General features: G+C 46.3%; 1 protein-coding gene across 1 annotated transcript; it reads left to right on the forward strand.

Annotated features, from left to right (window-relative positions):
- Nucleotides 1-11,227: 11,227 nt before the first annotated feature.
- LOC149329946 (uncharacterized) lies at nt 11,228-36,952 on the forward strand. Its single transcript, XM_089559325.1, has 6 exons — nt 11,228-11,364; nt 21,101-21,164; nt 22,264-22,460; nt 27,812-27,894; nt 34,690-34,776; nt 36,819-36,952. The coding sequence occupies exons 1-6, from the start codon at nt 11,228-11,230 to the stop codon at nt 36,950-36,952; spliced, it is 702 nt and encodes a 233-aa protein (XP_089415451.1).
- The last annotated feature ends 24,220 nt before the right edge of the window (nt 36,953-61,172 follow it).

Here is a 61,172-nt window from a genome sequence, read left to right on the forward strand (position 1 = left end):
CACTCCCACTTCCTCCCTTCTTCTACGGTGCGATTCAGGTGTCCACCGAGATGACAGAGAATTACTGCGCCATTTCCTTTCCTCAAAAAGCGTTGCGTTCAAAGGGCAAGGCATCGCGCCGAACGGGTGCTGGCGTTCCGTGGACTCCCTGGCAGCGTTACAACACGCTCTCGCGTTCCACTCGTAAAGGCGAAACTTAAGCGTCATTAATTAGCAGTGAACTAGTTTTCTGGCATTAATCAGTAATTAAGCATTAATTAGTGATTTGCCATCACTTAGTAATTAGTACTCGATTATATGTGACGCCACCAGTGCCACAGAAGCAGCGAAAGTGGTGCGGAAAACGCTTTCGCCTCTACGCACTTTAGACAGTCAAAGTGCCCCCTGAATTTTACAATCGTGAGAGGGCAGTTTCGTCACGCTGCTCTCGGACTGCTTATATCCGGCTTAAGGCGCAGATCTCGGTAAGTTGCTACAAACTTAGCAACTTAGAAGTGACTTTACACAGCGCAACACACAAGTGACAGCAGGCCGTGGTGTCAGTTCTTTCCTGTCTTTCGTACGTTGCTCTGTGTAAAGCCGCTTCTATATCTGACTCTAGCTGCCGCGCATGATGCAAGCTAACAGTAACTCAAAACAAGGAGCACAGGGGATGTTCTTTTCTCTATGGATTAAGCTATGGCGATAGTTGTGCAATCTTCTGCATTCGGGGTACTTATGTGTAGTGTAACCGAACATTGAGAATATTCCCCAGAGCCACCCTCGTCAATAGCGGCGAACGTAGTACGTTGTCTCTTACCCTGAGTATCACGTTCCGAAATGATCGTACGGTGAGGACAGAAGCTGTGCGAGAACCCTCACTTCCGGTAGCTTGTAACCGAGAAGAGATGCGTATGCTTGTTGGCGTTCTTTCGTAGAACGCTTTGGCGACGGCATACGTGCAACATTCACAGCCATCCTCCTCAGGCAGATCGGCTGGAGGTAGATGGGACAATTTAAAGCGCAGCTCTTATGTGCCTCTTCCTGCGTTCCGCGTCATAGTCGCGTAGCCGGTTGTCCAAGTAGTAGAGGGAATTAAACGCCACCTGGAATGTGGCTGCCACTGGAAGATTCCGGAGAGCTTAGTTTAGTTTATGGTGGTTTAACGAGCCAAAGCACCTCAGATTATGGGGGGCGCCGCTGTGAAGGGCTCCGGGAATTTCGACCACCTGGGGTTCTTTAACGTGCACTGACACGCACAGCACACGGGCCTCTAGAATTTTCCCCGCTATAGCAATTCAACCGTCGCGGCCACGGGATCGACCCGCGTCTTTCGGGACCGCAGCCGAGCGCCGTAACCACTGAGCCACAGCTGCGGCTCTCAAGAACGTCCTTTCCAGTCTAAACCAGTCCTCTTATGCAAGCAATCTTGGTAATCACTGTTCGCGAGGGTGTGCTTTTCTTTACACTTTTTTTATGGGGTGTATAAGCACGTACATGCTTTATTGTGTGGAGATTATTGCTGGAGTGTGCAATACTGATGGAGCACTCATGGCATCTCGCACCAATACTTTCGCGTAGACCGGTACCCAAGCCTTACAAGCTCAGTTTAGAGAAAGCTGTTATTTTCGATTACGGCCGTCTTCTGCACTAGTGTTTTTCCATAAGAAATGCTCATGACATTTCGAGACGTACTTTCGCTTGACAAGAGAATGGCTTCCAAATGTAGCTTGATGCATTGTTATTGTTAAAAAAACCCGAGAGCGCGCATTCTCTCGAGAAAGATTAATTTGAAAAGATCCTGAAAGGGCAACCTGTTATTGGCGTTGAAAAAATCTCGGGAAAGGAGAATAGCAGCTTTATGAAAGCATTAATAACAGTTTCTATGACGGATATAAACCAGAATGCAACGCTTCAGTGAGCTTTCGACGCCTCGGCGCCAGAATGAAAGGTTTATCCCCAATGAGCGTTTTATTCATTTTAGTCTCTGGAGCAGCTGTTTGCTTTGCAGCAAGGCAAGACCCGTCTCCAATCTGGCAGAATTCACAAATCCTGAGCAAGTACCAGATGGCTTGGACGGTATGTGTGGGATGCTGTATACCCTGTGCGTATTTGCTAATTCTGCAAATTGAAGGCAATCTTGGTATGGCAGCTTGGAAACCTTGGATAGTGCACTGCATGTAACAGGCTACAGAAGCACTTGCCCGAGGTGCGCTTTTCTGATGAGGTACCGAGTAAGTTGTTTAAACTAAGAATGCGCTGAAAATAGCAAATAAAATATTTAGTCAGAAAGGAAAAAAAAGAGGCTAGCTGATATCGCATTTCGTTATCCGAACTGCACGGAGTGTACATATAATAAGGACGTAGAAAAAATACTGTGAGGATGACCATGAAACCTGACACGACAAAGCTGCGATAGTAGTTGGATTTACCATTAATGGTCACCTCGATTCTTTTGTCCCAACGAACGATTTTACGCTAAGTGAGGTTCTTGACAAGCTACATAATTTTTCTGGACTTTAAAGGTGAGTGGAGATGGGTTCTAGAGGTAAGGTGAGGTGGAGAGGTGGGTTGAGTTTGGCTGTCGGTGGTAATCAGCTATCTAAAAGTGCTTGTGGGGGGGTATCTGGTTGAGAATCCTTCTCTAGTGCTACGAGCTATCACAGTGCGCTTCTAAATATGACTGCGCCGTCGCTTTGTCGTTATGATTATGCGTGGACTTGTAGTTGGCGCAGTCCTTGTTGAGAGTGGAGGCGAGTAGATTCGGGTGGATAGCGCTTCTGAAGAGAGCTGTTCCGGAAGAGAGGTGGGTAGCGCTTCGATAGGGTGGAGCCTTCTATGAGCTACGTTTCTTTCGCTAAGGCCTCACACAAAACGCGCAGGCATTTACTCCAAGTGCAACTTGCCGTGCTAACGCTGCAAAAGAAACCAGGAGGTCGCAGCCCTACTATCAAAAAGGTTGATGGCTCCGCTACGTCGAGTTGATCTTTTTTTTTTATGCGAAGCATACTACTTTAGCTACCACTTCAGCCCTTCACCGTGGTTATGCGCCTCCAAATCACGTGATACATGACGTCACACCACGTGACACGATGACGTCACGACAGTAGAGAAACGGGGGCCCACCTCGCGCCGTCGCTGAGGTTGTGCGCCTCCAAATTACGCGACACGATGATGCCACACCACGTGACACGATGACGTCACGACAGTGGAGAAACGGGGGCCCACCTCGCGCCGTCGCTGTGGTTGTGCGCCTCCAAATTACGCGACACGATGATGCCACACCATGTGACACGATGACGTCACGACAGATCGCCGTCACGCGCTGGGAGAGGGAGAACGATGCCATCGCACAGACGCCGGAATGTCCTCGAGCGGCATTCCCGCGCATTTCGAACGCGCGTTCACACTCGGTGTAGGTAAAACGCTCGCTCCACCGAGAAGGCGGACGCGGCTTCCGTGGGAATCCAGGCGCTCACCCAACGCGCGTCTCGGGGTTAGTCGGCGTTCCGCTGTAGCCATGCCGTTGTCTTCCCCCACGACGAAGGCTTCCAGTGGTTGTATTAAAATGACCAAGTATTCAACCAAGGAAAGCCATGTATTACCAAGCCTAGCCATCAATATGCTTCGCATCTGACTAGGCTTAACCTTAGCTAAGCCTCAGCCATTTTTTTTTCATTTCTCCTCATTGTACTGCAGTGAAGACATAGTTGTAACGAAAGGAAAATAGTATCCACATAGATGGAGTGGCATAAAGGTTCTCATGAAAGTGTCTAATGCATTGCGAGCGATAAATACGAAAACTTTAAAGCTCCAGCGTCTATAGACCTTCAAACACGCAGAGAACCTGTCCGAGTTTCTCTCTTTTGGCTCTTTAGCCTGTTTCAATTCCCGTTGTCTGAAGGACAGCAAAAGCATTGGAATGTGGCGGTAGTTTATGGAGTTTTATTTATTTATTTATTTGAAAATACTGTTGGCCGTGGGGCCGTTACAGTAGTGGGGCGTGACACTTGAAAAGCAAAAAGGCTTTGTCGATTATACAAAAATACAAAGTGAATCTTCATCTATACAATCATTTATTACCGCGTAATGTTTCACTATTTATACAGAAGCAGTGTTAGTAAATATTCACACGAAAACCAGTTATTTCACACAGAAAAGGAAAAATAACAAAAAAAATTCTACAATCCCGGCCTGCACCTTAGGCGAGTTGATTAGGCGTATGACACGAAAAAAAACTTTTTTAGAGCGAAATGGATATAGATTTTTCAAAAGTTGTTATTGTACTGGACTGTAAGAGAGATGCTGGTAAATTATTCCATTCTGTTATCGTCCTCGGAAAATAAGAATTAGCGTACACATTAATGCGTGGGTTAGGGGTTTGGTAACAGTATTCATGGCTTGCTCTCAGATGTGTAGGTTGTTTTCGGACCAAGTAATGGGAGCTATTGATATTGAAGGAATTTCTTGAGAGCTGAAATAAAAATTTCAGTCTGGTTACTCGGCGACGTTCGGCTAGAGGTGGCAAATTGAGAAGACACAACATCTCTGTTACACAATCAGTACGCGCATATCTGGACATTATGAATCGAGCTGCTCTTCTTTGCACACTTTCAAGTTTTTTTATTAAGCCACTTTCAACAGGATCCCATATAATGCAGGCATATTCTAATGTTGGTCGTACATAAGTTAAATAGGCAGCTAGCTTGGCAGACTGTGAGGCCAATTTCAATCTTCGGCGCAAAAACCAGAGTTTCTTTTCAGCGGCTGAACAGATTTTAAGTACATGGTTTTTCCAGCTTAGATCTCTAGAAATGAGGACTCCCAGGTATTTAAGTGTTTCCACGGTGGTAAGTGCGGTAGATCCTAGCATATAACAGTAGTCATGGGCATGTTTGGTCCTGTTCGTGACGCGCAAAACTACTGTTTTCTCTTTATTGATTTTCATTTTCCAGCATTGGCACCATTTTTCAACAGCTACGAGAGCATCATTCAGCGCTTTTTGATGATCTGTATTATTGCTCTTGGTGCCAAGCCAAGGCGCAAAAAATGCCAGGCTAGCTGTGAGGATTGGGCAAGTAGATTATTGTTTTGTTTTATGTAGTATGCCCATAGGAATTCTCAGTGCATATGACGTCATTTTTCGTACTAAGTGGCCGGTGTGAGATCAGTGTTTGTAATTATTGTACTTATGGCTATTTAAATGTAAATGTTGTGTGTGCTTGTGCCTGACGACCTAAAATGAGAAGAAAATTGCGGTCGTAAGTAAAAGTAATATTACAGATAAGAATGTCTAGAATCCAAACAGCCTCCCGGCATGCCGGATCTAGCACAGGCTCGACAAATCCTTTCGCTAAACAGTTTTCAAAGGCTGCACACTTCGCACGCTAGCAACGCCGTGGGTTTCCTTGTCTGCAGCCGGCTTTCGACGGCGACCAAGTTCTATTAGGCTGTTCTATTAGCTGGCTGACTATCGTGCTTCGTTTTTCACCTGCCCCTGGCCTGGTCCAGGGCCTTGCCCGCCCCTGGATTTACACTCCATCGCGTCAGGAAGACATCCGCACCACGAAGACACCATTCGCATCACGGCCCGCTGTCGAGCTGGCGCTCCAAGCGCCTCCAAAAATCTGCTGCGGCGCGGCGCCTCACTAAACCTAACGCGCCGCGCCTGCACCTCTTCGCAACCTTCCTGACTGCGCCAAAGAATTCCTCCTTAAAACCTACAATGTTGCATGGGACAGCGGCTGCCTGCCCCGCTCCTGGACCTCCTCCCTCATTTCTATAATTCCAAAGCCGGGCAAGCCTCCCTCTCTCTCTAACCTCCGCCCAATCTCCCTGACATCATGTGTTGGTAAGACCCTTGAGCGAATGGCCCTGACTCGCCTCTCTAATTTTCTCGAGACGAGGGAGTTCTTCCCTCATTCTCTCATCGGCTTCCGACGCCACGTCTGTGCACATGACATGTTTCTGGTTCTCCAGCACACGTTTCTGTCACCTACCCCCACTCAAATTCACGCACTTGTGACCGTCGATGTTCGCAAGGCCTTCGACGGTGTTTGCCACGACCACATCCTTTCCTAGCTCGCCTCCCTAGACTGTGGCTCCCGCATGTACTGTTATATCCGCTCATTCCTCTCTAAACGTGTCGCTCGCTTTCGAGTCGACACCTATCTGTCCGACCCCCAGAACCTCACCCGAGGCACTCCTCAAGGTGCTGTTCTCTCTCCAACCCTTTTCAATCTTGCTATGGCCCCTCTCGCCTCCCAGCTAGCTGAAATTCCCGACCTGCATCATATATTTTACGCCGATGACATCACTCTCTGGTGTTCGTCTGGCTCTCCCGGTCACGTACAGGACACCCTGCAACGTGGCCTAGATCTCATCGACTCCTTTCTCACCACTGCTGGCCTCTCTCCTGCTCCTGAAAAATCCGAGCTGCTTCTCCTCAACCATTCCTCATACCAGCGCTCACACAACCAATTCGTCTCTCTCCACCTTTCTGGCTCTCCCATTCCTGTCGTCACGCAGTGCAAAGTTCTTGGCTTTCCTTTGCATGCAGCCACGAACGTGCAAGCCCTCCACCGTGCTGTCACCACCTGCCACTCCGTAACTCACCTCCTGCGGCGCGTGGTCACTCGGCGCTCAGGTCTCCACGAGGCTCATGCGTGCCGAGTTGCCCACGCGCTCGCCCTCAACAAGGTCTTGTACTTTGCACCCTACGTTTCCTTCAATCAGACTCAACTTAACGCTCTTGAGACTGCCCTTGTGGGCCTCTACAAGGCAGCTCTCAACCTCCCTATCACTACCTCTACTGCAAAGATCTTTGCAACAGGCCTCTTTCATCCTCTCCGTTTTCTGCTCTCTCTCCATCATGACTCGCAGATTGCCCGGCTTTCCCTTACCCGTCAGGGTCAGTGGTTACTGACTCAAGCGGGTATCTCGCTCATACCCTGCGCCCCGTTTACCTCTCCTATTCCCACCCCGGCTCCCAATCTTCGGATCCTCCCCCTTCCGTCCAACATGTCCCCCGTTCTGCACGCCGGCCGTCGTCATGCGGCCGCACAGCACCATTCCCCTCTCTTTGATACCCAGGGTGTAGCTTACACGGATGCCTCCTTCGTGGCTCCTCGAGGTACCTGCGGCTACGCCCTGTACCACCCCCACCTCCCCGCTCCTGAAACTCACACCAGCGGGCCGTTTCTACGCCCTCCGGATGCATTGTCCCTCGAGGTCCTCGCCATTGCGCATGCCCTCCAGTCATTTGCCCTTCTTCCCTCTCTTTAAGAGTACACAGTCTATTCAGACTCACAAGCCGCAATACACCACATACAGAAACGCACCCTAACCCCTTCTCTTCAACAGGAGGTCGAACGAGCGGTCTCCGCATTGCAGCCTTCCATCGTTTTCCTCCGCTGGGTCCCTGGGCATTCCGGGATTGATGGCAATGAGCTGGCTCATCAGCTCGCCCGTGACACACTTTTCCGGGCACCGTTGATCCCCTGGCCCAAGCCCTCGGAGGACGGTGGGAGACTCACCCTTCGCCGCACCATAAAAGAGGTCTACCTCGAGCTCCGCCTCGACAAACGCCTTTACCCTCCCCCTCATCTATCACTCACACTGCCGGAGGCTCGCCTTCTTCGGCACGTTCAAATGAATGCAATCATCACCCCGTCTCGCCTCTTTCTCTATCGCTATCGATCGGACCCTTCCTGTCCCAACTGCCCCTGTATCTATGCGGACCTTGCCCATTGCCTCTTCTATTGCCCGGCTGCTCAGCAGTCGGGTTCCTACCCCCCACGTTCTTTATCCATCACCACCTGGCTCGACTGGCTTGGCGCTGAAGGGGAGGAAGAACAGCGACTTCTGGTCGCCCAGGCGGTCGACATGCTCGGCCTGTAAATTTTGGCCGAATAAACGTCTTCTACTACTACTACTATTAGGATTCATTCGTTACTCTCAAAGATAATAATAGGAAGGGCGTGCACACGACATATGATGATGCCAAAGGGCTGTGAGTGCCACATGCAACGTCTAAAGCTACATGCCTACAGCCACGAAGCACGCAGTCGGCTTTACTGACCAGATGTTCAGCGAAGCAATACACGATAGACGTCTTCACTCATACGTGCTCGAAGAAAGTAAACACGTCTTTATTGTGAAGCGAAAATGGCGTCTGCGCGTTTAGCTCTCAGTTTGAAAGATTTCTATTTTTTCAGCACATAAACAAAAATGTCGGCACATTTCAAGGGAGCTTTTATTTCATTTAATTTCATTTATTGTTCTCTTAAAGGCCCGAAGGCATTACATAAGGGGGGGGACATATTGGTTTACAACGGCGATGATGGGAACATGCATAACAATAAAAAGAACAAACATACAAACAAACGTAACAGGTGTTGTAGTCAATTCAGGGTTCCCCAGCAGGTGATACATCATTCATTAAATATCAAGCAATGCTCGCTACAAAGAGCGCAGAAGTGGTCAAGATCTATGTGAGGTGAATTTTTATTTTCTCGCGGAATGTTTTGTGATCAGTGCATGCGGCGATGTTGTTAGGCAGTGAATTCCAGAGTGCTATTGCGTTGGGAAAAAATGAGTTGTAAGCAGACGTGTGGCCACTGATGCGTGCTATCGGGTTACCGTGACTGAGCCGGGAGGACGTTCGTAGTGGGGCGGTTAACAGAGCGTGCCGTAATTTTGTGTTATGATAAAATGTATGAAGTAAGCATATGCGGGAAACGACGCGGCGTGATTCTAGTGTTGAGAGACGGAGGGGCTGCTTGAGGGCGGTGACAATGGCTTCTCTTGAATAACATGAAGTGATGAACCGAGCTGCACGATTTTGGATCGATTCCAATTCGATGGTGAGATACGATTGCCATGGGTGCCAGATGGATGATGCATGCTCTAATTTTGGCCGCACAAATGTTTCATACGCGAGTTGTTTTATGTTACGGGATGCAGATTTCAAATTTCTCCTCAGGTAGCCAAGTGTGCGTGAAGTGTCGGAGCAAATGGTTCTAAGGTGGGTGACCCAAGAAAGTGTTGATGTGAGATGTACACCTGGATATTTATAAGAATTTGCAATGGTTATAGGGACTGATGAAATGCTGTAACTGTGATTCGTCAAGGTGTGTTTGTGAGTGAAGGACAACGATTTGCACTTAGTAAGATTTAAAGGCATCTGCCATTTTTCACACCATGATGCAATAACGTCAAGGTCCTGTTGCAAAGTGAGGTTATCGGTTGGGCTACTTATTGCATTATAGATGACACAGTCATCCGCAAAGAGTCGCAATTTACATTGAATATTAAGAAGAGTAATGGTGATAACCCGGCCCCTTGAGGGACACCAGATGTTACATCTGTTAAGGGTGACTGGATATTATTGGCGGATGTGAACTGCGAGCGTCCTTTTAGAAAATGTTCGAGCCAGCATATCAGATTGGCAGGAATTCCCAGGACCGAAAGTTTCGCAAGCAGATGATTATGAGGTACGCGATCAAATGCCTTCGAGACGTCTAAGAAGATTGCATCTATTTGGAGGCTATCGTCTATGGCCTTAAGGATGTCTTGGTTACAAGAAATAATTTACATCAAATAAAAGTAGCGAGCCTTTTGTGCTTGTAACAAATACAAAGAAGAAAAGCAGTGCTGTTTTATTTAAAACGCTAATTAGTGATCAGAGATTATTAAAAGACATCAGAGAGGTGACAGAAAAATTCTCGTTCTATAACCCCAAAGATGAAAACCACCGTCTTTCTAGTTCGCTTTTGGCTTAGAGGTCAAGAAGAGCTCTAAAGATTAGCCATGAAACGTCATGACAACAATCTCCAACGTCTTAGGAAGTGTTATCTCAGGAGATTAAATTTTCCTTGGATATCTGGCGTGTGGCACTTGGCATGATTAGGGCACGCCCTTGCGGTGATCGATGATCATGTGCAAAAAAAAAACACAAAGCAAACAGCGCTTCATGCCTTTAAACCTTTCAAAAAATTTAAGTAAGTGTCGGCCAGAGGCTTAAAGAGAAAAGATATGTGCTCCAAAACATACAAACTGAACAAACTCAAAGGCATCAGATTCCAGACAGGCACTACCTCGGCCTTGTGCGGCGCCACGGACATGCTTCCGGCCTGGCTTGAACGACTTCGTAGTGACAATTTGTTGCTGGTCGAAGAATTTTTTATGCGCCTCTTTAGCGAAGTAATAGATTTTATCGACTTCGCGCCGGCAAATGCCCCCCCCCCCCCCCCTCCCCCTCCCCATCTTCCGTCTCCTCCCAGATTCACCTGGCTTGCATACGTGTAACGTTGGCATAAATTATCGCATCGGACGTCTGTGCAATTTTCGCCTCTAATTTGTAGCCAGGCGAGGCGTCGAGCTTTTTCTGCTCATTCCGTGTAGAGAGCTGTGTCGAGGTTGTCTTCTTCATTGACGTTCTGAAGCACTACGTTGAGAGTGTCCATGGCCTCGCTACAATGGGAGAACCTCAACGAGATCGTATGTACGGTATCCTGCACAGCTGTGTTGACGGCGAATGCGGCGGACGGCCAGACTGCATCCCACATGTTGTGTTCGGAGCTGTTCTACACCTTTTTTTTAAAGTTTACAGCCGAGGAGGGTTTGCATGGGGGCCACGCTTGTGGCTCATGCTCCATCCTATCTATGCTTTTCAGTTGTTTATTAACGTCTAAACTTGAGCTTGTTGGTTCATACCCGCCGAGCTGCAGCGCATCAAAGACGAGGGACACAGACAACCATGCACACTAATGGGGTTGAAAGTAAAGACATTTACTGAAAAAAGCACAGCCCGATCAAACTATCTCCGTGACATCAAATGAGATGCATGTAATCAAGCGGGAGCGCGGGTACGCGTTTTCTTTGTCAGGCGTATTGAAGGCTCACGTGCCGACGCAAGCTTTTGCTGATGTAGCTATTGTTTACTACTTTGATATTTTCACGTGTGTGCTTCTCTCAGAATAAAAAACACCTAACGCAGAGTGGCTGTAACTTTTTACACGCGTTTTAATGCAGTACAAGTAGCTGGTCTTGTTCGTTTTTAATCTATATATTACGCTTTTGCTCTTGAAAGCGATGATGAATAGAACAGCCGGCTTGGCTTGCATATTGTTGACCACACGGGAGTGTTATCGGGTAGAAAGCATTTTTGTTTCGTTCAACAAACCGCACTACAAAGTTCAAGAATGGCGACTAATAGGGCAAATGTGCCAGGTGAAGGTAGGTAGCGATGGCGCGAGAGTACGTCGAGGGGCAGCGAAGTGATCGCTTTAGCACAAACGGTCATGGCATCAACCTGAGGAACGACGCGGTCATTGAAGACGACGCAGGTGAATGCACTGACGAAGGCTTCAACACAGCCCAGAAGTTTGCTGTAGAAGGCAGAGGACAAATATGAAAATGGGTTGCCAACCTAAACCGCGCCGCTTCCGTCGCGAATCGCGGGAACGGCGAAAGGGAGAAGAAGGCGTTGCGTAGAGGCTGCGGTGGGAGTAAATAGGACAGGGCGGTTAAAGGCAGAGTAATAAGTGAGGGGAACAAGGTCAGAAGAAAAAGGAAAAATGTCATTGCCTTCAGCAAAGAGGAGTTTAGCTGGAGGCATTGGCAGGGTGCACAAGGAAGCGTCACAAAATGGGGAGAGCACAGTTTCAGGACGGACGCGATCAATCTCGGCACTGTGCGTCGAAAGCAAGTTGCAGCCGAGGACGACGTCATGAGACCACAGGCACAGCACAACATACTCGATGGTTTATGAAACAACTTTGATGAAAATACGAAACGCGCACTCTGCCACAGGCTGGACGCGTTGCGAGCTGGCTGTTCGGAGAGAAAATTTAGGAAGCGGCGTGGCCACCTTACAAATTTTGTGGCGAAGGGTGTCACTACTGACGGCCACGGCAGGGCACGTGTTGATGAGTACGAGAAGGGTCCGCTTTCAGCAGACACTTTAATCACATCAGCGGGAGTAGACGGAGGGCTTGAGTAGTTCGCAGATAATGCATTTCCTGCCTTCATAACAGTGGATGTTAATTTTCCTCGTAGACGAAGGTGGAGCGGCGGAGCATAGGAGATATGGACTGGCGTCGAGGCGAGAGCGAGCGACGAGGTACGTGTGGTGGACGAGCAGCAGAAGAGTCAGAGGAGATGCCGAGCAGGGAAGGCTCGCTGTCGTATCGGTATGGGGGTATGGCAGCGTAGGAAAGAGGCGCTCGCTGACGGCAGAGGCGGGCGACTAGCCTCAAAGCCCGCAGATGTAGCACATGGGACGATTATCGGCGGTGCGCGCCACACGTTCGTAGGGTTTCGGCGATACCGGCGGAACGACAGAGACGGCGGAGGCACGGACGGTGGCGGAGCAGAAAGAAGAGGGCTTGTGTCGACGCGACAGAGTCACACACAGTCGACGAGACAGAGTCACGGATTCAGCATAGGTGAGTGGTGCAGTAACAGAAGGAAGCTCATGAGTGGGTGGTAGGACTTCAGCGACCTGGTCCTGAAAGACTTGGCAGATGGTTGGCACGCGAGACGGCACAGGGTTGGGAGCAGAACCGACGGGGTGCCTAACGTGAAGCATAACAGACAGCTGGCGAGCGACTTCTTCCCGGATGAAAGATTTGACCTGCTGCAATAAGTGTGACCGGTCTGCTAAGAGCCAAACCGACAAGTACCTCATCAGGCTCGTCAGATCGGGGTGTAGAAGCACGTTGCTTCAGAAATTCATCATAGTTCTGGCAAAGCCGGATGACATCGGCGACCGAGGTGGGATTCTTTGCCAACAGCATTTTGAAAGCGTTATCGGCGATTCTCTTCTTTTTAATAATAATAAACACCTTTATTTTCAGAGAACAAAATACAATCTTGAAGACAAGTCTGCCCAAGCCATAAAGGCTTGTAAGGCAGTACTCAGCAATCGATGAAAGACAGATATATTAAACAATAGGTGTTACAAAACAAGCAAACAATGATAAACCGCAATACCTAAGGCAAACAAGAACAAAGAAACAGTTTAGGTTACCGACATATGTGTTTTTAAGAAGTTCTTTAATAGAGACAACGAAGAAACTGAAAAGATTGAATCAGGCAGAGAATTAAACATTTTTGGTATGTAATAATTACGAGTGAAGTGGCCATAGGGTAGCAGCGAGGTACCGTAAAACGGGGATGATGTCGAAAAGGACGAACAGGAATGAAAGGCACCAAAAATGTACTCTCCCAAAAGTGAGCACGAATGACTACATGATGGAAGAGGGTATCAAAAGAGGGCAGCTGTAAAAGCGAAAACAAATTGCAATCAGGTGAAGCATTTGTGTTGTATGCCACGGATCGAAGGATGTTCTTTAGTATCGCATTTAATTTCATTCGCCAAGTCTTTGAGCAATGATAATAAACAGTGACTCCATATCGGAGAATACCATAAATGAGAGCATGTGCAATAAGCTTACGAGTCTGAAAAGGTAATAAATAACGAACATTGTATAGTACACATGATAAACCACGAAGCTTGTTGCATACTAGGGTAAGATGACTGTTCCAAGACATATCACTGTCAAAAAGTGTACCAAGGTACTTGACACTATTTGAAAAATTAATTGGAATGCAAGAACAATTAAGACAATGCGAAGAATGTAAAAACAATGGTTCAACAAAAGAAAGCTTTTTATGAGGATTACGAAAACAAATGAGTTTAGTTTTCTCTTGATTAATTGCAATAGAATTATTTAAGAACCAGTTCATAACATGCACCGCATATGTTCTAAGGGCATCCATGGCCAGAGGCAATGAAGTATTTGTTGACAACAATAACGTGTCATCGGCGTATTGAAAGATGTAACATTTTGCGACAGCATTCCATAAATCATTTACAAATAAATTGAAAAGCAAAGACGATAAAACAGAGCCCTGTGGAACACCTGCCGACAAAAATGATTCAGAACATCGATGCCCGCTTATTTCAACAACTTGAGCCCGATTAGAAAAATATTCTTTCAGCAAATCTTTAAAAGGACCCCTAAAGCCCATGACATCAAGTTTTTCTAGCAGTAGGTCATGCCGAACACAATCAAAAGCTTTGCTAGCGTCCAAAAACAGACCACATGCGAATTTATTATTATCAAAGCATGAGTAAATGATATCAGTAAAGGTTTCTAATAACAGAACAGTTCCTTTACCTTCAATAAAACCAAACTGCTCCTCTGATAAGATATTATTCGTGAAAACAAAACTGTACATAACTCGGAATAGGTGCTTTTCAAGAATCTGCGCAATCGCAGGTAGAATTGAAATAGGCCTGTAATTTTCAATAGCTTTTAAAGAGCCACTTTTATGTAATGGTTTAACTATGGCAACTTTTAAATTGCGTGGAATGAAGCATTCAGTGATAAAACCATTCAACATAAAAAGAAGTACCGACTGCAGTTTCGTGAAGTTCCGTTGGAGGTCACTCATCCTGATATTGTCAATACCTGCGGCTTTCTTCGAATTGAAGCTAAAGATCCTGCGGTGAAGGTCCTGCGGTGTAATAGAGGGGAAAAAAGCTGAAGAAGCTGTGCAATATAAAGACCGAGGAACCTCATAGTGGGATAATGGAAACTTCCTGGAAACCTGAGAGAAAAATGCATTAAACTCAGAGGCAGCAGAGGGAAGGTCTTTGAAGGATTTGTCAAATGCATCGCTAATGGATTGTTTAGGGTTTCGTCCAAAAAGGCAATTGATAGTTGACCAAGTTTTACGCGAAGAGTGTTGGTTGTTACGGAAAGCCGAATTGAAGTAGTTACGTTTCGAGGCTCGAATCATGGCAGTAACTTTATTTCTAAATAACCTGAAATTATCTTTGAGGCGTGTGTTGTTGGGACAACGCTTGCAACGTGTCCAAAGGGCATCTTTTTCTGCAATGGCCTTTAGAATGTCCCTTGGTAACCAAGGAAGGTTTGGGTTACGTTTTTTGATCACTTTGACCTTTTGTGATGAGGCTGTTATGGAACTGACAACCTGCACAAATCTATCGTATACGTTAAAAGAATTCGCTTCCTCGAGGAAAGAGGCCCAGTTAAAGTCGGCTATAAGTTTATCGAATGTGGCAGTGTCTGTATATGAAATTTGCTCCTTATTAAGGCATGATTTATTTGAAGAAGGAAAAAGGATATGAGAACCTACAAAGTAATGATCTGAAAGTTTGTATGTAATCACAGAAGAGAAATTCTGGGCAAACGGAGCTCTTATATTGATGTGATCGATACAAGAAGCTACGAAATGTTTTCCCAGGTACTCTTGTCTTGTGTAGTCTTTTATCGTTGGTTCAATACCATGTTTTGCCAAAGTGTTGAGGTACTCGCAAACAGATGAACGTGCTGGTGACAAGGTGTCAATATTGATGTCTCCAATGAGGCATATAGCATGATTTGGCGATAGGGAGCCCAAAAAATTGTCGAGCTCAGAAAGAAATTCTTTCACATTTTGGGAAGGAGGCCTGTAAATTCCTAGAAGTGTAACCTCCGAACTTAAAAGTGATATTTGCAATGCAACACACTCAGCAAAGCAAAATGTTGACTTTAAAGGGTAAGCATTCCATTTGGTGTGAACGAAAACAAGAATTCCGCCGCCTATCCGATTTGAGCGTGTGAAAGAGAAACTAGAATAATTGGGTAACGAAAAAGAGGAGAGAAGTGTGGAAGGGGTGTTAATTTCTGTAAGTATGAATGCATCTATGGTATTCTTAGTGTTTTCAACAACAGCCAAAAATTCATTCCAATGTTTTCGTAAGCTGCGTATGTTTACATGAAATACACTGAACGCGTCCACCTTTGGCGAGACTAAGTTACAAAATTCACCAATATTGGCGCAAAGGGAAAAGGTACAGTTCTTGATTCAAACTAGTTTATCTAAATCAGTAGAATCATGGATTCGAAAAATAGAAGAGACTTCGGTCTTCCTAGCAAAGATTTTTCCATGTTTGACCCAAACAAATTTAAAATTACTTGCCTTGCCTTTCTGCTTAGCCTCCCAGAGCACTTTCCTGTTTGATGTGGTGATGTTGCCGTTAAAGTACATTTCAGATAGCTCTCCCTTTTGCACTAGGGGCGTGATCTGGCTTCGATGACTCATCCATTTTTCTTTTGCAGCGACAGAAGTGAATCTCACCAGCAAAATTGGTTTTTTTCCTTTTTTCTGCGGAAGACAATGAGCTGCTTCGATATCTGAATCAATTAGCTCAATTTTCAGCCTCTCTGCGAAGTTTTTTAGTGCCTCAGACACCTGCTCACCTTGCTTAAGAGAGAACACCTGTATTTCTAAGTTCTGCAGCCTACTGTATTGTTCCATGGCATTAATCTCTTTCTGAAGGTGCAGCAGCTGTTCATTTTGGCCCGTCACTGTTGTGCTCAAAGTAAGCACTTCATCTTGAAGCTTCTGGACTGTGGTCTGCTGTTCAGCAGTGGATTTAACTAAGTCATCATATTTCTCAGAGAAAAAAGAAATAGAGGCGTGTATACCTTTAACTGATTCTCCCAGCGACTCAACATTAGATTTCAGCAACAACAACTCATCCACTCTGCGAGAAAGTGAGCTGATGGCGTCCTTAATTGGGAACAAGCTCTCTATCTTGGCAAAGAGCTCCTCAAGAGTTCTTGACGAGCTAGCCTTTTCCTTTTCTGAATCTGTACCACTCTGTAAGCCACACTGCACACAGCACCAGTCAGCGTATGCTTCAAACCCTCTTTCGGCAGCAGACTTTGCCGTAACCCCTGAACATTTTTTTTTATAATGAAACAACTTATAATGAAACAACTTGAGGGTGTTATTGACGTTGTCGGTCTCTGGCGTGGACGGGTTTACTCGATTGCTCACGTCAACAATGCCCTCTATATAGCTTCAGAAAAATTAACCAGTTTGTTGAGCGAGGGCGCGGAGACATTTTTCGGCGCGTAGCTTCCACACTGCGGGTCGGCCGAGGGCGTCCGCAAAGCTCGTTTTGTAGGAGAACCACGTCGGGATGTCAGCTTCGTGGTTGCGAGACCGAATATTGGGAATGTCCGTATGGTAAAAGAGCACATTACTCAACTTGACGGAATCATTCTACGTGCTCTAAGTGTTGACAGACTCATAGGAAGCCAGCCAGTCGTCAACGTCGTGGTCCACAGTACCACTGGATATAGCCGGGTCGCGCTGCCGTTGTTCTTCAGAGCACGGAATGGTTGTAGGGACGGGCGGCGATGTCTGGCTGGGACCAAATTTCATCGTAGCCGGTGAGGGTAGCGTACGGCTGCTGAGTTCCAGGAAGAGAACAAGGGTTAGGAGCGATTTCCAGCACGAGCGGCGTAGACAAGTAGAAGCTGGAGAAAGGCCACATATGATCACACTGAGCTGACGGCTCAGCGTATCGGCAAGGAAGCCCTAGGACGGAACCGCATACACATTATTGTTATTAACCCTAGAGAGTGAGCAGGAGGTGGAATGGATTTAGAGGCAGGAGTAAGGTGGCTCCGGGGAAAAGACGTTGATTGGACAACAAAAACTATTGGATGCAGACCTAATACACACAAAAAGAATACTTCAATAGAGATCATGCGTATACATTTCCACATGGTCACACGTGCGACGTGACCGCACCGAACTGAGGGAAAGCACAGGGACTGACATTGGGTGTGCACATTCTTGCACTGCAGCTATTGCGCATTTTGGACATACTTTTCAGCCTTTCAGTCGAGCAGTGCCGAAAACCAAGTGATCTCCTCAAAACTGCGTTGACACGAAAATGAGGACGCCGGCGGTCGCGTCAGCTGCAGAAAAATTACTGCATGCCGGACTTTGGAAATTCACAAGCGACGATGGCTTTAAAGCTCAGAACCACGCCGGGATGGCGGCAAAGGCCAATGGGTTCTTGTACTGAGGGCCCAAGCAACTAATCTCGATTTCATCTGCCCATTATACGTTTTCTCGCTCACTCATTTGTAGTCCATTTAACAGGTTCAGTGGTGACTGCCGTTGCAGCTTGAAGATGATGAAGATTAGGGAGGAAGAGGAATGATAGCCAAAAAGGAGGAACGATGAACTGCGAGGCAGAGTAGCTCCTAAATACTGTCTACCTCACTCTTGCACAATTTCAGCGATTTCTGCGTCTGCACTTCTTGTGCCATGAGCCTTTCCTTGATGCAGTGGATTTTCTACACCTGGCACTTCATTCGAGCGTGCGGATGTGTAGTTTGAGGCAATGCGAGGTGTATATGACCCTTTTGCGCTGCAGGATACCGCGGCTAAATCCTTATTTATGTGTATCGGGGTTTTCTATAACCAACCTTTGTGAGTTTTGTGGCAAAACTGAGTCTATAGAACACTTTTTCCTCTTCTGGCGGCGGTTCGCACTTCTCCGTAAAATTTACTAGGGGACCACCTTCGCTCGACTCGGGCTTCCTCTATCTATTCAGGTTCTCCTATCATTCGGGGCAAGCGCCAAGGGATATGCCCTGAAGCCAAAGTGCGATTATATTCGTGATTATATAATTTCATCGGTTAGATTTCTCTGCTAGAATGTGAATTCACTACTCTTTCTTTTCCTATTTTCTTTATTTTGTACGAATTCTAGCTTGAAGTCCCAAAATTATCAAAATACTCCACTCCTTGTACATGTGTGCGTTTGTATCCGCTATGCACCCTGGCCAATCGCCCGCCGTGGGCATGTGCCTTTAAGCCTGAGGACATCATCATCATCATCATCATCCTATATTACATATGAAGTCGTGCATGTGCCGTTCGCGGCTGCTGACTGGAATCCGCCCCGCCCTTGTGCGTCGTGCTTGTAATCAGTGAACAAGAGCAACAAAACGCACATGTCGACAAGGAATATCCCCACTCAACTTCGCTGTTTATTGGTATTACTAAGCATTATAATAATTGTGAAATATGTGCTCGCCTTTTCGCTGCGCAAATTTACTCACCACACGTGCGCGATGGTACGTCCCGATACCCCCCTCCTGTTCTTTGAAGCCGGGTGCTTTCATCAGACGGCTAAAATCATCCTTCCTCTGAAGCTGTCCAGCGACCTTACTGGGAGCAAAAAACAATGTTTTCAGTCCTTCTCCAGCAGTAAAATGTTGCAATCCCTCAGCCAGTCCAAACACAATGATTCAAGGTCGGAACCGGCAGTTATCACAATTTTCGAGAACCAGGCATCCTACGTCTTTTCTCGACTATGGCTGAAATAAAAATGAGGTAAAATCTCTGTACACCAGCAACAAATATTGCTGTACTCTCGGTCACATATCCCCGTTGTGAGTGAGTGAGCGAAAAACTTTATTAAGCTCTAGATTCGGTTTTCTTCTGCAGCTTTCAGATGGCTTCGGCCATCTGTGTGTACAAAGGTCGGTTGCCCTTAGCCCAGGGCTGCGCTAGAAGCTGCTGCCAGTTGTGCTCGCCGAATCAGACCTTCTTGGTCGACTCGGCGAGCGCTGGAGAGCACTCCCTGCCATTGCTCCGCACTCGGGTTTGTGATAACGGGTACCACGCTTATCCTCTGGCATGCCCACGTTATGTGGTACAGCGTGGGTGGTTCTTGGCACCAAGGGCGTTTGTCAGTGTATTGTGTGGGATACATTTTGTTGAGTATGTGCAGATTCGGGCACGAGCCGGTCTGTAGCTGCCTGCACGGGACAGAGTCCTCTCTGCTAAGGGAGTTGTGCGGTGGTGGATACCGATTTCTGCAGCCCTTGTAATAGTTTAGTATCGCCTGATATTCTTAGGGTACAGGTTGGTTCCCCTAGAGGTCGCCTACTTTGGATGCTCGGTAATAAGTGTACCCTCGAGCTATCCTGTCCGCCTCTTGGTTCCCTGTTACTCCCGCGTGTCCCGGCGTCCATACTATCGTATGCCTGACTGGTTCTTCGTTTGGTTGTCGTTGTGTCACGCGGCCCCCAGAGCGGAGTATGCGGAGCGCTCTGTGTCCTATTCTGCCGTGTAGGTAGTTGCGGCATGCTGTTTGTGAGTCTGTAAGGATTCTTAGAGACCGTTCAGATCGATAGCCCTCCGCTGCCGCTAGAGCGACGGCCGCTTCCTCAGCCTCGACTATCGTACAGACTTGTAGCGATGCGCTGGTGATCTCGCGTAGGGTCGAGTCAATCACCGTTGTTACCGCATTGCTGTTGTGCTGCCCCGCTGTTCTGGTGCATGTGGCTGCGTCCACGCATAGCGTCGTTTATTGGGGTGCTAATGTCTTTTGTAGGTATTCAGCCCTTGCCTCTCTGCGTGCTTTGTGCAGGTTGGGATCCATGTTCCTGGGATCCATGTTCCTGTGTTGCGATATTCGTCCGGGATTGTTTCTATCCCCTGTATCTCTTGAATTTGATCAGCGCGGCCCAGTTTCTTTAGGAGCTCCCTGCCAGGTGGGGTCCGTTGTAGTCTGCGCAGTTGGGAGACTAGTTGTGCCTCTCTCAATTCATCGAAAGTGTTGTGTAGTCCTAGGGCTAGGAGCTTTTCGGTTGAAGTGCTGTGAGGAAGGTGGAGTGCGGTTTTGTGGGCTTTGCGCAGGATCACGTCCGCTTGTTGTACCTCACTCTTGATGGGATTGTAGTAGGGGAGGCTGTATGTCACTCGGCTGACTACCAGACATCTAATCAACTTAAGTGTGTCCTCCTCTCGCATGCCATGACGTTTGTGTGAGATGCGCGTGATCATGCGGGCCACTTGTAGAGAGGATAGTTTGAGTAGGGCGAGGGTGTGGGTGCAGCGTTGGTTTGACTGTATCCACATCCCCGTTGTGGAACCTCCGTGCCTTGATCAGCAACACTTGCCCATTGTCCGCTATTGTTTCTTTTAATTTAGGCCACATAGACACAGAGGATGATAAATGTAAGTAAGCGTATTAAGCTGCTCAGAGCTTTTAATACTTCTGCCACGTCCAATATGCAATTAAGAGCAGGTAATAATTTGAATACTCAATAAAAAGGGTTAAAGTTGCAGTTATAGAATTGTTTTAATCCACTCAACCTTTAGCATCGCTGCGCAAGTTGGCGAGGCGTACAAAAAAATTGAAGGGGACACTTAAGCTCCGCCTTAAGGATATACCTAGACAGCGTTGATGAGTTAATGGCGCATACGAGGAATTGATCATTTTCAGCTTTAAATTCATAGACCCTTGGGTGTCACCATACCACTCCTTGGGCAGTGGTGCAGCGGTTAAGGTAAGCGCCTCTCCCCTGCGATTGCAACTGCTGTCACTAGTGGACCTTGCGCGATCCAAGTGGATCTCTCATGAGCAGCCCCTCCCGATCAACCATTAATTTAACTGCTCCCTGCCAGAGTGATTAATTGTCTCACTACCCAATGGGTAGGTTGTGACGACCCCACAAGGTCACGTGACTAAGGTTGCCCACACAGGTTGCTTCTCAAAAGGTGGCTGCCTGGGTCACCCTACACCCTACGGCACCCTATTCATTGTTCTCAACGCCGACGCCGGATTCCCTGGCCAACGGGGATTTAACACACTCACGTTAAAATACATTCCGTGTCCCGTTGATCAGGTAGAAATAAATTTTGAATTAACGGTTTTTCAAAAACTAATTTTTTACTCCATGCATTGCAGTCAATGACAAATTGGAATTGGATGCCCTAGGTAGGATCTGTTGGACTAAAATGTGCAAATAGAGACACAGTTGAAGTTCCTGTTGAGGCGGTAGGAACAGTATGGTTCTAAATTTCGCACACTGGTAGAACTGGGTGTCAAGTTGAAATGTGATCTAATAAGTTGACTGCCTTTGCGTTCGACCAGGAGTCCATTCTGGATATCGAGTTGTAACAATTAGAAAGAAGTTGGTTTGATTTGTGTACCTTTCAACAAGTTAGCAATCCAAACGAATTTATATATATATATATATATATATATATATATATATATATATATAAGATTTAAATTTGATGCAATGTATTATAACTAACAAGCGGCTAGTTAATGCATCTCAGTCTGCAAAATTGGACTGGAAGCATTTCGGTGATGCCTGACCATTACCCCTAAAAACTGCCATCAAGCTAGCCGACATCATCGGTGGGCAAGGGGCCTTACTCTTGTACCAGCAGGTTTAGCCACTGCAAGTTTTCTGTTTTAGAAGGCAGTTGGGTTAAATTCCTGATTCATCGCCTCAGTTGCAGACAAGAACGGTCACGACATGTTCTATTATTACTTCTTCCTACCGCAAGTGCTCGTAAATGCGTAAAACAGTAACTAGAACATTGTTTTGTAGACAAAACAACCAGATCAAATGAACTGCAAAAATCTTGTTTCAGAGCTTGAACAAGTCTGAAAATATTGCATATTATCAAGTAAAGGCCACCAGTTTTATAAGCGGACAGTTTGTGAATCAAAAAGGGAGAACTAAAACCACGAACTATACGTGTTGGAATGTGAAAAACTACGATCTCGATCAGACAAAGAAAACTGCCAGACGCCACTACTACTTCGAGCGTACAGTGGAAAATACGATGTGAGTACCTCTGAAGCATTCATCTTTATGCGGGGCTTCTTATCGGTAAAACATAGTTAAGAAGCTGATAGTCACGGCTTCATTGTACGATTAGCTGGACACCAGTACGCAGCATCACATATTTCACATTTTAACAACTGAGACGGCGCCTTGTTGCTTACATCTTAACTGGGGGAAATGTCTTTTTGATGTCCTTCACGAAAGAGAGTCGGCCTGAAAATAGAAGACAGTCTAAAAGCTAGCCTGAATAGGTGAAATATACCGCTTGTTCCAGCGAACACTGTCACGAGTCCCACAAAATATTTTCAGGAACAAACTATCAGCAACGGGGGACATCAGATGCTACAACAGTTGTCCGAATGAGGAGAATAATAAAAAAATCGAAAATTTGACTTTTTAATTACTGAAGACAGCTGGCAAGTGCCAGTGGTGAGTTCGAAACGATGGACTAAACGACATCTTATAAGTTTATGAAACGCAGAAAACTTCGTTCTCGAATGCTCTGCAGAGTGAGAAAATCCTGTGCTTTCTGTTCCGTACAAGTCCTAAACTGATGCTGTTGAATTTTTATGGCGCAAGAGCTTCTATGGCCAAACAGTGCCATGGCTCAAGGTTTTCCTTCTACTCAAGGTAGGGTCCAAGACCCATTTCCCAAAGCATTTCGCCCTGAAGAAATCGAGCACCAAGCAGGAGAAAGCTTCTACCCATTGTACTACAGCTGGGTAGCAGGTGGCACTGGGGATCGAACCCCGCACCCCGCATGCAAGCCGGATGCTCAAACGACTACACCACAGCTGCGGCCACCACTGCGGCCACCGCTGCAGTCGTAACTGAGGTACACCGAAAGCTTTGTGCAAATAAGTTTGCCCATTAACCACGGTTTGGAATGGCTACGACGTCCATTCCAACTGCACGCAATGGTACCACGTCTTTTAATGCAACAGCATTAAGGAGCTCGTGAGGCGGAAAAGCCGGCTTCGTCGTCGACGCAGTCAGCGTGGCCATAGTCTAAGGCTGCTACGGCTTCGTTGCGTCGTTAGTGTCCGAAAAGTCTACTTCTCATGGAGGCCAGCAGGAGCGCTGTGAAAATGTGCAACGTCTTCGTTCGTAGTACTGTGAGGAGAAACCAGCATAACAGGACGCGTACACAAGAGAAGGAATTCACACGGATGCGCGTTGTCCATGCGAATTCCTTCTCTTGTGTACGCGTCCTGTTATGCTGGTTTCTCTACCCGGTGCCTTGCACCAACTAGCCCAACAAGCTACTTTCCAACAAATCATTCTTGATTTTTTCAGGAAGCGGAGCCAAAAGTTTTCGCGTGTCGCACAGCTGCTTTTAGCAGCAGTGCAGAGAGATGCCAACATGTGGATGGTGCAAAGAGCAGGTGCTACCACGTTTTACTTTTAGGGTGGAGCTTAAGCATTACTGCGGAATGTCAGGAAGAGGACATCAATTGTCAACAGCGCGGCAGTTATTTTTAGAGCTACGAAGCAAAATGAAGTACTCGTCGTGTTACAGTGAAACCGGCAATGCTAAACTGGCGCTGCAAACACTGGCAAATGGCATCAACGGACGCTGTATCTACACTAACTCATTGCGCGCCTTAGGTGCTCAGTTTCGGTTTTGTGGCTAGGAGAAGCGTCATATTACCTCCTTGTGAACAGGTTTTGAGAACGCCGTTTTCTAAATTTCTAAAACTGATATGGCATCGTGGCTTCTAATTCGTGATTGGCATTAACCACAAGATTTTGGGATTAAAACAGTAATCAGAAAATTTGCCTCTTAACCACCTAATTACAATGATTTTCCTACTAATTGACGTCCGCGAGGCCAATAGTTTCTTCTCCAAAACAATAGTTTTCTATTTAGAAGTTCCTTTTTAGATTTATTGATCTTGATCAATGAAACACCTGGTATTAATGTCAGAAGACCAGCATATATATGGTATTCTCTCGCGTGTTCTTAGCTTGCTCGTCATTCTTGGAATCGCGAAACTGCGTACAAAATTTGAATTTAATATTGTACCAAGAGAATAGCTTCCAGCACAAAATGCTGAAAATGGCTCTTTATTTGACAAAGCGATTTTATCTGTTCGCAGAATTCGAGCGCCGAAGCCCTTCCTGTTATTCTTTTCATGTAAAAAAATAAGCAGAAAAATCTTGCTTCTTCCTTTTCCTGCCTAAATATACATGAATCGTATTTTCCTTTTTAGTAATTAGTTGTTCTCTTTTTCTCACATTACTCTGTTAGTGCATGCACTACCTTCCCAAATAATTTTCCTGTTTTTTCTAGCATTGCTGTCATTTTTATGTTCCTGCCGACAGATGCATAGCAGTGAAGTTATCTTTAGCGAGCGCAGTAGGATTTAGGATGCTCACAATGAAGATAGAAGAAAGCTAGAAGTAGTTGGACTTCATGTGAAGAAAGGGAAGGCCGAAGCTGGTGGCGTCTATCAACTCACTTTATCTAGTGTCAACGTGTCATTTATAGGGAAGACCGCAACTAATATTTAAAAACAACGTTTTTGAAGTAAAAAAGCAGCTTTTTGCGGCATAATTATACCAGTATTGTGGGCTTCCGAAAACAGGCGAGTCATGTTTAGTACAAAGATTGACTGAAATCTAACAGTTAATTTTTTATATTTCTGATAGGCGCCTTACTGTAATTTAAAAAAAAATTACCGGCCGTTAGTAACCACCAAGGCGGCTTTCAGAATATCGAAAGCGCTTTAACCTTTGCCGCTTCCCACGTCGAACAAAGTGAACCACGAAGTGCGGGCCCCTTGGGGTCCGATGTGACCAATGCATGGGAGCCCCTGTGGGCTCTATGTGGGTTCTGCAAGGAGATGCCAATAGGCATCCAGTGTGCAGCCCAGAAACATCCCGATCGGTCTTATTTGGGATGATATAGGCAGTCTGTACGGCTGCCCTTAATTAGCCTGCACTGCGCAATGCTGATAGCCCACCCAGCTCCTCCATTTGTCGTGGTTTGGGCAGATGTGTGCAGTACGTGAGGACGAAAAAATTGTTTTTGATCTCGGCCGAATTTTAATGGAGGCGAAATTCTAGAGGCCCGTGTTCTGTGCGAAGTTAGTGCACGTTAAAGAACCCCAGGTGGTCGAAATTTCTGGAGCCCTTCACCACGGCGTTCCTCATAGCCTGAGTCGCCACAAATAACCAGAAACACAAATAACCACAAATAAACCAAACAAAACCAAACCTCCAATACCAACATTGAACTGATGCCGGCTCTACAGGGGCAAGCCTAATTTGAGCTTACCCACATACTCACCCAGGAGGCTCATGTTTGTACTTTAGGAGCTGCCCAAGACCGACATAGTACTCTCCGTCCCCAACATCAAGCACTTTTTGCCTCTCAGCCCGATCCAAGCAGCCCAAAACACTAAGGCATGCGGGAAATGTGAGCTACCTACGCAGGCTCCATATTAAACACACTGGAAGAAGCCGATGTGTGTGTGTTCAAAATAGAATGGTTTCAGAGTCACATGTAGGTCAGCGCAAAGTGTTAAGGTGAAGCAGTTATTTCGGGGCATGCTCTGACCATTTTGCTCAATGTACGTCAGTGCAGGGGACAAAACGTACCTATTTTTCTCATTGGGTAAAGATTCTCACAATGTTTATACAAATAACCAATAAGATCAAGTTATAAGCATCTATAATATAAATTAGGAAATTGGAAGAAGGTATTATGGTATCACACACAAACATCTATGTGCATAGCCCTGGTACGAACAGAGTGGCACTTGCGGCATTGCATAGGCAGCCCCATTTGGGATTCCTGCTTTTTCTCTTCCATAAATCCCGCATTTATGTTCCATTAGTGCTCAAATACTCGACAAAACAGATGTAGGCAGCATGCGGGCTCGCGCCTTTCGCAGCCCCGCCATGGTTGATGTGGGACCAACAGCTGTTTTCTCTGGGCAGTCGCATTTCGGCTTTAGGAGGTTTTTCTCACTTTGAGCCTACATTCATGCTGCATTTGTCTTCAAGTTTCCCACAAGGGACCGGTGCGGGCAATATGCAGGAAATTCTTCTGAGTGAGTCCTAGGAAGGCCGATAATGGACCCATGTACGATCAACATGGACAAGGCAAATTCGGGCTTAGCCACTAAATCCCCAACGGGGGCCGACGTAAGCATTAGAGCTGTCGCGGGACCCACAGGGGCCCAATATGGTGGGCTAGATGGGTGTGGCTCAACGAATTTTGACTTTCCTGGCACTTTTAGAAAACCGTGTGCCTGCGTAGAGCGCATAGCGACGGTCATTAAATCTCGACATTCCGTGGCAACGTACCACGTGACGACATCTGCCCAACCCGCCAACCCGCCCAACCAGCCAAGTTGCTAGCGGCGTGGAGCCCGCAGCACGGGCGGTGCAGCTGTTGACTCGTGATACGTTGCCACGGAGTATCGAGATTTGATGGCCGTCGCTAAGCGCTCCCCGCAGGCACACGGTTTTCGTACGTCGCGACAAATGTACCAATAGAAGCATGGGTAAACGCGTTTTCGAAATTGTGAAAACGTATATGGCTATTACTAACATTCGTCTACAAATCCTTAATGGAAATAAGGAACATATCGATAATTGGTAACCATAACTTTTAGCATTTTTTTAATTATATTGGCTAGTTAACATGATTCGTGTGTTTCTAATATCCGCCAGCACTGATAATACTATGCCGCTAAAAAACTTCTCTGTATACAGAAAAACTTAATTTTAAAAATAGTGGTGGGCTTCCCTGAGACACCTAGCATTTTGTATAGCAGGACATGTTAAAATATTTAGGATAATCTAACTCGCACTATCTTAAACCAGAGCCGAGTTGTATTTTCCAGAGCAGGCTGTATGAAAGTATTAGACAAAATAAAGAGCATAATCAAGCTCGTTTAAGGGACTTTCTTCCAGATATTTGCAATATTTGCACATCCTCTTCTTTAGACTATTTTGTCTTTCATGCCGATTTTGCAACTTTAATTTCGGTTTTCTAAAGCCACTTTCTATGTAATAAAACGGCAATTGAGTTTCTGAAGTTACGTTCATTAACACTTTCTGTCCTTTCGTATGACTGAAAAAAAAAGTCACATCTCCAAGCAATGCAGATTATGCAGGATCAGGCTGCCCTATCATGACTGCCTTTTTTTGTCGCGTAACAAACTTTTAAAACGACTGTATTTCTAACAAGAACAGGAACAATTAGCCATCACATCATATGATCTTGACTGTGAGTTAAGAAAGGATTGGAAGTATTAAAGGCTTTTTCGCGCGCACTTCTTTAACACTGACGGTTACCATTACAGCTGCCTAACTGACTGCATCACAATTCATTACAGACTGTCCTTTGATGAGCCAGTGAAAGCTGTGCCAGCCTTAAACTACTCGACAGATAACGCTCTTAAGTACGAATTTACAAGCGGTAAGTTCAGAGCATGGCCTGCTGTTAAGTCCTCCATTAGTACTTGTAACGGCGAAAAAACTCACAGGAGTACGTATGATGTCATGCGAAATATTTGAATCAGATTTTTGTTATGTATTTCGCTTTTATCTTAATCCTCTTTGCACTGCGTCTTTGTATTTGATATTGCTGCGTTTTTTTCGTTCAGTTGTTGCATGGATTTTTAGCGTGTATGGGTGGAGGCTCGTAAGTGGGAGATGGTTTTAAACTTGTGTGTGCGCGAAGTGTTCTTTCGAGAAGGCACGTGCCCGGCATTGAGGGTAACGCGATCCGCTCTACTATATGCGCTGGGCTGGAGGTGTCATGGTTAAAGAATGCGGTGTGAAAAGACAAGGAAAAATAAAGAAGTGGAGAGGACGGACGCTATGCGCTTTTTCGTTTGTCCTTGTCTTTTCGCTCTGCAGTCTTTAACAACGATCACTGACCAACAAGCCGAAGCAGCCACTTTAGTGGAGGTGTCAGCCTGTCACATACACTCACGCACCCCCCCACACTCACTCACTCACTCACTCACTCACTCACTCACTCACTCACTCACTCACTCACTCACTCACTCACTCACTCACTCACTCACACACACACACACACACACACACACACACACACACACACACACACACACACACACACACACACACACACACACACACACACACACACACACACACACACACACACACACGCACGAATGAACAAACGCACAGACGCAGATATACAGTTTACCACGGCTTTTTCGCCCGAAAGAGGACTATACTGCTAACGTTGCCAAAGGTATTTCAGCATGAGTGCGCAGCATGGGTCCGGGTTTTGCTCAGCGGTAGCGCTTTGAGCTTACTCCTGTAAAAATGCTGACTCGTTTGCTGCCGGGCTGAGAGATTTGATATCTTTGGTTTTGATAGGGAGGTTGACATTCCTTCATAGGACGCGTTCCTCATATTTTCTTAGTGATGATGGCCCAGAGTGCCCCTTTACATGACCGTAAGTTAGAGTCAAATACAGGACGCTTAAGAATGCGCGAAATAAAAGTGAAGAAGGCGTCGAATCGAAAGAGATGCGCATTTATTGAGACTACTGACACTCCACGGCAACTCAAAGCTTGCTATTAGTAGAAAGAAAAAAGCCGAGAGGAACTTACTATGCAGACAATACACATAATATATTTATCTGAGCAAAAAAAATAGTTAGTGGAAGAAACAAATAAGAATGCAACTGCACGGTCTCTCGGAAACTGCGCAATGCAAAAGCTTCTGCCACCGTCGCCGGAATCTGGAAGGCTAAGGAAAACTGGGATCAAGAGCAGAGGCGTCAAACGAAGAAGAGGTCAGAATGGAGTTTGCCAGCCACAGACTAAGTATCCTTTTCCTCTTCGGCCACATGTGCTATATTGACTCGAGCAGGTGACTCAAAAAGCTCGCAAACATCGTCCTTCTGTCCTCCTTGCAATTCCTGGTAGTACTGGGCCGCTCCTCCTGTCACACTCTGCACAATACCGTGTATGCTGCTCGTTGCCCATATCCTACGTGTTGGGCGAGATGGGTTCCTACTTTTAGTTCTCAGGCGGAAAGCCGGACCGGGGTTGAAAAATGGATGTTTTTCTCTCCCTCTCTCCTCCCTACGGAATCCTCGTTGCGATGCGCTTCGATAGAAAATTACACTTAGCATAAAGAAAACATGCTTTGTCCCAGTAGTCACGTGCGTCTTTAGTCGAAACACATAGACAGCTTCAGAACGGTGGGTCCCACGGGATAACGAATTCGCTAAAAGCGGAAGTAGAGGATTCTGGAATTTTAAAATAACACTTGAGCGTAGGCTGCCCGATACAGCGGCGCCGAGGAGAAGCGCGGAATTGTGGGGAGGGAACGGGTATGCGCACTGGTCATGCTGTTGGAGAGAGAGTTGTCTGCGTGGCTGTTCTCCTTCGTGCGAAGGAAACCCCGCGAAGCAAATTTTGTGTACGAGTTCTGACAGCATTCGTTTCATGATCTATCTGCTGCGTGTTTGAGCCTGCGTTTGGTGTAAACGCAAAACGTTCCAAGCACGACGCTAGAACTTGGTTGCGTTCTCCAGGAGGATCACGAAAGCGTTTGTTTTAACTAAATTATTTGTCCGATATTCACTACAATGATGTTTTCGTAAGTAACATTTGAAACTACTTCCTTGGGCATGCCAGGCAGTTTATCGCAAATGTGACCCGTTTCCAGATTTCATCCGCTCTATATGCAGAGGACCAAAAAATTGGTCATAGCTTCTTGGGGCTCTGATGCATAGCAGCCGATGGCGGTTGTGGTCACTTTTTATTTTCACAGATAATATAAAAGAAGGTCCTCAACGCTGGGCTCCTACTTGACCAAGAATCCACGGGCCAAGGATTCATGGAGAGCTCGGTCCGCTAGCCATGTTTCGCTATCCGGTTGAGTAACTCGCCGAGCGGTCCCCCATGGGCCGCGGTTCCTTCACAGTAATCAGAACAGGTTAGCAGACACTGCTCACTCCAGCAGCAGGAATCGTGGGCATGTCATTGCCCTCGCATGCTATATCTTCTGCCTCGTATTTCGGCGCTGGTGCGCCGGACAGTCGACTCTTTCGCGATATTATCCAAAATCCGGATGGGTGTACTTCGGAACATGGCGAATAGTCGGGGAAATGCTACACGGGGTGGAACGTTGCGTAATGGATATTATACTGAAATGAGCCTCCGCATGAACGTCGCGCCTGAGCTTAGGGCTGAAAAAAAAAGCCATTGCCAAAGAGAGAGAAAATATCTGAATGAAGAAACAATATCTGCTGGGGTCCACACTTATACTTCATAACCCGAGTAGAGGCGAACGCTTCAATGAAGGAGGCGTCGTTGAGCATCGATGGTTTCTTCCGCTGACAGTATTCTTTTTCGCACTCGGCGACGTGTAAATCACCGTCGTTAAGGTAGGCGATTGGCGAGTCAAGAAGCGCAGCGTGAAGAAAGGTGACAACTTCATCTCATCGTACTGCAGCGACAGGAGGAGAAAGACGAGCGAAGCGGTCACCGTAGGGCGGAACAAGTTGATCCTCCGCGCACGTACTTGATCCCCACTGACCTCCCCGGGCCACCCGCGCTGCGCTGTAAGTCGATGCTGACCATGCTAGCTTGCCGCCCTTGTCGCCAGTTTTCCTACCGGTCAGAACCGATACAACCGCATGTAACGAACTTATTCTGGAAGAAAGTGTCCAGATGCTACTCATGCGGGGCATTGGTGTTGCTCGAGGGATCGCAAATGTTGAACGTGGGCGTGCCAACACCTTCGTTACCAACTTCAGGAATGAGCCGCAGCACCTGACGAAAGGGGTAGTTATAGACCAAGTGTATGAATTTAACTGTGGTTACGAAGCTGTTGCGCTGCCTGAGGAAGAGGCACCGCCCGGTTCACGTAACCCTACAACGTTGCCTACAACAATGATCACAACCTTCAGCATTGCCAAACGCGTGAACTGCTCTGTCTTTTGCTTTTTTACCGCAAATGGTTCGCGACGACATCCCAAGTTCGCCAGGCACCCGTCGCCAAGCATAGAATTATTGTAGTCGCCGCAAGGCTCCCGATTTTGTCAAACGCCGTACCGCGTTTCCTTGAAGGAAACGGAAACCATACAGGAGCAAGTGCGCCAAATCATAAACAACTTTATTCAGCCATCCAAGAGTCCGTGGCCGCACCAGTAGTACTGGCCAAGATAAAAAACGGCACACTTCGATTTTGCGTAGACTAGAGGCGACTGAATACGGTGACAAAGAAGAAACTGTATTCACTACCTCGCATCGACGACACCCTCGACCGTCTCCGTCATGCCCGATACGTTTCGTCCATCGACTTGAAGAGTGGATACTGGAAAATTGAAGTGGATAAGCGCGACCGAGAGCAGACCGCATTTATAACACCGGACATTCTCTGCGAGTTTAAGGTGGTGCCGTTTGGCCAGTGGACAGCGCCCGCGACATTTCAACGCAAACCAACGGGTTGAAGTAGAGGCTGAATAAGAGAATGGCCGCCATGATCGCCCTGTACGTGGAAGTCCTCCATCGCAGTTGGGACGAGGTACTTCCCTACATTAAATTCGCTCATAATACCGCTCTCCAGGAGACGTAAGCCCGTTATACTTAATGACACGTGCAGGGACTCTTTATTTTTCGTTCTTTTTATGGTTCCACAAAAATTTTTGTTTAGGAGACGAAAGCCCGCTACACCCAATGGCACAGGCCGGGACATTTTTATTCTTAAAGTTTCGTCTTTGTACTCAAAATAATTTTTATGCAGGAGACGACAGGTAGGTCCCGTTTTCAGCTGGTACAAGACAGAGAGGTCATCATGAACCTGGACGCTATGATGCCTCACGAGCTGCCTGTCGACGTAGCCGATGATGCCCGACTAGTCTGCGAGCTTGCGGAAAAAGCTCGGCAACTCGTTAGACTCTGCCTTCAACAGCAACATACCGACGCTCTCCGGTACAATCTCCGCCGACGTGAAGTCCATTTTTACCCTGGGGACAAGGTCTGGGTGTAGACGCCGATACACCGTCGAGGTCTCTCCGACAAACTCATGTAGCGCTACATCGGCCCGCGTACAGTTCTTCGCCGCATGAGTGAACACAACTACGAGGTGCTGCCCGAAGGAACGCGACCGTCATAACGTCGGTCCCGCGCCCTGAAATCATGCGCGTAGTCCGGATTAAGCACTATTACGCGCGATGATCGCCTGCCCCCTTCCTTATTTCCCCTAGATTTTACGTCGGCAAGCAGGACGTGCCGGCCCTGTGTGTGGTTTCTGCCGTGTTTTTGTTCTCAGGTTAGCATCACGACGATGCTTCTTTAAAGGGGGAAGTAGTGTAGCGACTGGAACAGAAAGACCAGGAGCGATCGCCGCGTGCCGACGACGACGGTGCTGCTGGCGGATCTGACTGATTTTGTGTCCCCTTCTTTCGTCTGTTCTCGTCACCGACCTGTACGTTAAGCCATGGCAATACCACTCCTAGTGCAGGTGTTAAGCCATGTACCACTCTTCTGTGACTGCAGGTGTTGCCACCGGTGCTGCTTGTGAGACCATGGTTGCTACTCCTGAGCAATTAGTGTTGCCATACAGACAGAGGCAAAATCGTACAGTGCGCAAAATAAATTTTCATCTCGCTCTATACAAGTTTTCTTCCTCGTCAAGTCTTAAGAGTATAAGCACTGCTCTTTCCTCCGCACACATATGTTTCTGTCTTTTCCCGAGCTGACGCCTGGCAAACAGGGAATCAAAAATCAGGCTCATCATGGTCTCTTTAAGGAAGTTATTATACAGATTTTGGTACAGGTTACATGCTAATATTCTGCTAGGAGTCAGTGTTGCTTAACGCGGAAAGTATAAGCCGTAAGTGGTGACATGAGCATGGACCACGATCAAAGAAAATCACTTCTTAGGACATCGTGTCAAAGAACAATTCACATTGCGAAACTACTTCACAAAATAACCTAATAGCACAGGTTATTGGGTGAGCCGACGTTGGTTCATGACAGGTGCACCGCGGGTCGGAAAAGTTCTGAAATCTTCGTGCCTTTATTTTTCAAAACCTTTAATTTCGTAAAAGCAAAAAAGAAATGGCAGAAGGAAGTCGCAGTGAATTTCATACCCTTCATCTGTGGCCATATCTGCTTCTGTTGGCACCGTAACATACTGTAAGCGGTCTACAGAATTTGCTGAAGAACTCAGAACTGATAGAAAGAAAGGGAAGAATTCGAAGGAATTGAGACTGTGCACCATTTCCAGCAAATCCACAAGGAGCATTACTGGCCGGCATGATAACGTGCGGGGATAAAACCCATCAACACAGTTATATCACCACATGCTCTTAGATAAGTATTAATTTCTGTGACGATCGTTCATCTAAACCTCTTGTACAGGTTGCGCGCCTTACTGTGTGACCAACACTGAGAATCAGGCGGTTGCATTAGCCGGTGGTCTAGATCTACTGGTTAAACTTTTGATGACTCATTCAGGCTGTTTTGATCACGTATGAGCACCACAACGCTGTTAATTTGATTTTCTGAGCTTTTGTTTATTACTGAAGTGAAAAATGTTTCAGACAAAAGCGATGCAAACACGGAATTGATTTTAACCATACTGCGCGAATTGCTTTCATTCGAGCTAATTTACAACCATATACAATCGTAGCTTTAAGCGTGAAATCCCAGCGTTTTCTAAGCCTGACGACATGCAAGACGAGGTAATCGTTCTATTGGTTCCGTTTTGCACCTACAAGCGCTGAGCTATGCTTCGCGCTCTTTATTTCGCGCTGTTCTCGCGGAATATATCGTAGTATTATACGAGAGTTTTGAAATACAGTTTAAAGATGGTTACACCAGGGTTGGGCATAGCTGATGAATATGGTGAACGACATTCTCAATAACTTTTCTTCACATATTTGAATGCCGTTGTATGTTGTATCTCTGCTTCTTCAAGTCCTTTCTTTACTTTTCAATCTGGTGAAGAGTGCTGGATCATATCCACAGAATGGACGCGTTCAATCCTGCATAGTGCTGTAATATATCCACCAAATTTACACTTTAAATCTTGTACAGAGTGCTATAATATATTCAGCAAATTTAGGCTTTAAATCTTGGGCAGAGTGCTGTATCATATCCAGTAAAAATATTTTCATTTGAAATTCATTGATGAGTGAGGAAAGACGAAATTTCCTGAAAAATATTTCTTTATGGCGCAGCGCAAAGCTCCAGTGAAGAATCCTCGGAAGCAAGCAGGATGAAAGTTGACCCCGTTATATTCACAGATGGAATGACTTGTGATTTGTTCAGCGTACCAAGAACTAATGATGGAAAAGGTATGTGACCTCAGTAGCTGATAATAATTATGGCCACCACAGGCTCACTAGAAGCTGAAAATCATAAACCAGAAAACCTTTGCGCTGGAATGCTCATGGCAGGAATGGTAACTGTGCTGCTGAATATTGCTGAACTGTAACTGCACCACTTTCGGGGCTATCTTAAATAGACAGGGTAGTGGACATTAAGGGCGTCAGTAGACGGTCCAGTAAGATGTCGGCTACTGAGTGTCCGAAATGGGTATATTCAAACGAGCATCTTTGTAGCAGCAGTCTACAGTATGTTAAATCTGGTATAGAGATATCGTGTCTTTATCAAAGGCATGAGTGCATAGCTTTTATTACAAAGAAATAATAGTTACCCAAATTTGTTATTATAGATGTTTGTCCCAGAAATATTAGAAAATGAATTGAAATTTTCCAACAAGAAGTGCAGTACAGTTGCAAAGCAAGAAACTATTGCACACCATTAATCTAAATTAATCAAATACCCCTTTGGCGCATAAATTATTTTTCGGGAACCAGGCCCCTTCCTCCAAGATTTTGCGGTGCACTTTGATAATCGCACGCTTAGGATTACACCGTATAGGGCTTTCGGAATCTCCATCTTCACATGGGAATCAAATTAGCTTTTGTCACTCTTGTTGAAGGTATGTTACATTTTTACTTCGTGCACCTTTACAAACATTACTCACCTGCTTGCGGGAAATGATTAACTTTTCAAATGTGTCAGTGTGCGGGCAATAAAGGGTACTCTCCTCGCAAAACTTGCTATCCTGTTTTATGTAACGGGTGCTACAATTCGTATGCGTGCACGCATTTAGCGCGTATGCTTGACATCCATTCCAGAAATTTCAAATTGCTCAATAGAGGCTTTTACTTCCAAGTTGCCTGAAGAAATACATAATCGTAATCTGGGCGTGTGCACGGTATGAAACGACGCACATTACTAACGTGATAAACAGCAATGAAAAGACATCTTATTAACAGAATTTAGTTCCACCTTTGTGACATTGAATTTGAGGCCGAAAAGTTCTACTGCGCAATTGAGTGCCATTAAATTCGAAATTTCGTACTGTGAATGTTTCTAAATCACCATCTTGATCCATTTTCACCCTTTCAATATCACCTTTTTTTAATATGAAAAGTGCTTCTTTACGACTATCCGTAGCATGTCTACCCCAAGATGAATATTCATGAAATGGCGTGGCTGCTCATGATGTGGTCACGGAGTTAATGTAAGCATTTTTTTACGTCATTAAACAAATAGACTCTCTACGTGCAACTGCCTTAATATTCCAAGCTAGGCATTTGTGCAATGCCTAACATAGTAGGGCCAACCTGAAAAGTTTAAAAAAGTTGGTTTTTATTGTTCGATATCTGTAGCTCAATGCCAATAACGGCTTTTTAAAACTTCACTTGCGTGTGATGATGGCTTTTTTCTTCGAAATATAGTTTTGGGGCTATATAAACAAAGGTTTTGGAATCGATTAACGAATCAAAGCTCTTTTAATGGCGCTTCATGAAGCAACCTAATAAACTATAAGAAATGCTTCTTTTCTAGTTCGACGTCTCTACCATAACGCAAACACAAAGGAAACTGAGAAATTGAAAATGGTCTGTTTGACGTGATATAGTTTTGGAACTATGAAATAAAAGTAATGAATTCATGAATTAGGATAACACATCGTCATTTAAGGGCACTTAAACACACGCATTGCGTCCGCCATGGCGCAGAATATGCCCGCAGAGACCATATCGATGTTTTTCTTCGCTTAGAAAAGAAAAAAAATGTATTCCATAAGTTCGAACAGCCTGTAATTCTACTTCTCGTTCAAAAAAAACCGCATCCGGTAACAGTGACGCCATTGAAAAACAGGCCTTCATTTCAGTGAGCTTCATTTTGTGCGCGTCACCAAGCTTGTTTGCTAAAAACGCAGAAATTATTATAGTTTGGCTGTAAACGTTATTTCACGGGGTCACGAGCAAATTACGTTCAATTCAGCATCTTGCCACGTCTTCGCATTGTTTCTTTTTTTCAGGGTGCGAGCTTTGGGTGAACGACAAATATAAAAAGGACGTTCCACCATGCTGCGCGTTTATCTTCGATCTGCTTTGCGCAGAGGCTGGTAGCTTCGAAGTTTACAACAGCCAAACTTGCAAGGATTCGACCTGAACTTGGAAGCAATGCGGAAGGAATCTGGTGCTTTCAGGTCCAGAACTTAAAGGAAGATATCTGAAACAAAGAACATTGTAATAAAAAGACGTTGTTCAGAATGCCAACTTTTTTTAGAATATAAAGGTACAGACTGTTTTCGTCTTTACCTGGCATTAGCGCAATAAATAAACTGTACATGCAATTTATTTTGATGAAATACCGTACAGATAAACGCGTTGTTGTTAGCACAACAGCTACTTGCGATTAGAGCCTTCTTCATTTCAGTTCGCCTTGAATGCACAGGTTTCAGTGAAAACAAAAGTACCAGAGAGATCCGAATCATAGCCCCGTATCCTCATCGCTACAAGGACTTTCGATGAATGACCTAGGGAAGTGCTTTATCTAAGAGCCCTTACAGGTTATCCGGCGGATATCTGGTTTGTTCGTATTACGGGCGCTTATATATTGTTACGTTGCCCGAAAGGCTAGTCACAAGCAAGGGCGACCGGAGCGCAGAGCGAACAACACAGGAGGCACCGAAGAATAGCGCGCGCACACCAGTCAGGCACTTCCTTCTCATCGTCTTCTGTGAATATCCATTGCATGGCCCCCCGTCCGGAAAAACACCGTCACGGTGTACTGGATGACGTCGAGCGGCAGGGCGAGAGGTAGGGTTTCAGGCGAGAGACGTGGACGATATCACGTTGAAGGTGGCGGGAGGAAGCGGGCTGGAAGGCTGGAGCGATCTCGTAAGTGACAGCAGTTACCTGGCGCAGGACACGGTACGGGCCAACATAACGGGACAGAAGTTTTTCGGAGAGGCCGACGCGGCGAGATGGGGACCAAAGCAAGACGAGGGAGCCAGGAGAGAAAGAGACTGTGCGGTGACGGCGGTTGTAGAACTCCTGCTGGGAGGCCTGCGAGGCGAGAAGTCGGGAGCGTGCAAGTTGACGGGCGTAGTCAGCACGGGCAATGGCGTCTTGGGCGTATTCAGAGGACGGAGCAGCAGAAGTAGGCAGCAGCGTGTCCAAAGGCAATTGGTGCTCGCGGCCGTATAAAAGGTAAAAAGGGGAGTAACCGGCTGTATCATGGCGGGAGGAGTTGTATGCGAAGGTAACATACGGGAGAGCGAGGTCCCAGTCGCGGTGGTCGGGGGAAACGTACATAGCGAGCATATCGGTCAGAGTGCGGTTGAGACGCTCAGTAAGTCCGTTTGTCTGCGGGTGATAGGCGGTGGTGAGCTTGTGCTTAGTAGAGCAGGATTGAAGAATGTCGTAGACAACCTTGGACAGAAAGCAGCGGCCGCGGTCGGTAAGAAGCTGGCGGGGAGCACCATGGTGCAATATGAGGTCGTATAGCAAAAAGTCCGCAACATCTGTAGCTGTACTGGTTGGCAGTGCCCGCGTGATCGCATAACGGGTGGCGTAGTCCGTGGCAACTGCAACCCATCTGTTACCGGAGGTGGACTCTGGAAACGGACCCAGAAGATCCAAGCCGACGCGATGAAAAGGTTCTGGGGGCACATCAATAGGTTGAAGTGTGCCAGCTGGGAGAGTAGCAGGGCGTTTCCGGCGCTGAAACTCATCGCAGGCTGCAACATAGCGGCCTACGGAGCGGAACAGGCCGGGCCAAAAGAAGCGACGTCGCGCACGGTCGTATGTACGCGATACACCCAAGTGGCCAGCAGTGGGGAGATCATGGAGTTCATGAAGGATAGCAGGACGAAGGTGCTTGGGGACAACGAGTAGAAGGTTGGGGCCATCCGGATTGAGGCTGCGGCGATACAAGATTCCGTCAGAGAGCACAAAGCGCCGCATCGAGGGATCAGACGGGGTGGAATTGAGGCGGTCGATAATTGATCTCAAATCGTCATCGCGGCGCTGTTCTTCGCCCATGTGGGCAAGGACAGAGATAGAAAACAGGTCGGCTTCGGTGGCAGTGCCAAACAAGTCACACTGGCCAATGGGGTAACGTGAGAGGCAGTCGGCATCTTGGTGTAACCTGCCAGACTTGTAAGTCACGGTGTAATCATACTCTTGCAGACGCAATGCCCATCTCCCAAGCCGCCCTGTAGGGTCCTTCAGAGAGGAGAGCCAGCATAGCGCATGGTGGTCGGTTTTAACCGTAAAAGGGCGGCCGTATAAATAAGGACGGAATTTGCCAACTGCCCAGACAAGGGCTAAGCACTCACGTTCTGTTATGGAGTAATTGCGCTCGGGCGCAGAAAGAAGGCGGCTGGCGTAGGCGATGACACGGTCCTGACCGGATTGTCGCTGAGAGAGCACAGCGCCGATGCCGTAGCCACTGGCGTCAGTACGGACTTCGGTGGGGGCCGCAACATCAAAGTGCGCCAAAACTGGTGTGGTGGTCAGCTTGGCGATCAAAGTGGAGAAGGCTCGTTCTTGGTCAGGTCCCCAGACGAAGGTGGCGTCTTTCTTCAATAGGTCGGTAAGGGGACGGGCGAGGTCGGCGAAGCCCTGGATGAATCGACGGAAGTACGAGCAGAGCCCCAAGAAGCTTCGGACATCGTGGCAAGATCGGGGAAGGGGAAAGTCTTTCACGGCCCGGATCTTATCGGGATCAGGGTGAACCCCCTGGAAATCAACGATATGGCCCAAAATAGTGATTTGACATCTCGCGAAACGGCACTTCGAGGAGTTAAGCTGTAGGCCGGCACGACGAAAGAGGGAAAGAATCTGGGAAAGGTCTTCTAGGTGGGATGAAAATGTAGGCGAAAATACAACGACGTCGTCCAGATAACACAGACAAGTGGTCCACTTAAATCCCTGCAAAAGGGCGTCCATCATGCGCTCAAATGTGGCTGGCGCGTTGCATAGGCCAAAAGGCATTACTTTGAACTGATATAGCCCATCAGGGGTCACAAAAACGGTTTTCTCACGGTCCTTCTCATCGACGGCAATTTGCCAGTAATCGGAACGAAGATCTATGGAGGAGAAGAATTTGGCTCCGTGTAGGCAGTCAAGGGCGTCGTCAATACGCGGCAGGGGGTAGACGTCTTTTTTAGTGATCTTATTGAGATGTCGATAATCTACGCAAAACCGCCATGAGCCGTCCTTTTTCTTCACTAGTACCACTGGAGAGGCCCAAGGACTGTGGGATGGTTCGATTATGTTCTTGGAAAGCATTTTTGAGACCTCGTTGTTTATGACCTTGCGCTCGGCGTGGGAGACACGGTAGGGCCTGCGGCGAATGGGAGGGGCATCGCCGGTGTCAATGCGATGCGTCACAGCGAGAGTTTGGCCCAGGGAGGTGTTGTAGACGTCAAAAATGTCGGAGAACGACTGGAGAAGGTCACGAAGCTGAGAAGTTTGGGCGGGGCGGAGATCGGTGGGCATCATGGTCGTGAATGCGTCCGAGGACAGCGGAGTGGACCGCGGTGGGTCTGGTGGGTCGCGATTAGGAGAGGCATCTAATGGAGCCACATGGCACTGGGCGAGTGGGGACAACGTAGCGACGCACATGCCGGCTGGAAGCAGCTGTGAGGAGAAGCCGAAGTTCAAGAAAGGTAGAGACAGGTTGTTGGCTGTGACGGTGGCGATGGTATGGGGCAGGACAACACTGCGGGTCAGTGCGAGGTCAAGGACTGGCGCAATGATGTAGTCACCATCGGGAACAGGGCGAGAAGGTGTGAGGGAAACGAAAGATAAGGCTTGAGGGGGCAGGTGGGCATAGTCGGGGCAGGTCAACCGGAGCGACGAGTCGATGGGGTCAGGATTGAGTTGGGGAAGCTCAAGGTGAAGGACACCCTGCGAGCAGTCAATCAGGGCAGAATGATCCGACAAAAAGTCTAAACCGAGAATGAGGTCATGGGCGCATGTGGTAAGGACGGTGAACTGAACCGGCGTACTGTGGTCACCGATTGTCACGCGAGCGGTGCACAGTCCCTCGACAGCAGGCATAGCACCATCCGCGACGCGCACACAGGACGTTGCAGGCGTAAGGACTTTGCGTAGGCGACGGCGGAGGGCAGCACTCATCACGGAAATATGGGCACCGGTGTCAATAAGGGCTTGCACAGGAACACCGTCAACTGTAACGTCTAGCAGATTGGGTCGAGTCGTCAGTAGAGGGTTTGAGGTCCGGGTCGTTGATGCAGCGTCACCTCCGGGAGCTGCATCACTTAGTTTTCCCGATGAGAGGGGCGGTAGGACGCAGCAGTCGAAACACGAGGCGACTGCGGTGAGCGTGAGCGGCGGGCCAGCGGCGAAGGCGAACGGGAGGACTGTCGTGGAGGTTGATCGGCGGCCTCAGACGTCTCGGATGGGCGGCGGGGTGAAAAGCGGCGTGTGTAGTTTGGACGGTAGTAGGAGGTGTCTCGCGGGGGTGACGACCAGGGGCTGCGGCAGTGGCGGGCAATGTGGCCGACCCGAGAGCATTGAAAACAGATTGGGCGGTCGTCTGGCGTGCGCCACTCATTCGGATCGCGGTAACGCCGTGGTGAATAATAGGTGGGACGGAAAGGGACTGGAGGTGGTGGCTGTGGGGACGAGTTTCCGATTGCGCACAAAGCCGGAGGGAGGTTGAGATGGGCGAGTTCTTGCCGCACGACAGCCTGAATAAGCGACACGGAAGGCAGTGTGTCATTAGGTGTGGTCGATGATGTTACCACAGGGGCTAGGGCTTCGAGTTCACGGCGAACAATTCTTGTCACAGTGTCGGTGACAGGATGAGACTCTGAGGGCACCTGAGTTTGAAGTCGTTGGTCCTGGCAAGAAGATGTAGCGGCTGTGTTTGGAAGTCGGGAAAACTGCTGAGAAATGCGACGGCTTTTGACTTGTTCGAAGCGACGGCACTCCTTGATAATGCTGTCAACAGTTGTGCAGTCTTTGCAAACGAGCAGATTAAAGGCATCGTCAGCAATGCCTTTCAGCACGTGGCCCACCTTGTCGGACTCGCTCATGGTGGCATCGACTTTGTGGCAAAGTGCCAATACGTCCTGTATATAGGCCACGTAACTTTCCGTCGACGACTGCGCACGAGAAGCAAGCTGTTTTTTCGCAGTGATCTGCCTATCGTCAGGTCTTCCGAAGAGTGCTCGCAATTTCTCTTTGAATATATCCCAACTGGTAAGTTCTTCTTCGTTGGTTTCAAACCACACCCTCGCCGTTCCATTCAGATAGAAAATTACGTTAGCAAGCATTAACGTTTGATCCCACCGGTTATATGCGCTTACTCTTTCGTAGAGGCTTAACCAGTCGTCGACATCGGTGCCGTCGTTTCCCGAAAATGTACCGGGGTCACGGGACGAAGCCATGACCACGAAAGGAGCAGCAGAAGTGGTCGGCGACTCGCTGGGTGGGGCCATGATGGTAGTAGCACCGGTTTGACGACCGCTTCGGAGCTCCGTGGTACTGGGAACGATACCCAGCACCTCCACCAAAGATGTTACGTTGCCCGAAAGGCTAGTCACAAGCAAGGGCGACCGGAGCGCAGAGCGAACAACACAGGAGGCACCGAACAATAGCGCGCGCACACCAGTCAGGCACTTCCTTCTCATCGTCTTCTGTGAATATCCGTTGCAATATCATATATTTTTGTTGTACCTCTGCCCATATAGGCATGATACCTGCTTCTAAAATACCGCTTATAGTTTAAAATTATAAAATTTCAAGCCACGCATGATTATTGGTTGGGCTCCTCAAAAAGCTACTCAACGATGCTCACAATCTCAGGAGGAAAGAAGAGAGCGCACGTGGACTTAGCACGCGTTTCTGGACCCTATCACAGAACCTGCAGGGATAATATGCCAGAAAGTGTCCTCAGGATGAGCCACTGCGTTCACCACCGTTCCCCAGTGCCGACCCGGGTAGGCGCTCTACGGTTTAAAACTTCCCGTGGCTCGGTTGTGGATGCTCTCCTTTAGTTGAAAATAATCCAACCTAAAACCGAATGCAGACAATTTAAAAAATTCCCTAAAAAGAAATGAATTCTTTGGATAGCTTCACTCCTGGATCACAAAACTTCGCTTACATACTCGCGTGTATTTGCATTTTATGTACCTACCGCGGTACAGACTGCTTTTGTTACCGTAATATACCCTATGGCACCATTCTACCCATGTGTCTTTCTCGGCGTTATTGTTTGCATCCTTCGAAGCATTTCGCACTTTTTACTCGCACATGCGTTAGGTGTCACATCGTTTCTTCCCAATCACAAAGATCGTCAAGTTTGCAAACCGCGCTAACAGACAAATAGAGGCTTGCTAATTGCAACTCCGGTGACTGACGACTTCGTGGATTGCTGTCCAGCATTCGGGGGCCCAAGATCGTTTTTTCATACACTTGATTTCTGCGGGTGCATCTTTTTCCTGTAATATTACCAATGCTGACTGCTGCTTCTAGAGGAGTGATTAACTCGCGGCTATACAGACGCTAACCTCTTCTAATTCATTACGTTCCTTAGCATCGGAAAAATATCATTAAATTTAGATAAACGAACTGGAACGCAGAAGTTGAGCGGCTATTACTATTCGTTTCTTCGACGTTGGAAAGTGAAGTTAGTGCTCTTTATTGGCTTGCCATGTTTAGTTAAAAAATAAATAATGGGCGTTGTGGCTCTCTTAATTATACATCAAATGTTCATAGTAGAGTAGGAGGTGCCACGGCGCCCCTTCTTTGCTCATACGCATATTACTTGCCTTGAGACTGCAACATGGCGGTTAGGGAAGTACGCGTAGAAGAAATCGCTGATCCTTGGGATGTCATAGGTGGCCTAATAAGTGCAATATTTGTTGAATTCAACTTTTAGCTCATCATTAGTTTTTAAGCTGCCAAATAAAAGAAGTTGAGAGGGACTTATTATGAGCCCATGCTCCACAAGGATTTGCCAAGTGAGAATTCACGCTTACTGCGAAGTCAGCAATGTTAGCCATGTACTTTTCTGGAGGCCTTCAAGTATTTGCAGAATTTTTTGCGAGCCGAAATTTAGATTTTCTGCAACAATATGTTCTTAAGTAAAGATATCACACCCTTTTTGGAGGTGTGACATCAGTAGAGCATGTATTCAGTTAAGGCTAGTTGAACGCAAAGAAAGCTATCACACACAAAAGAATGCACAGAATGGAACACCGTCTGCTCATGGCCATAAATGCATGTTCTGGAAAACTAACTCGAAGCGATCTTGCCTGGCATCTTTGCCAACATTGTTTAAATACCTTACACAAAGCTCTAGGAATTGTGCTTGTTATGCAGCAAGAAAGGGAATCGCGTTTTGATGGAAATGTAAAAGCTAGTCCTTAATGAACAAACGCACTAGAAACATTCCTTTCATTCAAAGGGGCTGACGCACAGTGCAAGGTTATCGCTGACTGAAAATGCAGTTTACGTGACCTTTGCTTATTTCCTGGTTTTGGAATAAAAACCCTCGGCCCGCTGTCAAGACGGATAGTTCTTAATAGAGCAGCGGTCCTCTCCATTAAAAGTGGACATCTCGTACACGACGTGAAGGAAACCATGAAAGGCATGAATGTGCAGCGAAAACAAAGAGAACAGCAGGCAACCTAAACAATGAGGCCACTTCCATTAGAAGCCTTCGCCTACCTAGTTGGGTAGGCAAGTACTTGGGCTCCGAGTAGCGCGAAAACTCACCTTCTGCACATTGTGGACGTTCGTGAAGAGAAATGCGTGATTATATAAAATGTGTTGTTACAACAACGAAGGCATCGTTTCTGATTCGAGCGGCTAAGCAAAAAGTAGCACTTAAGCAGGAATATGCCGCTTCATACGGTGGACGAACGATTTTGTCAATATTGATTCTTTTTACGATGTGCAATTATCTGGGACGGAAAAGGGCACATTAACTTTTTATCGCCACAGTAATTTTGAAAAAATGAGCAATATATTCGTCCTTTTATACCTCACCAGGATATTTGAACTCAAGTGATAATGAAATAGTTAATGATGCATCTTCTAGAAACTAAAGTGGGAATTAAGCATGTCGTTGCAACTTATGTGGACAATGCAGCGAAGCAAATTCTGTACACTCAATAAAAAGAGAAGAGCACGTCGGCAAGACTGGGTGGTTCAGTAATTTTTTGGTCTTGTCGTTGCTTTTTTGTACGGCATATTTAGCGCGAAAGATTAGGTTTCAGTCTTTGATAAACTTGCTTTACGAAACGCCAGCTTTACGCGAACTTGAATGAAATTTGCCGTTTTATTTTCTAACAGTTATATTATACGAGTATATGCATTTAGGGCTTCACTTATGAGCTCAACTTTTTAGAACATTCTAATGTAGATTTAGTAGTATTAGGCAAAATGGTTTGTCTCGACCTCATTGCGAATTAAATATATGAATTCTTGCTATATATCTTCTTTAAAACCACTTTTGAGGAACAAAAGATATCGTGAGTGACACATCTTTCACAATGATTTCGCCGCGCCACTGCCTAGACTGTCCTCTTAGGGAGAATCATAGCTTTCTTCTGTGAAATTTGGTGCCATTAAATATAGTATTACGTGGGATGTGAACAATATAGAGGCCAGTGGCGGCAGTTTTGTAAAGAGGTAACTCCGCGGTGGCTTAGTGGTTCTGGTGCTTGGCTGCTGACGTGAAAGAGGGGGGTTCGAACACAGCCACGGATGTTGCATTTTGATAGAGGCAAAATGTCAGAAGGTCATGCACTTTGCAATGCACGTTAAAGACAACCAGGTGGTTGAAATTATCTGGAGCTATCAACTACGGTGACCCTCATAGCCTAAATCTCTTTGGGGCGCTGCACCCTAAAACCCCTACCCGCAAAATTGTAACTACTGGACGTATGACAGAAGCATAAAACATGAGATAAACCTCGCATTTCTGTGCATGTTTGAAGCAGTACAAAATTAAGAACATTGTTGTGTGCCCCGGCTCTGACTCACTAAGGCGTAGGACGTCAGTCATCGTCACCTGGCAAGCTTTAGCCATGTAAACACTTCCAAAGTTCATGTAATGCACTTCTGCGTCATGAACCGTGAAGAAAATGTTGCTTTTATGCGAGAAAATCGCATTACATTCGTCGCTGCGCAGTTCTTGTGGTGCTTAATCATTTTTGACAATGTCGACGTTGCGGCCCAAAATGCCACGGCAAAGCCGAGCATTCAGAGGGGAAACAATTTGCACTTCCGACCTTATAGCGTGAAACAGTGAAGACTGCCCTTTTTGTAGCTGCGCAGCAGCTTCCATATTTACATTAGGAAAAGTGTCATTCTCGCCGTTGTGGTTATGGCTACACCCCTTGTGCTGGCAAGTTTGTTTGTCTATTCTTTATGTGCGCAAATTTGGCGCGTTGAGCATGGCGAAGACTGGCTTTACATTGACGACCGGAAGTCTTGGCGCACCGGATCATCCGATCTGTAAGCGATATAAATTTATGAAATTTGTTTCTCCGCCCTTCCCCTTTCTTGTGAACGTTGTTCAGAAACAAAACACCCCATTCGGTCAGCTTTGGTAGATATACTAATGACAGAATTGGGAGACTGATTTTTGGTTGTGGAGGCTCCAGCGTTTATTTTTTACTTTGTGCTGAGAAATAACAACAGAGCGAGGTGCGGAGCTTGTCGGTACTGCAAAATAAAAAAGCCTGAAGTACAAAAACAAGAACTAATAATCAGGGAAACATGCGTTCATTATGCAGTGACAACTAGGTCGACACCACACTAACCTCTAGTGTGTCTTATTGTTTTCATTTGCCTCGGTTCCGCTGCTCTGTTTGCTATGCAGGAAACTAGGCTTGTTAGGTTCGAGAGGGTTGAGAATTGGGAGAGTTGGTACGAATTCATACTGCTGTGGCACCACGAGCACAGGGACGGAGACAGCACTTGCGTTGTCGTCACTCTGTCTCCGTCCCTGTCCTTGTGGTGCCACAGCAGTATGAATTAGGTTCGAGACTGGACAATTTTTTGTAGTTCCGAGACAAAACTAGTGAGCCGCATAGACCTCTCCCTGGTGTAAACAGTATGACTTCAAAGAGATGTGGCCCGATGAGGAAAACCGTCAACTTCCGGTTCTGAACCGGTTTTACTGGTGTTGAGCGCTCCCCCTCCCTCCAGCCCTCCCCCTATTGTAGCTCGATTCGAGACGCCTCGCAGCCTTTCTTCTCCCGATGTGAGCCTCTTCTGTACGACGCATGTTTTGCCCACGTGGACCAGAAACACGTGCGGTGATGTCGTAGGCAGGGAGAGGTCTGTTTTAACGTGCCTGCTTGCGCGTATAATATTTCAGCATCATCGTTTTTTTTTCGGTTATGTAGGCTATGTGGAAGTCGAAAATTGTGACCATCGAAACTGAAAAAGGAGTCTTCTGTAATTTTTTCTTGACGGTGTGTATGTATAAAAACGGAGTAGCTTCGAGATGAAATATCTCGCAGTAGTAGAGTATGATATTTCTCAAAGTATTTTACATCTCCAGTATTAGCAGGATAGCAATAGTATTTTATACAGTCAATTGTTTATTCTGGAATTTAAGACTAATCATGCAGAATTTTAATAGTTTTTGGCAAATATAACTTCAAACTCAAGAAATTTCCTAGCAGGGCAAGGAGACGAGGACTAGACGAGAAAACAACGACGGCGTTGTCTCGTCTAGTCCTCGTCTCCTTGCGCTACTATTTATTTGTTCAAGACATGTACCAACACGCCCAATTTGCCACGTTAGTCAAATTTCCTGAATATGCTAGGATATGTATGAATGTCGAATAGAAAAGATTAAAGGTATTTTTTGAAGACTCCATTGCAGCAAAACAAATCCTGCCTCTTTTTGAAAGATTTAAGCTGAGTTGAAACGTTTGCACGGCCGAATTCTATGCCACAGAAATAATAACCTAGTGGCGCTGCTTTTCACGTTCTGGTAAACATTTATTAAGCTTTCTGGCGCAGGTTGCAAGCCACTCTTGGCATAAGGAACCTGAAAGCACAACAAACACCTGTGCATGCAAAAGACAAGTAAGTATGGCGAAAAGTTGGGCATGTTGGTATAGGCTCATTTTTTTGGATAGCAAAGTGAGCTTTTAACGGACATTGATGTAATAAAAATTCACCAAGGTAGGGGAGAAGTTGGCCACGTTATAATTGGTTTATTTTGATGAGTAGCACTTCGAGTGGTGCGTTCCTCAAGTGGACCGTCTTTTTTGAGCTGTGTTATCCAAGAAGTAAGTATCATTGAAGGAATAACTGTGATTCATGTTGTCATACTTCGCAAAGGCCGCTTTTTTAACCTCGGATGTGTCCAAATTTTTCTATGCATGACCAACCATTTTTGAACAAAGCCATAATTTGGAGCAAAAATTAAATAACAGGTCATGTCACAATGCGGGAGATATCCATTCCCTCTTAGAGTTCTTTATTTATTACTTTCGGTGAGATATAGTTAAGTCATTGCATTTCCAGAATTGCTTGACAACTTCCACCGCCTACGTTTAAAAAGAACAGAAACTTCTTCCACTTTGGAAAAAAAACTTAAAAGTATCTTTCTCATCATATCACATTATAAAAAACCACTAGTCAATGTGTCCTCAGCCTATAGAACCAAAATCTTTGTACCTACTTTATGCATACTTTTCAGGATAAACGCAAGACCGGCGTCAATGCTTCGGGAATATGACTACATAGACTCTGGGAAAACATGTGAAATATCTGCCTTCAACAGCACGTCTTATGATATCGGTAAGTAACACACTGGTAACAGACTACACGAGGCGTATGTTTTAAACAAAGTGAGGAAACTGCTTTTCACGTGTGAGTCGCCTCCTACTTTAGAGACTCCAGGTTTTCTGCTTACACTCTAGAATAGTTATGTAGAGAATCTTATTGTTTTCAATTAGAGCGGGCAGAAGCTTCATGTGCTACTAATGTGGCATCTTGCGCCTAATTACGTTCTAAAGAGCAGAAATGGCCGGCGAAAACTGACGAAAAGAAAATATTACTGTTGCGACCAAATGCATGTGGAATCAGGCGGCCAGAACCCTAAGTAGGCGAACTCTGGTTTATGGGTTAGGTCACATGTGTGCGGAATTGCTAATTGTCTAATTTACATCCCCGAGATCCGGGGATCCTCACACGACTCCTGGCGCAGTGGTTAAGAAATTTGCCACTGCGCTGCGATAGCAGGGGTGCCAATGATTTGGCGTCGTAACCCAAGCAGCTTGTATGTACCGAGAACGGAAAACTGGGCAAGTTGGAACGGATTCATCTTAAAGCAGCGCGAAACACAGGACGTAGTGGAAGAAACGAGAGATGACATGAGCGTTCGTGTCGTCTCTTGTTTCTTCCACTACGTCCCGTGTTTCGCGCTGCTTTAAGTTGTACGAGGTCTGTTACAAAAGTATCCGACCTTTGGCCGAAGAAAAAAAAATGGCATAACTGAAGCGTTGGAAACCTAATTAACTTCAAAGTAGTCTCCTTGGGACTCAACACACTTCTCCCAGATGTGCTGCCACTGTTGGAAGTATTCCGAAAAGGCCTTTTTTGGAATGGAGTTTAGCTCAGCTGTCGTTGCAGCCATAATGTCCTCTCTTGTCTGAAATCGAGCTCCTTTCAATGACCTCTTGATTTTGGGAAACAACCAGAAGCATCACGTAGGCGACGGAGGACACCCCTGTTGTACTCTTTGGTGATTGTTTGACCCTGGGGCGTGCGTACTCGTGGTGTGCCACACAGCGAGAGTCCAAGAAAGCAGTCAGCATCACTTTGAAGTTGCTGAGCATTTGGCATTGCTTCTTTGGTCTTGGGGACGTGGAATGCTTCTACTGTGATGACTGGAATTTGGTTTCCGGGTCGTACCCGTACACCACAGACTCGTCACCAGTGATTATGGTGTTGATGAAGTCGGGATCACTGTTTGTGGAATCCAGCGTGTCCTGTGAGACTTCAACACGAAGCTGCTTTTGCTCCGCCGTGAGCAGCTTCGGCGCGAATTTCGCCGCAACTCTCTTCATGGCCAAATCTCCGGTGATAATGGAATGTACAGAAAAACTACTGATGTCCACCTCTTCCGAAATTTCTCGGATAGTCACACGACGGTCCCGCATCACCAGAGCGTTCACTTCGGCAATGACCTGGCCATTTCGGAATGTTGATGGCCGACCGCAGCGTGGCTCACTCTCCACCGATGTGCGGCCATCTTTAAACCAGTTGTACCACTGCTTAATCTGTGTGCTGCTCATAGCATCGTCACCGAAAACCGTCTAAATATTCCGAATGGTTTCCACTTGGCTGTCGCCCCGTTTCTGGCAAAATTTGATGCATTAGCGCTGCTCCTGTCGCACCGCCATTTTGCTTGCACTAAATAACCGACGAGAGCAATGCGCACTACCTCACTCAAACGCTGCCTCCCAGCGACTGACGCTGTCGACAGGCGGGAAAAAATTTGTGCATGCGCACGACGGTTCAAGGTCTGCTGGTGCAAGCGCACTTGTTTCATATCCATCAGGTGTTCGCAAAAAAAAAAATAAGGTCGGATACTTTTCTAACAGACCTCGTATGTACCAATCACTAATTTAACTTTTACCTGCCATAGTGAAAAATTTTCTCAGAACCCGGTGGACCGGTTTTGGTGGCACCGCTAGGACTGAAGACCTAGGTGATCCCCTAGGTGGCTTCTATGGGGATTTTTCATGAATTTTTTCGCTCGTTGTCAACGACGCCGACGACGGCAGTGTTTTTTTTTTTTTTTTTGTCATGGGCACCTTAAAACTATCGCGTCAAAGCCTTCGAAGATTTACGTCCGAAGATATTCCAGCAGATTGAACGCGCAAGCAAGCATTTGTACAACGACCAGCGCAAACAGAAAAGCTTTGTGCCCCGAAGCCCAAGGGAACTCTTTCACTTCCAGAGCCTTTCGAGCTGCGTGGAGTAAATGTCGGTCGCTGTTGCAACCACTTTACTTCCTCAGCTTAGTAATCTTGCGTCCATTAGTTTTGCGCTTCGAAAAACCAATGCCGACGGCACTCCGTTCTGCTGGAGGAGGTTCAGCTGATGGAAATGGTTACTCAAGCATTGAAACCAGCCAGACAGGCTAGTCTCACTGGCGTGGTTAGTCATTAGAAGGACGTGAAGGTCGCTTCCAATCAAGCGTCTGAAGGATCTTGCAAATACCAGCCTTCTGCTACAATCTATCAGGTAACCAAGAAACGTACATGCATAATAAGCATACATTTTCTGCTGATGTCTACTTTTGACTACAAGAGAGACTACAGAGTTGAAATCCTGCTTGGTCCCCAAAAAACAAGCGTTTTCATCGAACAGGCCTGATTTTCAGCTCTGCTATTCCCCAATGCTCACAGACTGACACAAAGCATGAATTCAAAAATCGTCTCCACGGTGCCACTGCGTCATCAAGTGCTGCACTTTTTTTTTTCAAATTCTTGCCGCAAGTGCACCATAGAAAGACGTATACAAGAACGTTCGCAGTTTTGTGTTTTTTTATGCAATACAACTGGACGTGTAAAATAACCTCAATATTTTTATTTCATAATTATCGAAATATGGAAACAAGTATTCTTGCGTTTTTTTATATAATCTAGGCGCACTCGGTAAGAACGCTCCGGTGCTTATCAAATCAAAGCCTTGATTCCCAGAAAAAAAGTGTTAAAGTCTGGGGCCCCGCCAGCACTCCTTCTGCCTCTTCATCATCCCTGCTGATCTGTTTGACGCGTAGGGTTTTCTTCAGTAGTCCAAAGAATTGATATTCAGTCGGCGTTAGGCCTTGTGAGTGCGTTCGGCGGAGATATCTAATCCAGGCGGAGACATCTGATCTGCTCTACGGATCCTCGCGCTGTTTATGGTTGTATAATATCCTGCTTAAGCAGAGCGCCTGAAGCGACCAAGCAGTTTAAACTAAAATTTAGAACGCTCCTTACCTGAACACTCCTCACTTCGGCTTACTTTTGCTAATTTTTAAATACGCCTTACTAAGGAACCCTCAGTGAGGCCTCTCTTGGATCGACATTTTCTTAAGGTAGTCTCAACGCTAAGTTCATGCTCCCTTACCTCACTCCTATACCAGTGCGCAAGCATCATTGCACAACTCGCTCCGCGCTTGCGCAGTAGGGCGTGTCTGGTGGCTATGGAGACGCCGAGTTCACGGTGGCAGAGCGAACAGTCGGTGCTGTCGCCGCACTGTAAACAATGGGACGTTACTAGACAAACTATATTTTAGTGCCAAGCCTTCTAGAGCACAGAAACAATACGCAGAAAACTGGGGTATGGCAAAAATAAGCCCGCATTGAATTCACACGCTGAAGTCGCACGTTGAATGGACGCAAGTGTGATTGTGTGCCTGATAGCGCCTTTTTTTGGCACCGTGAAAATTTTCAGTAAACTCAGGTTCTTTCTTTTGTAGGTGCTAAGCTTAAAATGTTACATATAGAACATGCTGTTATTGCTGTTTAGCGCCTCCTAAATCAAGCTAGTTGAAGCTTCACCTTGCTTATTTTTTCATGCTTACGAATCTGCTCATAAGTATATGAAGATAAATACACTGACCAGAGAAAAGTGGCGTTGACAAAGATCTGTTGCGTAGCTCATTGTTCTTTCGCTTTCCATGCTTTCGCATAGAAAGCATGCTTTCTATGCTCCATGCTTTCGCATGCATGCTTCCTCCATGCTTTCGCATAGAAGAAGCGCTACAGACCAAAATGAGCAAACTGCGATTCCTTAAAAAAAATGTAAATTACTCTGCCATTCCTACAGCGTCAAGCACGAAACAAAACAGACTTGTTGACGCATAGTCAGGCATAGTCGCATCGTCACGCATTGAATTGTCCCAAATTTGACTGTGGGCCTAATTATATCGGTGTTTTCTGGTTGCCACGTGTTAAGCGGGGGTCACGATTATTCTGTGGGGAAATAGATCAAAGCCTTCAAGGTGACTTACAGTGGTCTTTCCACGCCTTCAACTAGAGCATAGCTGTGACCCCAACCGAACGTTGATTGAAGGGACGAAGGAGGGAAACGGCCGTGGTGGAGGGCTCTGTACTCATTTTGACCACTTCTTCGTCTTTACCGCTGACTCACACTGCACATCACAGAAGATTTTTCTCGTTTCGCTCCCATCCAAAAGCGGCTGCCCTGGTCCTAAGAGTTCGACATATAATTAAGTGTGCCCGTAGTGAAATTTAATTCAAACAACTCATTATATCTTGTCAGTCCTTATATCGTGTTTTCTCATGCTATGAAGGATAACAAAGACCAACTTGCCCGCAACAGTACGGAGATCAGTTCTTGCTGTGTCTCGACAGTAGTTTCGGCTGGAGAATGAGTCGGCAGTATACACCAACCTAAGCTGGCCTTATGTACAGCCTTTTTCCTCCTAACAAAACAAGCACATACACGCATACATAGATATAGCTACTTTCTAAAGATAATATGTACGCACACATGCATCGATAACCATAGAGATCTTCGCATACCAACACGTGGTAAAAAGATTGTATCGGTGTTTGAGAAGCTCGTTTTAATTCGGGCGTCTCTTGCTGCGCATGCCCACCGCATCGCTCAAAGCGATTTCTGTATGCTATGTGTTCACAGTATATTCTGCTTTGGTTTCAGGCAGCCTAATACTTTCTCATCTTGCTGTTTGTTTTCTTTTAGCTCAATAGGCCGTTTGAAATAACAGTCGTTTTTACATTATTCTTTTATACACGTGTACATTTCATTCATTATTAAAAATAGAGATGGGAAGGCCCGGTGGTCTCGAAATTATCATGGCAACTTTTAAGAAGGTGGGACATCAATAACCAATATTTCTATTACTCCTCATGGTTGAGTTTTTCTGGACTTTTATTTAGCAATTCCGTAATGCCTCTTTTCACCCCTCGCGCTTTTTGAGTACCTATGCCATGCGCATATCATGCAGCAGAGACCACTTGATGTCTAACAGCTGTGCTCAATATGGGTGTGTTGGGCTCCGACAGTACTATTCGCAATGTCAACCAGGACCCAAAACTGTGTTTTACACGACACGTTTTTAACCTTTTACTTTAGAATGCCACCTGACGTAGCGATTGTTCCAACACGGCCTCAGTGCTACAAGCTACTCTTCCAACCATCGGAGCGGTGAGCTACCGATGTAACCAAGCAACCTGCTTCACAGCACAACCTCGCCCTCTTAATGGCACCCAGTTTCTTCATATTATCACTGCCTATTACGAGTTCTGAAATTCAAAGCTATTGCATCTCTCTCCGTGTTAGTACTTGTTACCACGTTCTTTTCAAGACTTCGAAGAACTTCAAGAGGCCGTGATGTACTCGGGTAATAAATGAGTTTTTGCTGCGATATTTATCTCTTTTGTACTTCTGTCGCCGAGTAGCACTGCAATGACAGAAAAAAACGTGCTTTGGCGCAAATATTTCTTGTCTGTCGTTAACATTGTAAGTAACAAGACGCATCGCGAAGGCACGCAAGTATCGCAAAGTTATTACGCTCAGCGCTATAATAAAGCGCCGACATAGCGACCGGTGGACGACCCCGAAGCACTGTTAGAAACTGGTCGGTTTCGTAAGATGAATGAGTCTGCTACGGTATTTCGGCTAATAAATTAGGCGGCTTACTCCGTGCAACCACTATACAGTTAAATATTTTTCTGGTGCTCCTATTGCCTCCTTAAGGTATGGTAATAAGATCTAAGAAGTACGGAGTAAGAATGAGAACATGATGCCATTAAGGCGCAGTTCTAGTATTTCTCAGTTTCACAAAAAGCCATTCTTGGTGCTTGTTATCAACTCGGTGAAGAGGCTAACGATCCATTACACTTCACGCTTGTAAAGCATGATGTGCATATCACGCGCTTTTTGGGACGAACACAATGTCGTTGCGTGAAAAAAAAGAAGACTAGTAAAGAGAATGCCATCTGGAGACCGACAGGAAAAAAAATACTTCACAGAAACCTGGAGTCCAGCTACTACAGGGATGAATAATTTACACTGGAAAGTATTTAACTGCATGAGAACTGTATTCACACAATACCTGCTTTGAGATGAAGACTACTGCATCACTCCTTCTAGCGGCTGCTATTCTCCCGTTCCTCCCGGGAGAAGGCTTCTTGCGGACAAGCACCGAAGGTAGACTACTTGAAGAAGACGACGCATATTTCAAGTTTCAAAAAGCCAGACCAGTAAGTGCAGTAGCTTTCTTTTGTTTAAATTTCTCACGGACAGCATCAGCGTCGTTTTCAGTCGGATGCTTAGAAGAAACATTTCAAAATATTTAGCTTTCATATAAGTTTTTCTTACAAACAGATTCTGGCTGAAACGGGCTTCTGAAATCCCGGACAAATTTTTTTACGATCTGCTATGTTTTGGCCGTTTTGACGGCCGGTATATTACATGCATAGAATAGAGATTTTGTATGCATTGTTGTACGCTTGGAGACGACGAAACTGGCACACGGAGTTCTAGCACTAGACCAGCCGTCGATTAAAGCGCTTGTTGTTGTTTTTTAGCTCAGTAAACACTTTTCATTCTGTTGCGTCACTCTCTTCGTCAAAAGTCGTCCACATTAAAGTTTGCGAGGGCTCCCTACTCCATCCTCATTCGAGCCCTAGAGCGTCTACACGTGTCTGCCGTCGCCTTCGACCGAGAGCCCCTGGATCTGGCCGCGAGGCTCCGCTCTGGGCACGTTATGACCGCACCAGACCTGCGACTAAAGCTTTCCTCTCCCCATGCCACAACCACAAATCCGCGGTTACGACGCGAAGACACGACCCCGATTACAAGACCATGCATCGTCACGCCAACAGTACACATTACGACAGCTCAGAGCATGTCGTTCGGCGCATCTATTAGTCTTGGCCATCGGCTCGTGCAACCGCTATCCTTCCAGTTCCTTTAATCGGAACTCACCTGACCATTTCAGCCACGTTGGTGGCAAGCCTGTCCTTCAATTATATCCATTTCCTTGCAATGTCCACTGCCATATCCCTCAGACCTTTAGTCATTTATTGGGTCGACTACTCAGTGGCCCCGGGCAATGTTAGTGACAGGAAAGCGACGAAGCGGGCAGTGGCGGGAGAGGGAGCTCTCGCGCTGGGCCGCTTTCTATTAAAAGTTGTGTTTATTGACGAAAGAGAGCATTAGCTTCCTGGCTGCAGTCTTTATTTCAGGATGCCATTGGCTAAAGCTTGTACGCTGCTGGCAATGTTTACGAGCCATTTCAGGCCCCCAAGGCCTGTGTTGAGCAGGGCTGCCTCTAACTGGTTAGGGGTTGGAGTAGGGACGGGAGAAATGCCCTTGTTTTTCTGGCAGACACATAGCATGGGGTACAGATCAGCAGTTTCTCAACAGTGCCTTTATTCGGGCTTGTGAAGTCTCGGCACCTCATGTGTAGTGAATGGGGGGTGTGGAATGTGTTGGTTTGTTGCCTATTTCTACTCGTTTGTTTCACACTTTTGCTTCATAGCGCTGTTCGAGTTGACTCTGCGTTAAAATGCCATGTGTGCAGCTGCAGGTAAAACTGAAAGCGTTCGAGCTTTTAAAACTTGAAAAACATATCACGTGCAGCTTTTTCAGACACAACTTTTAATTGTGAAGCAAATGCAGAATAATATAAAATGCCCTTCTGAGCAAAGTGGTCATAATGGTCTAACAGTCCGGCGCGTAGCAAATTGTCGTTTTTAAATTTCGCATGGATCGAGTATATAGACGACCAGAAAAAAAACACATGGTGGTAGTTTCTGATAATAAATAGCAGCAAATTGATTGGTTGGCTGGTTGGTTTATGGGGTTTAACGTCCCAAAGCGACTAAGGCTATGAGAGACGCCGTAGAGGAGGTCTCCGGAAATTTCGACCACCTGGGGTTCTTTAACGTGCACTGACATCGTACAGTACACGGGCCTCGAATTTCTCCTCCAAATAAATTCAGCCGCCGCGGCCGGGATCGAACGCACGTCTTTCGGGCCAGCAGCCGAGTACCATAGCCACTGAGCCACCGCGGCGGCCAGCAAATTGAACGCTAAAATAGTTTCCAACTGTGATCTGTGGATAAAAAAAAAATTTATCATGCATTCTTATGATGTGCCTAAAACTTACATTCCTTCACAACTTCCCTTAAAAAAACTGTTGAGAATTTTTGGATATGCACAGCTTTCAGCATATTTCTGCAGTTATCTGCGTTTTTTGAACAAAAACATTCCCGATGGGAATGATTCCACTGGGCTAATTATCGTTTTTTAGCAGTGACAAGTAAGATAAACATGCAAATGAAAAAAATTGGCTGTGGTTTAGCTCTGGTTAAACCTGGAGTGACGCGATAGGTACAGCTGGCAGAGTGGAACACGCTCAGTCGAATTAGAAAGTGAGTCTTTCGACGCTCCGTTTCGCTGGGCGTACATTCTTCATCTTTGTCTCGTGGACGTGCACTCACTCCCCCCTCCCCTCTCAACTCCTCCCCCACTGGGTTTCACCGGCGCGCCGCGCCAACCACGTGACCAACACGTAACCAGCAACGGCGCCACCATGGCGGCCACGGCGCCGTCACGCAGAAGGCTCGAAATGCTAGGGTAACGTAGGAGCGCGGCGAGCACACCAGCTGCGTCCTCTGACGTCACTCCGCGCATGCGCACAAATGAGGAGACGGCGGTGTCTGCTGCGCCGTCGGCGCAGCGGCCATGCGCGCGGCAGCCCACCAGCTGTGGGCTATGATGTCACTCCCCGCATGCGCACGCTAGCGGAGCGGTGGTGCCACGGCTCAGCACCCCGCTACGTTGGCCTCACGAAGCGGCTGGCGTAGTGTAGCTATCACTACAAAACGTCATACTTGGACTTCAGCTAAAGCGCGAATGATACGATAATGTGTGAGTTGTGCCTTTCAGGCGCTTTCAAGAAAGAAACGTTTCGGTCCCTAATACGGCAAACTCAGGGGAAGATGATTCGAAGCCCCGCTCAAGCCGGCACCAAACCACAAGCGGAAACTTTGTGCGGCAATCCGGAAGTTTGATACAATAGTCTAAAGCAGAAAAGAAACCTTTACCACAGTTTTGAGCCAAGGAAGACCTTTTTGCTGCTGCCTCAGACTCTTCGACCAATGGTTCAGGCTGTCGCGTTGTGTGGTTAATTTTCAAAGAGCACTCGATAGCAACTACGCTGCGGTCGTAATCATTCATCAGTATTTTCGGCGGCTCCAAATGGTTGGAGGGAGTAGTGCAGACGAGTTTACTAGAAGCGGCGGAGTCGTGAGGTAAGAAACCTATTCTCTGTCTCTACCGCGAGCTTTGAGTAAGCGGGCATGAAGAGAAGAAGACGACCAAGGCGTATGAAGTGGTCGTTAAGGCCGAAGTTTTCGAATGCTCCGGCGCTTCAAGCGGTAGTAGCAGTGAGGTATTCTGGGTGCAGTGCCTGGTAGGTTAATGAACGCCTGAACGCGGGGACACCGAGTGAATTAAAATTGGATAATAGACACCAAAGGAGCTGACCAGCTAAAAAAGAAGTTGCCGATCGTGGCGACCCCCTCACACCGTGGTACAAGCCAGGGATGCAAAGCCAGCTGCCTAGATAACTCAATTGAAGCAGGCACGGCCTCCAGTACGCTTTGCAATCAAATAACATCGCAGATAACGGAGCGCGGCTGCTACAATTTGCTACACTTTTCGTATTACGCTTACACTTACTCTCGTTGCCATGATACGCAGGAAGCTTGTTGTTCGGCACTGAGTGGTTTATTTAAAACTGCGCTAAGTTTTTGATTGCACGACGGAAAAATTTTGCTAAGAGTGCGGTCTTGGGATCTGATCTCAGTGCTATAACACAAAAGCGTGTGACTTTTAACCTAGTACCGAAACATAATATATTTTTCAGGCGGTGAGGACTTGGTCCACGGCACGTTGCTCAGCAAGGAGAACGTGGGCTTTCAGAGAAGTTCAGAGCTTTGCAAAAAGATTCAAAATTTCCTGGATATACCACATTGAATGTTTAGTAGGCAACTTTTCAACGGTTCAAAATACATACAAATAAATTTAAATCAAAATTTTTTTTCTCTGAGAATGAAGATGAAAAAAATCCGATTAATCGCCGATTTACACAAAATCAATTTGCGGGGATCCATAAATAAGGCTTCACAGATAATACCTCATGTTTTCTCTTTCTTCAAAAGAGGACATATTTTTAGCAGACATTGCTCTAAAGTGTTCGTGTTCGCACTTTCCTGCTTCTTTCATTAACACAAAACAAAGTAAACAGGGGTTCAGAGGAACTCTCGCTCTAAGACAAGAAAGAGCATCTTCGTCCTATTGCTGAAAGAGTGGTTAACGGACTGAGGCTCGGCCTAATAATTGTTCACTTTTTGTCCTATGAAATCAAGAATCCCATCTCCCCGGCTTCTTTCTACTTGTACTTTCTTGATTGGGTTTAGAATAAAGGTCCTGTACATAAAAAGATGAACAAAAATTGCCTAAATTGTTATGTCTCATTAGAGATTCCGTTATATTTATAATTTGCTGGAATACTTCAGACCGTAATTGGCAACATCATCGCGAAAAAGTCTGACAGGGGGAATCTAAGGGTTGTTTTATTGATTTAATGTGCGGAAGATGGCTTGGCATGCCTCAGTTTATCGTATTGCCTTAACTCCGAGAACAGGAAGATCTCCCAATCAGGTTGCTTGAGCGAAGGCAGCCCCAACAAAAAGTAAAATAATATAAATTCACTTGAGTGCTTCACAACCGATTATTTGCAAAATCTCTATATTGTACCATGAGTTCCTTTGGACAGAGTGCCGTTCTCGGAATGAATTTTGTTCGTCATGAATATTATTACCACGCCAGCTTTCCTTTTAACTTAGCTGCGTTTGGTTGATGCTAATGACTAAATACAGTCATTACTAATATACTCGTTTATCGGCCATCCCCGCAAACACTGACCTAGTACCATTTCAACATAAAATCTGTGATCATGTCGGTCTAGCTGCGTTTGGTTAATATTAATGAGTAAATACCCAGTTATTCCTATTCTACTCTTTTCTGGGCGATTCCCGCAAACATTCACCTAATATGCTTTCAGCTTAAAGGCTTTGATTAAGGTTTAGTTTGGTTTATGCGGTTTAACGTCCCAAAGCGACTAAGGCTATGAGAGACGCCGTAGTGGAGGGCTCCGGAAATTTCGACCACCTGGGGTTCTTTAACGTGCACTGACATTGCACAGTACACGGGCCTCAAGAATTTCTCCTCCAAAGAAATTCTAGCCGCCGCGGCCGGGATCGAACCCGCGTCTTTTGGGGCAGCAGCCGAGCACCATAACCGCTGAGCCACCGCGGCGGCGGCTTTGATTAAGTCTGTCTCGCCCTGCCATCTGCTTATTCTCGTAGTTAGCATGAAATGTAGGTCGACTGTTCTTGAGAGGCGGTGAAACTGTTTTCCATCCTAATAACGGGACATATTTTTATAGATTGCGAAGTTTGTGTGAAATCTGTATAGCTTTTGCTATTTAGCTTTATAACAGCACTTGGATGAACAGTGATGAGTAAATACTTTCTGAATACATACCTAACTGCCGTTACATACTACCTCACGGAGTATTAATAAGAAGGCGAAAAGACTTCCTCTGTGAATACTCCATGACATGCTCACTATTTGTGATCGTGTAGTACCTTGTGGAGCCGCGTAATACACATTCTAAGTTGTTAACGCCGCAACAGCCTGGCTTCGAACTGACCTAAGTGCCGGAATTTTAAAATAATTTTAATACTACGCAAATAAAGGCCAATTAAATGAGCCTTCCTCGAGTACTTGCTGCCCGGGCCTCTCTTTTCATGTATGGCTAAATGGAGCACCTGGAACGTTGTTCAGATTTGCAACTCAGATCTCTGTCAGTGCAGTATGATCCCGCAAGCGCACACTACACTCATCGACAATAAGAATTTTCATTTTGTGGGAAAACCGTTTTTTAATCTTTTAGCAGGTGCAAGTGGGGAGGGGGGAGGGGAGGGGAGGGCGCTCACTTCTGCATCAGTGAGCAGGAAGCCAGTGCATACGGAAACGCCAAAAATTGCGAAGAAGCTGATGGATATATTTATGCTCCAAGAATCTTATTCCGTGATGAACACGCATCAGATATGCCAAGTGTAAAGATGTGGCTTGTTTTGTTGAAAAGATGTCATGTTTATATGCACTTTCTTCTTCATAACATACAGGTAGCGAATCTCACAGAAAAAGTCTATGTGAAGATGAGGGATTACAATTTTGCCATGGAAGAACGATGTCTCTTTTTTAAGCCTGTGGAAATCATCAACAAGAATGATTACATATTCACGTTT

The sequence above is a fragment of the Amblyomma mixtum genome, chromosome 9 (assembly GCF_055824585.1).
Source record: "Amblyomma mixtum isolate Tamu chromosome 9, ASM5582458v1, whole genome shotgun sequence".
NCBI lineage: Eukaryota > Metazoa > Arthropoda > Arachnida > Ixodida > Ixodidae > Amblyomma > Amblyomma mixtum.

Coding starts and splice junctions, on each gene's coding strand:
- LOC149329946 (XM_089559325.1), top strand. CDS start 11,228: ATGGCGCGAGAGTACGTCGAGGGGCAGCGAAGTGATCGCTTTAGCACA. Junction 22,461..27,811: donor CGTACAGTGGAAAATACGAT/GTGAGTACCTCT, acceptor AATTCATTACAG/ACTGTCCTTTGATGAGCCAG. Junction 27,895..34,689: donor TAAGTACGAATTTACAAGCG/GTAAGTTCAGAG, acceptor AATCCTCGGAAG/CAAGCAGGATGAAAGTTGAC.